The sequence below is a fragment of the Mesoplodon bidens genome (assembly GCF_964165515.1).
Source record: "Mesoplodon bidens genome assembly, chromosome: 5".
NCBI lineage: Eukaryota > Metazoa > Chordata > Mammalia > Artiodactyla > Ziphiidae > Mesoplodon > Mesoplodon bidens.
In genome coordinates this window covers 140440627-140512715 of record NC_138161.1, presented here as the reverse complement: position 1 = coordinate 140512715, position 72089 = coordinate 140440627, and the positions used below count along the sequence as shown (strand labels likewise).

The 72089-nt window shown below is 39.7% G+C and overlaps 2 protein-coding genes across 2 annotated transcripts; one reads left to right on the top strand and one right to left on the bottom strand.

The window, feature by feature from the left end:
• Positions 1 to 4382: 4382 nt before the first annotated feature.
• Positions 4383 to 5168, top strand: LOC308617743 (proline-rich protein 23C-like; the record flags this gene model as incomplete). The annotated part of the gene is made up of 1 exon (XM_081235083.1): positions 4383 to 5168. One exon carries the CDS (start codon positions 4383 to 4385, stop codon positions 5166 to 5168), a length of 786 nt encoding a protein of 261 aa, XP_081091209.1.
• Positions 5169 to 35764: 30596 nt separating this feature from the next.
• Positions 35765 to 36550, bottom strand: LOC308617741 (proline-rich protein 23C-like; the record flags this gene model as incomplete). The annotated part of the gene is made up of 1 exon (XM_081235081.1): positions 35765 to 36550. One exon carries the CDS (start codon positions 36548 to 36550, stop codon positions 35765 to 35767), a length of 786 nt encoding a protein of 261 aa, XP_081091207.1.
• Between the last annotated feature and the right edge of the window lie 35539 nt (positions 36551 to 72089).

The following is a 72089-nucleotide window of genomic DNA, read 5'->3' as shown; positions in this document are numbered from 1 at the left end:
GGGAGCATGGTAGCTCCAGCTGTCTTCTTTGCTTTGGCCATGCTGGGTCTTGTGTGCCTCCCTACAAATTTTAGGAATATTTGTACTAGTTCTAAGAAAGACATCATGGATATTTTGCTAGGTATTGCTTTCAGTCTGTAGATTGCTTCAGGTAGTATGACCATTTGAACAGTCTTAATCCTTGCAATCCCAGAGCTTGGGCTCTCTTTCCATTTCTATGTATCATCTTCTATTGGGTTCGTCAGTGTTTTATAGTTTTCAGAATATAGGTCTTTCACCTCATTGGTTAAGTGTATCCTGAGGTGTTGAATTCTTTTAGGTGTGATTTGAGAAGGCATTCTTCTCATATTTTTTCTTTTTCTTTCAGGGAGTTCCTTCATTTTTTACGGAAAAGCAGTATGTTTTTGTTTATTCATCTTGTACGCTGTGAGTTTGTGGAAGTCTTTTTTTAGTGCTGATACTTTTGGCATGGTGAATTTAATGTTTTTCTATTTCCAAAGTGTTACATCATCTTAAAATAGTGACAGTTCTCCTTCTTCATATCAAATATGTATTCCCTTTATTTCATGGTTTTACCCCATTTCTGTGGCTAGGACTTCCAATACTCTTTTTTTTCCCATTTTAAAAATTAATTTTTATTGGAGTATATTTGCTTTACAATGTTGTGTGAGTTTCTCCTGTACAGCAAAGTGATTCAGATATACATATACACATATCCCCTCATTTTTGGATCTTCTTCCCATTAAATCACCACAGAGCAATGAGTAGAGTTCCCTTTGCTATACAGAATGTTCTCATTAGTTATCTATTTTATACATAGTAACAATAATGCCAGTCCTCTTATTAATAGAAACTGCAAGAGGGGCACTACCGTTATTCTGCTTCAGGCAAATACAACAAGGTTGCTGTACAAGAAATGTTTGAAGCTGCCCTTTGTTATACAACATTTTCATATAAAAAGCCTGTATCATGTGTTAGAAAAAGTCTCTCCAATAAAAGGTAGAAGAGACAATGTACTTTGCTGATGACAATACCAAATCACAATAAGCTCTAACGTATTGCAGAAAAAGACCCACCATACTTTGCCATTCCAGGAAGAAAACTAATTCCCTGTGTTAAGTTTGTAAATATTGATACATAGAAAAGCATCTTCTCACATCAATAGTGGATTAGTAGTTTGTGGGGAGTTGAAGGGAGCTACAGCTTTAACTATGCTGTTTAGATTTTCTAAAATATGCATCCAGGTGTTATTCCTAAAGTGAATAAAAATAAATAGGAATTTGAAAAAGCTAGTTATGCATTCTTGGGGAATAACAGAATGGCCCTCATTAGAGCCAATGTCAAGAGTACTGTCAGGCTGGTGCCCTGGACCTGTGCCTAGCGTCTCAAATGGTGGTACAAAGCATTCACTGTGCCCAGATGACCAATGTTGCAAAAAGTCCTGAGTCTCACTCGGTGATATCCATCTTGTGCCTGGCTTCCTGTGCCCAAATTCTCTCACTTTTCCGCTCCCAGTGGGACTGTAGAGAGCCATCTTGTACCCTACCCAGGACCAGGATTTATTTGCTAATTGTGTCCCACAGTGGTTCAAGCAGTTCATACTGTTTGGATAGTCAGTATTGATTGACACCAAGAAAGTCCAATGAGTGGGCCTGATAAACCACTCTGACATTATTTGGGCGTCTAGACTAAACAAAAATAAGGCAGAAGGAAAGGTATCTGATCTGGTGCACAGCAAGCCATTTCTGAATTACATAGAGGTTATGCCATGAAAACACCTGGACCAGTACTTTCTAACAGATCAGACCCCTTTTTAGGATGATGATGATGATATTGGTTACCATTCATTGGATGTTGGTTACATGCCAGGCACTGTTCAAGATTCTGAGAACAGGGCTTTACACTGTGAAGTTAGAAAGGCAGATTATAAACATAATAAGCAGTAAATAGCTACCATTTACTAAGCATTTACTGTGTTCCTGCACAGTAGATGGCATTCTCCCCACTTCACACGTAGGAAACTAAGGTTAGAGAAGGTGAAAGGACTTCCTGTGATCACCCAGTTAAAGGGGCTGACCCAAAGAGGAAATTGGGAGTGTCTATGCCAGGCCCCCAGTAATTGCCTTTGTCTCAGGACAGGACCACATTCCCTTGGGAGGGGAGCTCACAGTGAGGATTCACAGGGCCCAGGACAATGATGACCCCAGATGTGAGACTGTTGAGGTCAGTAGAGCAGTGGACAAGAGGTGGTGGTACAAGGCAGGAACAGTAGCCACCACATTCAGGGCCCCAATACTGATTATGCCAAGAGCCCTGAGCTACACCTGGTGTCCTGACCAGGTTTTGGCTCCTCCATCTGTCCCTTAAAACACAGCATGTTCACACTCACTCTCCTGAATGGAGCCCCCCATTATTCCCTGACCATGGTATGTTCAAGTGTTGCCCACAGAATTCTCCAGGACCAAATTAGTTGTTTCCTGAAAGCACCCTAACATCTCCCCCCACCTCCCCACCCCACCCTCTGTCCAAACAATAGGAGCACAGCAGCTGCTCCCATCACCTGGGAACATAGAGATAGATGCCAGCGACATCACATTCACCACACGAGAACTCAGGTTCCTGGCAGGGCCCGCCAAGCCAGTGTATAGCCCCTGAATGTTCCCCATAGCCAGAGTCTTGACCTAAGCAGGGGAATTTCTCAGCCAGCAGCCAGAAACATGGGACATGCAGCCATGAGTGAATACAGGCAGTAGCATAGGGGAAACCCCTGAATGCAGGCCCAGGAAGTTTGAGTTCTCTTCATGACATTGTCACCAACAAGTAGGGACATGACCTCAACCATAAACCTCTCTGTTCCTGAACCTCCAAAATGCTGAATGAAAACAAGTTCAGTGATCTTAAACTTTCTCCCCAAACAGAATCTTTGTGCAGGTGCATACAAGGAATTTTTATGCCCGTGGCTCCCAGAATTCTGATCATTGGTTCTGGCATGTGGCAAAGAATCTGCATTTTACACTAATTGGCCAGAGAAGGCCCGTGTCTGCCAATTCACAGATCACTAGCTTAAATGCCCATCAAGGGAAGCCTGATTTTAACAGAATTCTGTACAAAGGAATGCTATGTGGCCCTAAAAACGAGAACATACAAGCTATTTTATAAAAAGGGACAAAGTGAGCAATCACATGGTTGAAGGACAGGGAAGGAAATGTTTGACATTACTCTGAAACCAGAGGAAGGTATTACCCGTTCCAAAGTAATTATAGAGTGTTTTCTCCTATTAACTCTGGATAAGCTGTTGAGACACACCTTCCCTTTACCAGTACCATCTGCCGGGAGACTCACCTTTAAAGTGACACCCAGATCCAAGGCGCTGCCGCCTGCATCATCTTGAGGGGAGCCCGACGCGTCAGACCCAGATCTGCCAGTTCCGGGCTCCAGCCAATTGCTTCTTCCTTTGGCATGACCTTTTCATCGTTTGTCAACTGGACTACAACAGATACACCTCTCACGTGTAGTGTAGGTCAATTTAGAGAATGTGAACTGTTGGATTAGCTAATGGAAGTATAACAGTGACCATCATGCTCAACTGATAGATATATAAGTTGAGCCTGCAGTGACTGCAATTAAGACCCTCAACCCTAACATCCCTTCCCCTTTCGACACCACTGGGAGGATCCGACAGTCATTAACAACTCAGGTGAACAGCAGCGTAGGGATGCCATCCCCAACACACTCCACTCTTGGACCAAAAGAAGATAAAAGGTCCCTTCCAGGGCGAGGTCTCAGGGGACGAGGGAACTGCATCTCCCTGTCCCGGTGCAGCGCTCCACTGGTGGGACCTGAACTTGAATCTGTTTTCCGGTTAAGGTTTTCCGTATCTGAGGTCAACGCAAGGAAAGCCGGGAACTCGACCCAGGAAGCCTAGTCCTAGAGCGGCACGACTGCTCCGCCCCCTTGAGGCCCATGAAAGTATTTCTCTAGAGTAAACTACCCACCACAGCCGGGGCTACTGGGCAACACAGAGGCCTCCACTTCTAGGGGCGGAGCCTAGGAAGGGGCGGAGCTTAGCGTGAGGCTGCTTTGCGACTCGGGTTCCGCCGGCGTCGCTCACAACGTCCTTGGCGCACTCCTGCGCAGGCCCGTCCACGTGAGGACCTGAAGATTCACACACGCAAAGCCGAGCCCAGCAGCTCCCCTAGAAGCCAGGACTGAGGGATCCCGAGAGGCGCCCCCAGAGCTCCGAAGGCTCCTCCCTCGTCCCGCAGTCCTGCGCCCCACCGCCCTGCTTCGGCCTCACCTGTCGAACCGATCTGTCACTGCCTGCAGGACCCAGCCCTTCCTGGTCTTCTGCCAGGCCCCAGGCCCGCGGCGACACTGAGAAGATGGGCAGCCGGCCCCGCAGCCCCAGCGCCTCCCCTGCGGACCGGTGGGGACCACATGCCGGAGGACGGGGCCCCGCCAAGCGCCGGCGAACGGAGGAGCCCGCGGGCCCCGAGTCCAAGTCCAGGGCGGCGCCCAGCCTGGACAACCTGACCTGGCCCCCGACCGCGGACACGCTCGTCTTCGTGGTGGTCCTGCCCGCCGGCTGTGCCCTGCACGTGCCCCTGGACGACGTCGACCTGCTGCTGGAGCCCGAGCCAACGTCCGTGAGGCAAGTGTCTCTTGGAGATCGCATCCTCATGCTGGTCCCCGAGGCCCTCCTGGGCTCGGGTGTGGAAGGCCCGTGGGGACAGGGCCTGGGACGGGGCGCTTTCCTGAGCGCTCCCGGGGAGTACATGGCCCTGGAGCCGGGATTCTTCTGCGCAGCCGTCCCAGAGATCTCCTGCCAAGAAGAGGTCAACGAGGAGGACGCACACGCTGACGCCGACTTCCTGCCGGCTGGGACGGATGCTGCTGCAGTCTCAGTCGCTGGGCTCAGCCCCTCAGCTGGATGTATGTCTGGCTTCGACCTGTTGGGCCAAGCCTCAGAGCCGTCCCCTCGGGCCCCCAACACTACTCCAGAGAGATGCTCTCCTCACCACGACGACAACCTGGACTTGCACCTTCCAGAGCCCTTCCCTGACTCACCACTCCAACCTCTACCTCCCTCTCCAAGTCCAGGTCCTCACCAGCGTCCCCGACGCCCTCATGGTCCTCCACGCAAGACCCGGAAATGTCTGTTCCCTTAATTATCTGCCTCCCACAATTCCTGGCCAACTCAACGGGGACCAGGAAAGAGTCTTCTGACATTGGCTGGGTGTATTGTGCACACACCATAAGAATCATACGAACAGATGCTTTATGGATGCAGGCTGCACTGCAGAAGTTTGATCAGTGACTGACTAAAACACCTGAAAGGAAGCTCACCCGGGCAAAGAAAAGCCACTTGAAATCCACTCTGCTTTCCGACAGCCAGACTGCTCCTTAGATTTTCTCTAGGGAGGGCACCCTTAAGCATCTCTACCCCTCTCCTATTCGCTTCAAACCTAAGCGCCAGCACTTTTCTCTAAAAAGCCATCCTTTTCTGGGCACCCGACCACTGCCCATACCCCTGTTCCCCGCAACCCCCTTAATAGAGTAATTGCTAAATTTGTTTTGTTTACAGGGTTTTGGACCTAGTGTCCATACTAGTTTACAACAACCCTCTACCCAGTTTGACCTTTTCTGGATGGCAGCTCTAGCCCCTTTGGGGGAATCTAGCCAGTAGTTGTATGTGGACAAATCTTTGTTGGATCCAGAACACAGGATGGGGAACAATGATCAGGCGCCCTCCTCTTTTTGAATGAGCAGGTTGGCAAATGGTTTAACTTTATTGCTGGGTTGGGGGTGGTATTTTCCCAAAAGAGCCACCTGTTTTCCATTCTTCTTATATGCTTTGAATATATTTCTCTTGTCCTGGAAAAGTTTGTAATTCTAAAGATTCTGTGTTTTATACTTCTAAGATCCCAAATAGGTTTTGTACATTACTACGAGCATATAGAAATAATTTGCACTTATATTGGTCTGATATCCAGCAAAATTACTTAATTTCTGTACCCACTTCTCTGTAGATTCTCTTGCTTGACTGATAAAGATCTCTCCAAATAATGAGAGTATGTCTCTTTTTTTTCACAAGCCTCTTACATCTTATTTTTCCTTAATCTTTTTTTAAAAAGAAATTTATTTATTTATTTACTTATTTGCGGTCCGCGGGCTTCTCACTGCTGTGGCATCTCCCGTTGTGGAGCACAGGCTCCAGATGCGCAGGCTCAGCAGCCGTGGCGCACGGACCCAGCCGCTCCGCAGAATGTGGGATCTTCCCAGACCGGAGAACGAACCCGTGTCCCCTGCATCGGCAGGCGGACTCTCAAGCACTGCGCCACCAGGGAAGCCCTATTTATTTATTTTTATTCATTTATTTTTGGCTGCGTTGGGTCTTTGTTGCTGTGTGCGGGCTTCCTCTAGTTGCAAAGAGCTGGGGCTGCTCTTCGATGCAGTGCGCGGGCTTCTCATTGTGGTGGCTTCTTTTGTTGCGGAGCATGGGCTCTTGGCCCGTGGGCTTCAGTAGTTGTGGCACGCAGGCTTCAGTAGTTGTGGCTCGCGGGCTCCAGAGCACAGGCTCAGTAGTTATGGTGCATGGGCTTAGCTGCTCCGTGGCATGTGGGATCTTCCCAGACCGGGGCTCGAACCCGTGTCCCCTGCATTGGCAGACAGATTCTTAACCATTGCACCACCAGGGAAGTCCCTCCTTAATCTTTTTTATTGGATATCACTTCAAATCCAGGTCAACTGGTATAGTCAATAGGGTCATCCCTTTCTTTTTCTTTTGTGTTTTTGAAGCGTAGTTGATTTACAGTATTAGTTTTTGGTGCACAACAAAATAATTCAATATTTTTATAGATTATATTCCAGTTAAGGTTATTACAAAAAATGGGTATATATTCCTCTGCTGTACAATATGTCCTTGTTTCTTATGTACTTTATACACAGTAGTTTTAATCCCTCAGTCCTCTACCCTATCTTGTTCCTCCCTCCCCTCTCCCCGGTGACAACCACTACTTTGTTCTCATTATATGTGAGTCGGTTTCTGTTTTATTCTATGCATTTATTTGTTTTATTTTTTAGCTTCCACATATGAGTGATAACATAGAGTATATGTCTTTCTCTGTCTGGCTAATTTCATTAAGCAGAATATACTCTAGGTCCATCCACGTTGTTGCAAATGGCAGAACTCCATTCTCATCAGACTGGCATCCATTTGCACACACTTTGCAGTGGGTATTCAATAAAACCAAATGAGCCTTTCTTCTCCTGATTTTCTTTTGCCCTGATAGTTTGGCTTTAATCCAGAAAGAGTGTTCTCTTTGGTGTCAGGTGGTGGAGGCTCTGGAGTCTGCATTCGGAGAAGTCGTGTTGGGGCCTGAGTCACGAGATGTACAAGCCCCTCGTTTACCCACCATTGCCAGCTCTTATGGGGTAGTGTAAGTGTAGTGCTTCTACTCTTCCAGGAAAGATGCCTGCTTCTTACATGTCATCTCACTCAACTCCTCATAGCTTCACTAAGGAGGATTTGGCTTGAAGAAAACTGTGCATTTGAGAGGCTCCTTCGATAAGAAGGGGAGAAGATTTCTCCGTTTCAAGGGGCAGCATATTTTGATTTGGTATAAGGAGGCTTCCAAACAAAACTCTGAATCAAAAGCTGCTTCATCACATCATTCTCTGGCCCAAGCTGATGACCAATTTGGAAAACAACTAGACTTATTTCTCTATTAAGTCCTCCAGTTGCCTTTCCCAGATCTCCCTCTGCCTCTCCTCCTGCCATTCTCTCTCCTTCTGGATTCCACTGACTCCTCCTTTAATTCCCCTTGTCCCGGTCCCCTGCCTTTGCCCAACAAACCTCCAAGAACCCAAAATGCTAGCTGCCTCTGAAGATCCACCCCCATGCACCAGGTATTCAGACAACTTCAGAGTTTAAACCTTGGACCTGAGCTGAATTACGAGCTATTTGTAAAAATGTCTCTAAATTCAGACATGACCAGCAAATATTCAGAGAAGAATTCAGCGTTCTATCGGGTGCATAAGCCCCAGACTTGTCTTGACACAAATCACTCATACACATATTGGTCAGAACTGCCGATGCTCATTTCTGGATGGCAAAGCAGACTGGACTGACCCAGGAAAGGACCTGCAGGATCTCTCTTACCACAATACACCTAAGGGTTCAGTAACAAGCCTGAAAAGTTGGGCAAAGTCTCCTAAAAATCATACCTGAAACAGTTCCAATAAAAATCAATGCAGCTGCTACTCTTTCTATAATAAGCCCTGCCACCTTCGCTCAGCCTCTTCCTCGGCATAAACGCCCCACACACGTGATCAGTATTTCAAATAATGCACAGATTTTCCCTGTCTCCCAGCCTTTATAGGTAACCCTTGAGCCCTCTGACTGGAAACATTCCTTCCTGCTCCGTGACAACACACCTGCCAATCTAACAGGGTAGAACGTAACTTTACACATAGAATTGTTATATGAGAAGCACACCAGAGGGACTATTTCTTGAGTTTTCAGAGGAATTCTCTATTCATAATCAATTGTGTCTGGTCTGAATATAGCTTTACATTCCCCATTATATTTGATAGATACTCCAGATAAATGTCTTGACACAACATCTGACCTTTATGAGTTAGAAATTTCACTGATGTAGGAAAGATAATGGGAGCAGAACTTATTAAAGTTCAGATACATTCTACAAAACCATTACCCAAACTTCCCACAATATCTCTTGATGCCAAAAGAAGAGCTCAAACGTATAGTTGAGTGCCTTCTACAAAGGTCTTCCCATGCACTGCCTTTTTAACACTCTCATCCACCAAGAAATCAAGGATGTTGATTTGTTCATGACCTTAAGCCATCGACAAAATATGTATATTTCACTACCTGACAGAAATTAATCCAAAAAACATTTGATCATCAATTCCACATGAAGCCACTTGCTTCACTCTACTGAATCTTTGCTCTGCCTTTTTTTCGTGTGCGTCTAGACCAAGACAGTCAGTACGATTTTGCTTTTACCTGCGGAGGACAACAACATACCTGGACAGTCATGCCCCTGGAGTACCCTGGAGCCCCCTTCTATTTTTCCCTGGTTGTCGATCAAGAGTTAAAAGATCTAAATTTCCCTTGTGATTTAGTCCTAACACAATGTGTAGATAATCTACTTTGTTCAAAGAACAAGGAAGCCTGTAAAAGGTTTCCATTGTCTTGCCCCAGCCTTAGCAAAAAGGAAACATAAAATTTCAAATATAATTATTATTTTGCCAAAATACAGTCCATTATTCAGAGCATGACTCATTTCAGAAGGGGAAAACAATCTTTCCTGATAGACTAAAGACGATCCAAACATATCCTACATCCTTAACTAAAGACAATTGAGATTGTTTCTGGTTTTAACTGGATATTGCAGACAACGGGTACTAAGTTTTTGTGAGATTGAAACACCTCTTTATGAATTGACTAAGTCCTCAGTCGGAGACCCTCTCCTGGGGAACCCAAATGTGAAGAGGGCTTCTGTATCCTGAATAAGGCTGTTCAACAGACTTTCTCTAGTCATGTCTAACTACTAAAACTCTTGTGTCTATTTGTGCATAAGCAATCTGAGAAGCCTGTGGGATTTTAACTCAAGTTGATAAGAACTAGCCAAAACTCTTTTCTCCAGAATTTTACTCAGACATAAAAAAGAATGAAATTTTGCCCCTTTCAACAATATGGATGGACCTGTAGGGAATTATGCTTAGTGAAATAAGGCAGAAATAGAAAGACCAATACTGTATGTTATCACTTATATGTGTAATTTAAAAAGTGAAACAAAGAATTGAAAATAACAAAAGAGGAACATACTACTGATATAGAGAACAAACTAATGGTTATCAGTGGGGAGGAGGAAGATAGGAGTAGGGTAGTAAGAGATACAAACTACTGTGTATAATAAATACTGCAAGGATATACTCTATAGTACAGGGAATATAGACAATATTTTATAATAACTTCAAATAGAGTATAATCAATAAAACATTGGATCAGTATGTTGTACACTTAAAACTAACATAATATTTTAAATCAACTGTTGTTCAAAAATAAGTATAAATAAGAAAAAATCCATTACTCCAAAAACTGTAAGGAACTAAGAAATCTTTATAGACAAAGGGAAAAGATCTGTGGTCTATACATATGATGAAACATTTTTCAGTGATTTTAAAAAATGAGCTACGAAGCCATGAAAAGATATGGAGGAACCTTAAATGCATATATCTAAGGGTAAGAAGCCAGTTTGAAAAACTACATACTGTGTGAATCCAAGTATATAACATTTCTGAAAAAGGCAAAACTATAGAGACCATAAAAAGATCAGTGTTTGCTAGGGGTTCAGAGGGAGGATTGTGAATAGGTGCAGCACAAGGGATTTGTAGGGTGAGGAAACTGCCCTTTGTGATACATATGTATGCATGACATCATCCATTTGACAAAATCCATAGAACTATACAACACAAAGGATGAACCTTAATGTAAGCTATGAACTTTATTTAATCATAACATTATCCATATTGGTTTATCAATTGTAAGAAGTGTACCATAGTAATGCAAGATGTTAATAGTAGGGGAACTGTGTGTGGGAGAGGTGTGATATATTGAACTGTGTGCTATTTGCTCAATTTTCAGTAACATAAAATTGTCCTAAAAGTAAATATATTACTTTTAGAAGGTAAGGAAGAAAAACAATCCATTTGAGAAGTTAACTTCAAGGGTAAGATTTTTAAATGAATATACATTTTAAAATGTTTGATATCCTCAAGATCTAAAGGAAAGAAGAACCTGATTGATGTAAAAAAATGAGGATTTTGTTAGGAGAAGTCTGTCAGAGGCAAGTTGCATACATCACTAAAATAGCCAGTTTAGTGTTTACCTACTTCCCCAATCTCTAAAAACAAAAACCAACCAAAAACATTGCTTAGTATACTCTCACTCTTGACCCTGTTGGAAAGGTTTATCCCCCTTGTCATAGAGCAATAGCTATTAGTGCAAAACTTGTTGATGCTTCTGCTGAACAGGTTCTAGCCTCCTCGCTTGATTTCAGGGTTCCTCATTCAGTACAGACATTACTAATGACTGAACAGACACTTTTCAACCAGCCAATTAATATCTTCTGGGATACTATTACCCTCTCCCTGTCACATTACTGTTCTTTACTGTAACACTCTTAATCCAGCCACTCTCCCTGCTCTACCAAAAGAAGGGGAGCCTCATGATTGTCTTACTTCAGTTAGGAAACTCGCTGACCTCACTCAGATTTACTAGAGACCCCTCCTGAGACTCTGACCTAATATTATCTGTTGATGGATCATACCTCAAAACTGAAACTGGAGGTTATCAAGCAGGATATTCTATCAGTAATCTAAACTTTCCTTTAGTATACAGTCTTCTACCTGAGGTAAAATCAGCCCAAATAGCAGAACATATTGCACTTACTATAGCCTGTCAACCAGTCAGACCAGGAATTAAGCATATAGCAGGTGTGCTTTTGGTGTAGTACATGACTTTGGGCTGCATTGGAAACAAAGGGACTTCCTTGCCTCTGCTGGTATCCCCTCAAAAGTGGACAAATTAAGGAACTTTTGGACACAGTTCCACTTCCTTGAGGTGGCTACAGGAAAGGTTGAACCCCATGTAGAAAGAAACAATTTGGAAGCTAACAGAAGATGCTCTAGCAGGTCATTATGTCAAACAAGTAACCTTACCCAAAGTTAAGTTTCTATAAATCTCTGAAGGGATCCAAAGCAGCCATTATTTTTTTTAATCTTTTTATTTTATATTGGAGTATAGTTGATTAACAATGCTGTGTTAGTTTCAGGTGTACAGCAAATTGATTCAGTTATACATATACATGTATCTATTCTTTTTCAAATCATTTTCCCATTTTGGTTGTTATGTAATATTGAGTAGAGTTCCCTGTGCTATACAGTAGGTCCTTATTGGTTATCCATTTTAAATATAGCAGTGTGTACATGTCAATGCCAAACTCCTTAACTATCACTCCCGCCCATTCTTCCCCCTGGTAACCATAAGTTTGTTCTCTAAGTCTGTGAGTCTGTTTCTGTTTTGTAAGTTGGTGTGTATCATTGTTTGTAGATTCTTCTTATAAGTGATATCATATGATATTTCTCTTTCTCTGTCTGACTTATTTCACTCAGTATGACAATCTCTATGTCTGTCCATGTTGCTGCAAATGGCATTATTTTATTCTTTTTAATGGCTGAGTAATATTCTATTGTATATATGTGCCACATCTTCTTTATCCATTCCTCTGTCAATGGACATTTAGGTTGCTTCTATGTCTTGGCTATTGTAAACAGTGCTGCGATGAACATTGGGGTGCATGTATCCTTTTGAACCATGTTTTTCTCTAGATATATGCCCAGGAGTGGGATTGCTGGATCATAGGGTAGCTCTATTTTTAGTTTTTTAAGGAACCTCCCGACTGTTCTCCATAGTGGTTGTACCAATTTACATTCCTACCAAGAGTATAGGAGGGTTCCCTTCTCTCCACACCCTCTCCAGCATTTATTGTTTGTGGATTTTTTTTGATGATAGCCATTTTGACTGCTGTGAGCTGATATCTCATTGTAGTTTTGATTTGTATTTCTCTAATAATTAGCAATGTTGAACATCTTTTCATGTGCCTCTTGGCCATCTGTATGTCTTCTTTGGAGAAATGTCTATTTAGGTCTTCTGCCCATTTTTTGATTGGGTTGTTTGTTTTGATGATATTAAGCTGCATGGGTTGTTGGTAAATTTTGGAGATTAATCCCTTGTTGGTCAAAAGCAGCCATTATATCATATTAACGATTGGCCCCTGAAAAGGAAAAATGGAAAAAAATCTGGTTGTACCTTTCACTCAGATAATCTGTGGTGCTCTCAAGAGAGATACTAGCTGGAACCAAGTGATTTCAAATGCATATAAATAATTTCTGCAAGAAACTACTCATAATGATATAGACAAATGGGTTACTATCTTAAATCAACATTAGTGGGGAAATCATTTTTAAAAACCCAACTCATTACAACAGCATCAAAAAGAATAAAATACTTAGGAATAAACTTTATCAAGGAGGCAACAGACTATTACGTATTCTTGGCACCCTTGCTGAAGACCAATTGACTGTAAATGTATGGGTTTATTGCTGAACTATCTGTTCTCTTCCTTTCATCTATATACCTATTTTTATGCCAGTACCATACTGTTTTGATTACTGTAGATTTTTAATATATTTTGAAATCAGAAAATTGTGATGCCTCCAGCTTTGTGTTTGCTCAAGATTGCTTTGGTTATTTGGGGTCTTTTGTGGCTTCATAGGAATTTTAGGATTGCTTTTTCTATTTCTATAAAGATTGTCATTGAGGTATTGATAAGCATGGCATTGAATCTGTAGATCACTTTGGGCCATATGGATATTTTAACAATACTAATTCTTTCAATCCATGAACATAGGACACCTTTCCATTTATCTGTGTTCTTTAATTTCCTTCATCAATGTTTTATAATTTTCAGTGGACAAGTCTTTCACCTCTTTGGTTAAGTTTACTCCTAAGTATTTTATTTTTTGTTTCTATTGTAAATGGGATTGTTTTCTTAATTTCCTTTCAGATACTTTGTAATTTGTATATAGAAATGCAACTGGTTTTTGTATGTTGATTTTGCATCCTGCAACTTTAATGAATTTGTTTATTAGTGTTATCAGTTTTGTTGTTGTTGAGTCTTTAGGGTTTTCTACCCGTATGGTCATATACAGGTAGAGATAATTTTACTCCTTTCTGATTTGGATAAACTTTACTTCTTTTTCTAGTTTGATTGCTCTGGCTAGAACTTCCAGTACTACATTGAATAGAAGTGGTGAAGATGGTCATTCTTGTTTGTATGGGATCTTTGAAGAAAAGCTTTCAGTTTTCCCCCACTGTCTATGATGTTAGCTGTGGGCTTTTCATATATAGTCTTTATTGCAATGAAGTAAGTTTCTTCTATATGCATTATGTTGAGATTTTTAAAATCATGAATGGATGTTTAACTTTTTCAAATGCTTTTCTGCATTTATTGAGATGGTTCTATGGTTTTTAACTTTCTGTTAACATGATGTATCACACTGATTGATTTGGATATGTTGAACTATCTTTGCATCCCAGGGATAAATCACACTTGTCATGGTATATAATCCTTTGAATGTGTTGTTGAAGTTGGCTTGCTCGTATTTTATTGAGGATCTTTGCATCTATGTCCATCAGGGATATTGGCATGTTATTTTCTTTTCTTGTGGTGTTTTTGTCTGGCCTTGGTATCAGGGTGATGCTAGTCTCATAGGTTAGTTTGAAAGTGTTCCCTCATCTTCTGTTTTTTGAAAGAGTATAAGAAGGATTGGTGATAATTCTTCGAATGTTCAGTAGAATTCACATGTGAAGCCATCTACACCTGGGCTTTTCTTTGTTCGGAGGTTTTGATTACTGATTCATTCTCCTTATTTGTTACTGGTCTGTTCAGGCCTTTGATTTCTTCTCGATTCAGTTTTGTTGTGCTGCATGTTTCTAGGAATTTATTAATTTTTTCTAGGTTATGCAAGTTGTTGGTGTATAATAGTTCATAATAGACCCCTAAGATTCTTTTTTGTTTCTAAGGTATCTATTGTAATATCTCCTCTTTCATTTATGATTTTATTTATCTGAGTCTTCTCTCTTTTTTCTTAGTCAAGCCCAGGGTTTGTTGATTTTATCTTTTGAGAAAACAACTGAGTATTGTTGATTTTTTATTTGTTTTTCTATTCTCGATTTGATTTATTTTTGCTCTAACCTTTATTATTTCCTTCCTTCTTCTAACATTGGGCTTTGTTCTTTTTTCTAGTTTGTTAGGTGTAAAGTTAGGATGATTTCTTTGAGATCTTTTATCTTTTTGATGCAGGTGTTTGTTGCTATAAACTTCTCTTAGTACCACTCTTGATACATTTCATGATTTGGTATGCTGTGTTTTTGTTTTTATTGGTCCTGAGATAAGTTAAAACTTACTTTTTGATTTCCTCTTTGAATCAACGGTTGTTTAAGATGGTTAAATTTTGTTTTGATGTATTTGTAAATTTTCCCATTTTTTCTTATTGTTATTGATTTCTAGTTTCAATCCATTGTGGTTGAAGAGAAACTTGGAATGATTTTAGTCTTAAGTGTGTTAAGACTTGTTTTGAGACTTAAACTGTGATCTATCCCAGAGAATGTTCCATGTGTGCTTGAGAAGGATATATATTCTTCTGCTGTTGGGTGGAAAGTTCTTTATATGTCTGTTAGGTCCATTTGGTATAGAGTGTTGTTCATTTATGCTATTTTCTTATTAATTTTCTGACTGGATGGTCTATCCATTATAGAGTGAGATATTGAAGTCTCCTAATATTTATAGATACATTTTGGCTTATGGTTACCATGGAGTTTGCACTGAACATTTCATAGTTTTAGCAGTTTATTTTAAGCTGAAAACAACTTAACTTCAATCACTTGCAGAAACTTTATATTTACCCACCCTTTCACTTTATGTAATTGATGGCAGATTTTACTTTTTTCCTATGTTTTTCCATTACAAGTTTCTGTGGTTATAGTTATTCTTACAATTTTTGTCTTCTAATTTGTGTAGTATTATTAAAAGTGATTTATGTGCCACCATTACTCTATGATAATATTCTGTTTGTCTTTGTATTTACCTTTAGCAGTGAGATTTATACTTCCGTAGCTTTTGTGTTGTTTAGCATTTTTTTTCATTTCAACTTGAAGAAATTTTTTTTAACACTTCTTGTAAAGCAGGTCTAGTGGTGATGAATTCCCTCACTTTTTGATTGGGAAAGTCTTTACCTATCCTTCATTCTTAAAGGACAGTTTTTCTAGGTAAAAACTGGCTGGCAGGTTTTTTCTTTAACTACTTTGAATATATCACTACACTGTTTCCTGGCCTGCAAAGTTTCTTCTGAGAAAACCTCCTGATGGGTTTCCTTGTGCATTACAAGTTGCTTTCAAAATTCTCTCTTTGCCTTTTTTTAAAAAATAAAGTCATTTTTATTCATATTAAATTCAAGTAAGTATACCTTTAAAATAAAAAAACCCCTTTCTTTAACGGAGGATAAGCTCAATTAAAAGAGGCCTGGAGGGGCTTCCCTGGTGGCGCAGTGGTTGAGGGTCTGCCTGCCGATGCAGGGGACACGGGTTCATGCGCGGTCTGGGAGGATCCCACATGCCGCGGAGCGTCTGGGCCCGTGAGCCATGGCCGCTGGGCCTGTGCGTCCGGAGCCTGTGCTCCGCAACGGGAGGGGCCACAGTAGTGAGAGGCCTGCGTACCGCAAAAAAAAAAAAATAAAAATAAAAAAAAATAAAAGAGGCCTGGAATAGAGGCCAGATTTGAAATTATGAACATGGGAATCTATCCAGGGCAGGAAATAGGGAGAGAAAGGGCAGAGTGGAGAACAAATGCCAAACACAGTCCTCCCCCGAAAAAAAGCCATGCAAAGTCTTTAAAATAAATCACTGTGAAGACAAAACATTTCTATAAGCTGTAGTCACCTAATCTTATATACCACTGTTCTCCATTTCTACTTTATACCTACACTTCATTAGGTCATGTATTGTATGGAATTATTTTTTTAACTGACAATAGCAGAAAAAGCTTCTCCCTCCATGCTCTCTCTCCTCTCTCCAGTTTTGAAGGCTCTGTGCAATCTATTTTCAAATGACAAAGAAGACTTTGAAGATACATATATTACTCCCGATATAACTGTGCAACATAGTAGATGCTAGCCATTGTGGCTAGTTAAATTTATATTTAAATAAATTAAAATAAAATAAAACTTTCTCCCTCAGTTACACTAGCCATATATCAAGCACTCAATAGCTGCACATGGTTAGTGACTATCACAATGGACAGTGCAGTTATTAAGAGTTTCCATCACTGAAGAAAACTCTCTTGGACAGCACTGTTCCAGGTTATGAGAGTTTTAATATGCCTTACCTTAACCAGCTAAATTATTGCCACTCTATGTGGGAAATAATTGAGAAATTACTAAGAAAATGAGATATATAAACCTGTTGGGGAGGAAGAGATTTTCCTGTACCCTCCTACATTCTTCTGGCTGGTCTAAGAATTATGTTGACATGAGACACATGAACAGGAGAAAATTAAACAAAATTTTAATAACATGTATACATGGGAGAGACCCAGGAAAATTGAGTAACTTGCCAAAATACTCATTTTAAGTACCACCTTCAGCTAAAGAGAAAAGAGGATATTGGAGGTAGTGGTTTGGGACTTCAAGTGGAAGGAAGACAATACACATGGAGGTGAAAAAGCAAATGAGTGGTAAACAAATGTTTGCTGGGCCAGGCAGAGACCATGGGGCACAGAAAGGAACAGACTTTGCCAGGTTCCACCCTATCTACACACCTAGTTCATACTACAGTTATCTATCGTGATAGTTCCCTTCCTGGAACAGGTTCTCTATCTACATTCTTTTAGGCAGTTAAGGGGAAGGTCACATTTTTTTTCCTGAGTCTTTTGGGCCTTGATTGTTTTCAGCTTGAAATAATGTGCATTATGGTTTTTGCAGGGCATATGCCCAGTAGTGGGATTGCTGGGTCGTATGGTAGTTCTGTTTTTAGTTTTTTAAGGAACCTCCATACTGTTCTCCATAATGGCTGTATCGATTTACATTCCCACCAACAGTGCAAGAGGGTTCCCTTTTCTCCACACCCTCTCCAGCATTTATTGTTTGTAAATTTTTTGATGATGGCCATTCTGACCAGTGTGAGGTGATACCTCATTGTAGTTTTGATTTGCATTTCTCTGATGATTAGTGATGTTGAACATCCTTTCATGTGTTTGTTGGCAATCTGTATATAGTCTTTTTTTGACATTAGTTGTACAGGTTTATTGAGGTATAATTGACATACAATTAACTGCACATATTTAAAATGTAGACTTTGATGAGTTTTGACATATGTATACACCCATGAAACAATCATGTATATAGTCTTTGGAAAAATGTCTATTTAGGTCTTCTGCCCATTTTTGGATTGGGATGTTTGTATTTTTGATATTGAGCTGCATGAGCTGCTTGTAAATTTTGCAGATTACTCCTTTGTCAGTTGCTTCATTTGCAAATATTTTCTCCCATTCTGAGGTTTATATTTTCGTCTTGTTTATGTTTTCCTTGGCTGTGCAAAAGCTTTTAAGTTTCATTAGGTTCCATTTGTTTATTTTTATTTCCATTTCTCTAGGAGGTGGGTCAAAAAGGATCTTGCTGTGATTTATGTCAGAGTGTTCTGCCTGTGTTTTCCTGTAAGACTTTTATAGTGTCTGGCCTTACGTTTAGGTCTTTAATTTATTTTGAGTTTATTTTTGTGTATGGTGCAAGGGAGTGTTCTAATTTCATTCTTTTCCATGTAGCTGTCCAGTTTTCCCAGCACCATTTATTGAAGAGGCTGTCTTTTCTCCGTTGTATATTCTCACCTCCTTTGACAAAGATAAGGTGACCATATGTGCATGGGTTTATCTCTGGGTTTTCCATCCTGTTCCATTGATCTATATTTCTGTTTTTGTGCCAGTACCATACTGTCTTGATTACTGTAGCTTTGTAATATAGTCTGAAGTCTGGGACTGATTCCTCCAGCTCCGTTTTTCTTTCTCAAGATTGCTTTGGCTATTCGGGGTCTTTTGTGTTTCCATACAAACTGTGGAATTTTTTGTTCTAGTCCTGTGAAAAATGCGATTGGTATTTTGATAGGGATTGCATTGAATTGGTAGATTGCTTTGGGTAGTATAGTCATTTTCACAATGTTGATTCTTCCAAACCAAGAACATGGTATATCTCTCCATCTGTTTGTATCATCTTTAATTTCTTTCATCAGTGTCTTATAGTTTTCTGCATACAGGTCTTTTGTCTCCTTAGGTAGATTTATTCCTAGGTATTTGATTCTTTTTGTTGCAGTGGTAAATGGGAGTGTTTCCTTAATTTCTCTTTCAGGGTTTTCATCATTAGTGTATAGGAATGCAAGAGATTTATGTGCATTAATTTTGTATCCTGCTACTTTACCAAATTCATTGATTAGCTCTAGTAATTTTCTGGTAGCATCTTTAGGATTCTCTATGTATAGTATCATGTCATTTGCAAACAGTAACAGCTTTAATTCATCTTTTCCTATTTGGATTCCTTTTATTTCTTTTTATTCTCTGATTGCTGTGGCTAAAACTTCCAAAACTATGTTGAATAATAATGGTAAGAGTGGACAACCTTGTCTTTTTCCTAATCTTAGAGGAAATGGTTTCAGTTTTTCACCAATGAGAACGATATTGGCTGTGGGTTTGTCATATATGGCCTTTATTATGTTGAGGTATGTTCCCTCTATGCCTACTTTCCAGAGGGTTTTTATCATAAATGGGTGTTGAATTTTGTTGAAAGCTTTTTCTACATCTATTGAGATGATCATATGGTGTTTATCCTTCAATTTGTTAATATGGTGTATCACATTGATTGATTTGCATATATTGAAGAATCCTTGCTTTCCTGGCATAAACCCCACTTGATCATGGTGTATGATCCTTTTAATGTGCTGTTGGATTCGGTTTGCTAGTATTTTGTTCAGGTTTTTGCATCTATGTTCATCAGTGATATTGACCTGTAGTTTTCTTTTTTTGTGACATCTTTGTCTGGTTTTGGTATCAGGATGATGGTGACCCCACAGAATGATTTTGGGAGTGTTCCTCCCTCTGCTATATTTTGGAAGAGTTTGAGAATGATAGGAATTAGCTCTTCTCTAAATGTTTGATAGAATTCACCTGTGAAGCCATCTGGTCCTGGGCTTTTGTTTGTTGTAAGATTTTTAATCACAGTCTCAACTTCAGTGCTTATGATTGGTCTGTTTATATTTTCTATTTCTTCCCAGTTTCGTCTTAGAAGGTTGTGCTTTTCTAAGAATTTGTTGGTTTCTTCCAGGTTGTCCATTTTATTGGCATATAGTTGCTTGTAGTAATCTCTCATGATCTTTGGATATCTGCAGTGTCAATTGTTAGTTCTCCTTTTTCATTTCTAATTCTATTGATTTGAGTCTTCTCCATTGTTTTTTTCATTAGTCTGGCTAATGGTTTATCAACTTTGTTTATCTTCTTAAAGAATCAGGTTTTAGTTTTATTGATCTTTGCTATCATTTTCTTCATTTCTTTTTTATTTATTTCTGATCAGATCTTTATGATTTCTTTCCTTCTGCTAACTTTGGGGTTTTTTTGTTCTTCTTTCTCCAATTGCTTTAGGTGTAGGGTTAGGTTATTTATTTGAGATGTTTCTTCTTTCTTTAGGTAGGGTTGTATTGCTATAAACTTCCCTCTTAGAACTGCTTTTGCTGCATCCCATAGGTTTTGGGTCGTCGTGTTTTCATTGTCATTTGTTTCTAGGTATTTTTTGATTTCCTCTTTGATGTCTTCGGTGATCTCTTGGTTATTTAGTAGTGTATTTTTTAACCTCCATGTGTTTGTATCTTTTACAGATTTTTTCCCTGTAATTGATATCTAGTCTCATAACATTGTGTCTGGAAAAGATACTTGATGTGATTTCAATTTTCTTAAATTTACCAAGTCTTGATTTGTGACCCAAGATATGATCTATCCTGGAGAATGTTCGATGGACACTTGAAAAGAAAGTGTATTCTGTTCTTTTTGGATGGAATGTCCTATAAATATTAATTAAGTCCATCTTGTTTAATGCATCATTTAAAGCTTGTGTTTCCTTATTTATTTTCATTTTGGATGATCTGTCCTTTGGTGAAAGTCGGGTGTTAAAGTCCCCTAATATGATTGTCTTACTGTCGATTTTGTCTTTTATGGCTGTTAGCATTTGCCTTATGTCTTGAGGTGCTCCTATGTTGGGTGCATAAATATTTACAATTGTTATATCTTCTTCTTGGATTGATCCCTTGATCATTATGTAGTGTCCTTCTTTGTATCTTGTAATAATCTTTATTTTAAAGTCTATTTTGTTTGATATGAGAAGTGCTACTCCAGCTTTCTTTTGATTTCCATTTGCATGGAATATCTTTTTCTATCCCCTCACTTTCAGTCTGTATGTGTCCCTAGGGCTGTAGTGGGTCTCTTGTAGACAGCATATATATGGGCCTTGTTTTTATATCTATTCAGCCAGTTTATGTCTTTTGGTTGGAGCATTTAATCCATTTACATTTAAGGTAGTTATCGATATGTATGTTTCTATTACAATTTCTATTGTAATAGAAATATTCTATTTCTATTACTACAATCAATTAATTGATTTGCGTTTGTTATTGTAGGTCCTTTCCTTCTCTTGTGTTTCCTGACTTGAGAAGTTCCTTTAGCATTTGTTGTAAAGCTGGTTTGTTGGTGATTAATTCTTTTAGCTTTTGCTTCTCTGTATAGGTTTTAATTCCTCCGTCGAATCTGAATGAGATCCTTGCCTGGTAGAGTAATCTTGGTTTTAGGTTTTTCTCTTTCATCACTTTAAATATGCCCTGCCACCCCCTTCTGGCTTGCAGAGTTTCGCTGAAAGATCAGCTGTTAACCTTATGGGGATTCCCTTGTATATATTTGTTTTTTTTCCCTTGCTGCTTTTGATATTTTTACTTTGTATTTAATTTTTGATAGTTTGGTTAATATGTGTCTTGGCGTGTTTCTCCTTGTATTTATCCTGTATGGGACTCTCTGTTTCCTGGACTTGATTGACTATTTCCTTTCCCATATTAGCGAAGTTTTCAACTATAATGTCTTCAAATATTTTCTCAGTCCCTTTCTTTTTCTCTTCTTCTTCTGGGACCCCTATAATTCGAATGTTGGTGCGTTTAATGTTGTCCCAGAGGTCTCTGAGACTGTCCTCTGTTCTTTTCATTCTTTTTTCTTTATTTTGCTCTGCAGCAGTTATTTCCACTATTTTATCTTCCAGGTCACCTATCCGTTCTTCTGCCTCAGTTATTCCGCAATTGATTCCTTGTAGAGAATTTTTAATTCCATGTATTGTGTTGTTTGTTCTTTAGTTCTCTAGGTCTTTGTTAAACGTTTCTTGTATTTTCTCCATTCTATTTCCAAGATTTTGGATAATCTTTACTATCATTACTCTGAATTCTTTTTCAGGTGGACTGCCTATTTCCTCTTTTTTTTTTTTTTTGCAGTATGCGGGCCTCTCACTGTCGTGGCCTCTCCCATTGTGGAGCACAGGCTCCGGATGCGCAGGCTCAGTGGCCATGGCTCACGGGCCCAGCCACTCTGCGGCATGTGGGATCCTCCCGGACAGGGCCATGAACCTGTGTCCCCTGCATTGCCAGGCGGACTCTCAACCACTGTGCCACCAGGGAAGCCCCATATTTCCTCTTAATTTGTTTTGTCTGGTGGGTTTTTACCTTGCTCCTTTATCTGCTGTGTGTTTCTCTGTCTTCTCATTTTGCTTAACTTCCTGTGTTTGGGTAACATTTTCACAGGCTGCAGGTTTGTGGTTCCTATTGTTTTTGGTGTCTGCCCCCAGTGGCTTAGGTTGTTTCAGTGGGTTGTGTAGCCTTCCAATTGGAGGGGACTAGTGCCTTTGTTCTGGTGGATGAGGCTGGATCTTGTCTTTCTCGTGGGCAGGACCACGTCTGGTGGTGTGTTTTGGGGTGTCTTTGACCTTATTGTGATTTTGCTAGTTGTTTGGCATTGGGTGTCCAGCACTGTAGCTTTCTGGTCGTTGAGTGGAGCTGGGTCTTAGCATTGAGATGGAGATCTCTGGGAAAGTTTTCGCCATTTGATATTATGTTCAGGTGGGAGGTCTCTGGTGGACCAATGTCCTGAACTTGGCTCTCCCACCTCAGAGGCACAGGCCTGACACCCAGCTGGAGCACCAAGACCCTTTCAGCCACACGGCTCAGAAGAAAAGGGAGAAGAAGAAAGAAGGAAACAAACAATAAAATAAAATAAAGTTATTAGAATAAAAAGTATTATTAAAAATAAAAAATTAAAACATCATAAAAAAAAGAAAGAGAGAAAAAGAGCAACCAAACCAATAAACAAATCCACCAATGATAACAAGTGCTAAAAACTATACTAAAAAGAACCCCCCAAAAAGGACAGACAGAACCATATCACAAAAGGTAAAAGCAAAAGTATACAGATAAAATCACACAAAGAATCATACACATACACACTCACAAAAAGAGAAAAAGAAAAAAAATATATATCTTGTGGGAAGTCTGAGGTCTTCTGCTAACGTTCAGTAGGTGTTCTGTAGGGGTTGTTCCACATGTAGATGTATTTCTGATGTATTTGTGGGGAGGAAGGTGATCTCCATGTCTTACTCCTCCAGCATCTTGAAGTTCTCTCCAGCCATTATTTCTTTAAATAAGCTTTCTGTCCCTTTCTTATCCTTCTGCAGTCTCATTATGTGTATCTTATTTCATTTGATGGTTTCATATAAGTCTCATATACTTTTTTCACTCTTTTAAATTGTTTTTTCTTTTTGTCCCTCTTGCTGGATAATTTCAAATGACCTCTTTTTGAGTTTTCTGTTTATTTCTTCTACATGATTGAATCTTTCATTATGTTCTACCCTGAATTTTTCAGTTCAGTCATCATATTCTTTAGCTCCAAGGTTTATGTTTGGTTCTTTTTTTATGCTATTTCTTTAATAAAACTTCTCATTTTGTTTACATATTGTTTTCCTGATTTTATTTAGCTGTCCACCTATGTTCTCTGGTGGCTTATTGAATTTCTTTACGATGATTATTTTAAATACTTTGTCCAGTATTTCACAGATTTTCAGTTCCTTAGGATTGGTTACAGAGCTTTATTATTTTTGTTTTGGTGGTGTCATGTTTGCCTAACTCTTCATGATCCTTGTAGCTTTGCATTGATGTCTGTGCATCTGAAGGAGCAGACACCTGTTAAACTCTTTAAGGAACTGGTTTTGCCTAGTAAAAGCTTCTCCTACTGGATTTCCAGAATTATGGGACTGTCTCTGGGACTGTGGTCAAACAGGACTGGAGCTGGATTACAGGGCTGCTTTTAGGGTCTGCAGTTGGGTCCATGGTCGGTGGCCTGTTACTGAGGGTGCTGATGGAGTGGCTCCTCCTGTGTTCCTTGGTGGATGGGCCTGGTGGGAGGATCTCCGACAAGTGGGGATGGAGCCAAGTCCACAGAGGAATGTGGCAGTTTTTGAAACTACAGCTGCTACCACACCAGTCAGTGGGCCTGCCACTAGGGCCTTCCTTGTCAAAGCACCCTCCTTGGTCTTGAGTTCCACTGGGATTTCACAACCTCCTAGCTAGTCCCAAGGCTCCTACAAAGGAACTTGTACCCATGGATGGCAGTCAAATCATTGTTTCTGTCTGGGGGAAGGGTGCTGGGGATTTCCTATTCTGCTTTCTGGTCGATGTCATTCTTTAGCTTTATGGTTCTAAAGATTGGCTTCTTCTAGAGTACTCTGAGAAACCTCAATTTGATATCCCCTAGTGGAATACATTTTAAATTTTATGGAACTCTGAATTGTTTCTTTAGTTGTGAATGTGAAAGTGTTAACTTCCTGGAGTTTCCTGGATGTGTTTATTGTTAATGGTAACTGATAAAGTTTTTTCCAATGAGGTTCAAGAGCAGGTTTTTTTTTAATATCTCTTCTAGTAGATGAAATTCCTGGCTAAAGATCATAAAGTGGCATTTTAGGAAGACTTGGTTGAGAGGTGGACTTAACCTGCTGGTGATAGGACTGGGTACGTGTATGAGTCTTCTGAAATATTTTGCCATGTCTATATATAATAGAGTATAATCTAGAATTGTAGATGAAATCCCTAAATTCATGGGCTTTACTAATTCATATGGGGATAATCAATATGTCCCCAAGGAAGTGGAAAGTATAGCTTCATGAGATCTAGTAGGAGTACAATTGGCCAAGGGAGCACAAGGGTTTCTTAAAATGTTCCTAATTTTAACTTAAGGATGCCATTGGTGCTGTTAACCTCTCTAGGAGATTGAGGTTAGTAAGGGCAGTATAGTTTATGAGTAAGGGGCAATGCCTTAGAGAACTCTTTTATGATGGTTCCTGTAAAGTATGTGCCTTGGTCACTGGTATGATCCAGGTTGGAAACACCATAGGAAGCAGCTTTTTAGCAACTGTAAGGACTGTAGATATTCAACCTGGAAATGATTTAACCCGTCCTGAAAATAGATTTAAACCTGTTCAAATCTCATGAAGAGTGGAAGCTGGGGAAAAAAAACCTATCTGAATGTGTTCAAAGGGCCTTTGAAACATTTTTCTTGGCTATGTCCCATTTTTACAGTTTTTCCAGGATCATGTTTTTGACAGATGACATACGACCTGGAAATAACCTCAGATGTGTTTTAAACAAAATTGTGATAATACACATAACATAAAATACCCATTTTAAGTGTACAGTTTAGTAGTGTTAAGTATATTTGCACTGTTGTGTAACCAGTCTCCATAACTTTTTATCTTGTGAAACTAACAGTCTGTACTCTTTTTTTTTTTCTTTTTTTTTTGTGGTACGTGAGCCTCTCACTGTTGTGGCTTCTCCCGTAGCGGAGCACAGGCTCTGACGCGCAGGCCTAGCGGCCATGGCTCACGGGCCTAGCCGCTCCGCATCATGTGGGATCTTCCCGGACCGGAGCATGAACTCACGTCCCCTGCATCAGCAGGCGGACTCTCAACCACTGTGCCACCAGGGAAGCCCAACAGTCTACTTTGTTTTTTTGTTTTTTTTGTTTTTTTGCAGTATGCGGGCCTCTCGCTGCTGTGGCCTCTCCCGCTGCGGAGCACAGGCTCTGGACGCGCAGGCTCAGTGACCATGGCTCACGGGCACAGCCGCTCCGCGGCACGTGGGATCCTTCTGGACCGGGGCACGAACCCGCGCCCCCTGCATCAGCAGGCAGACCCTCAACCACTGCGCCACCAGGGAAGCCCCAACAGTCTACTTTTTAAACATCTCCTCATTGCCCCCTCTCTCCAGCTTCTGGAAACCACCATTCTACTTTTGTTTCTATGAGTTTGACTACTATAGATACCTCATGTAAGTAAAATCATACAGTATTTATCTTTTGTAACTGGTTTATTTCACTTAGCATAATGTCCTCAGTATTTACCCAGGTTGTAATGTGTGTCAGAATTTCCTTCCTTTTTTTTTTCTTTTTTCTTTTTTTTTTCCTCTGTGGCACGTGGACCCCCCACCGTCGCGGCCCCCCCCGCCGCGGAGCACAGGCCCTGGACGCGCAGGCTCAGTGGCCACGGCTCACGGGCCCAGCCGCTCCGCGGCATGTGGGATCCTCCCGGACCAGGGCACGAACCCATGTCCCCTGCATCGGCAGGCGGACTCCCAACCACTGCGCCACCAGGGAAGCCCCAGAATTTCCTTCCTTTTTAAGGCTGAGTAATATTCTATTGTATGCATCTACATTTTGTTTATCGATTCATCCTTTTATGAACATTCGGGCTGCTTCCACCTTTGGTTATTGTGAATAATGTTGCTATCAATAGGAGTGTACAAATATCTCTTTAAGATCCTGTTTTCAATTCCTTTGGATATATAGTCAAAATTCCTGGATTATACAGTAGTTCTATTTTTAATTCCTTGAAGAACTGACATACTATTTCCCATAAAGGCTACACCATTTTCATTCTGACCAACAGTGTACAATGGTTTCAAAATTTCCACATCCTTGCCAACACTTGGTTTTTTCTTTTTTCTTTTTCTTTTAATAGCAAACCCCCTAATAGGTGTGAGGTGGCATCTCATGGTAGGTTGCATTTCCCTAATGATTAGTGATGTTGAACATCTTTTCATATGCTTCCTGTATGCTTATATATATTTGTATATTTTCTTTGGAGAAATGACTATCAAGTCTTTTTCCCATTTAAATGTCAGGTATTTTTTCCTGTTGAGTTGTAGTTCTTAATGTATTCTGGATATTAATCACATAGCAGATATGCAAATATTTTCCTATTCTGTAGGTTGCCTTTCCACTCTATTAATTGTCTTTTTATACACAAAAGTTTTAAATTTTTATGTAGTCCAATTTATCTATTTTACTTTTTTTTTTTTTTTTTTTTTTTTTTTTTTTGCTGTACGCGGGCCTCTCACTGCTGTGGCCTCTCCCGTCGCGGAGCACAGGCTCCGGACACACAGGCTCCACGGCCATGGCTCGCGGGCCCAGCCGCTGCGCGGCATGTGGGATCTTCCGGGATAGGGGCACGAACCCGTGTCCCCTGCATCGGCAGGCGGACTCTCAACCACTGCGCCACCAGGGAAGCCCTATCTATTTTACTTTTGTTGTCTGTCTTTTGGTATCATATCCAAGAAATCAAGTTCAATATAATGAAGCTTTCCCCTTATGTTTTCATGTAAGAGTTTTATAGTTTTAAGTCTTATGTTTAGGTATTTGACCCATTTTGAGTTAATTTTTGTATACAGTGTAAGGTAAGGATTCAACTTCATTTATTATTTGCATGTGGATATCTAGTTTTTCCCAACAACAAAAATTTTTTTATTGAAATATAATTGAAGAACAATATTATGTTGGTTTCAGATGCACTAAATCGTGATTTTACATTTGCATACATTATGAAATAATCACCATGATAAGTCTAGTAATCATCTGTTCCCATACAACATTATTACAATAGTATTGACCAAATCCCTTATGCTGTATATTATATCCCTACGGCTTGTTTATTTTATAACTGGAGGTTTGTACCTCTTAATCCCCTTTACTTATTTCAAAACTCCCGCCACCCCAACCAAATTGTTTGAAAAGGTTATCCTTTCCCCATTGAGTAGACTTGGCATCCTTGCTGAATTTCATTATACAATATATGCAAGAGTTTGTTTCTGGACTATGTATTCTAATCAATTGGTCTGTTTTTATGCCAGCACCACACTGATTTGATTACTGTAGCTATGTAATAATTTTTGAAATCAGGAAATGTGAGAGCTCTAACTTTATTCTTCTTTTTCAAGATTGTTTTGGCTATTTGGGGCTCTTTGAGATTCCATATGAATTTAGGGTGGGTTTTTCTATGTATGCAAAAAAACTGTTGGCATTTTTACCCATCATTTTAATTAATGAATTAATTATGCCTATTTTATATTGAACTATAGTGGGCTTACAATATTAGTTTCAACTATACAACATAGTGATTCAATATTTCTATAGATGTACTTCATGTAAAGTTATTATATAATATTGGTCATATTACCTGTACTGTACATTACATCCTTGTCACTTATTTATTTTATATCTAGTAGTTTGTACCTTCTAATTCCCTTTACCTATATTGTCTCTCCCCGCACAACCCTCTCTCCTCTGGTAACAAACAGTTTGTTCTCTACATCTGTGAGTCTATTTCTGAATTGTAATATTTGTTTATTTGTTTTATTTTTTAGATTCCACATATAAATGAAAACATGAAGTATTTGTTCAACTTATTTCACTAAGCATAATACACCCTAGGTCCATCCATGTTGTCACAAATGGCAAAATTTTATTCTTTTCTATGGCTGAGTAATATTCCATTATATGTATTTTATGTCTGAGTAATATCCCATTACATATATGTGTATATATATATTTATATATACCACATCTTCTTTATCGATTCATCTGTTGATAGATACTTATGTTGCTTCCATATCTTGGCATTCTGCTGTGAACATTGGGGTACATATATCTTTTCAAATTACTGTTTTCATTTTCTTTGGATATATACCCAGGAGTGTAATTGCTGGATCATATGGTTGTTCTATTTTTAATTTTTTGAGGAACCTTTGAACTGTTTTCCATAGTGGCTGCACCAATTCACATTCCCACCAACAGTATACTAGTGTACCTTTTCTCCACGTCCTTGCCAACACTTATTATTTCTTGTCTTTTTGATGATAGCCATTCTGACAGGTGTGAAGTGGTATCTCATTGTGGTTCTGATTTGCATATCCCTCATGATTAGAGGTGTTGAGCATTTTTTCATGTGCCTATTGGCCATCTGTATGTCTTCTCTGGAAAAATGTCTATTTGGATCCTCTTCCTGTTTCATAATCAGGTAGTTTTTATCTTTTTATATTGAGTTGTATGAGTTCTTTATATATTTTTCAATATTAATCCTGTGTTGGATATATTGTTTGTGACTATCTTCTTTATTCAGTAGATGGGCTTTTCATTTTGTTGATGGTTTCTTTCACTTTACAGAAGCTTTTTAGTTAGATGTAGTCCATTTTTTTGTTTGTTTGTTTTCCTTTCCTAAGGAGACAGATTAAAAAAAATACCGCTAAAAACTATGTCAAAAAGCATACTGCCTATATTTTCTTTGAAGAGTTTTACAGTTTCAGGTTCTTACATTTAGGTCTTTAATCCATTTTGAGTTTATTTTTCTACATGGTGTGAGAAAATGTTCTAATTTTGTTCTTTTACATGTAGCTTTCCAACTATCCCAACACCCTTTGTTGCAGAGACTGGCTTTTCCTCATTATATATTCTTGCCCCCTTCATTGTAGGTTAATTGACCATGTGTGCATGAGTTTATTTCTGGGCTTTCTATTCTGTTCCATTGACCTATTTATCTATTTTTGTGCCAGTACCATACTGTTTGGATTACTCTAGCTTTCTAGTGTAGCCTGAAGCCAGGGAGCATGATACCTCCAGCTTTGTTCTTTTTCTCAAGGTTAACTGTTTGAGGTCTTTTGTGATTTCATATAAATTTTAGAATTATTTTTCTAGTTATGTGAAAAATGTGTGTTTATTGATAGGAATTGCAATAAATTTGTAGATTGTTTTGAGTAGTTGGGACATTTTAACAATATTAATTCTTCCAATTCAAAAACATGGGATATCTTTCCATTTATTTATATTGACTTCTATTGCCTTCATCAGTGTGTTATAATTTTCAGAGTATAGGTCTTTCATCTCTTTGGCTAAATTTACTCTTAGGTGTTTTATTCCTTTTGATGCAATTGTAAATGGGATTGTTTTCTTGATTTATATTTCTGATAGTTTATTATCAGTATATAGAAAGGCAGCAGACTTCTAAATATTAATTTTGTATCCTACAACTTTACTGAATTCATTTATTAGTTCTAACAGGTTTTTTTTGTGAAGTCTTTAAAGTTTTTTTGTATATAGTATCATGTAATCTGTAAATAGTGACAGCTTTATTTCTTGCCTTCCAATTTGGATACCTTTTCTTTTTCTTGTCTGATTGCTGTCACTAGGACTTCCGCTACTATGTTAAATAGGAATGGCAACAGTGGGCATCCTTGTCTTGTTTCTGATCTTGGAGGAAAAGATTTCAGTTTTTTTGGCCAATGAGTATGATGTGAGTGTGGCTTAGTCATGTATGGCCTTTATTATGTTGAGGTATGTTCCCTCTATACCCACTTTGTTGAGAGTTTTTAATCATGAATGTATGTTGAATTTTGTCAAATGCTTTTTATGCATACATGAGATGACCATGTAATTTTTATCCTTTGTTTTGTTAATGTGTTGTATCACATCACATTCATATGTGATGTGATATGAATTCATCCTTTAATCCATGGAATAAATCTCACTAGATTGTGGTGTAATATCCTCTTTATGTATTGGTGAATTCAGTTTACTAATATTGTGTGGAGGATTTTTGCATGTAGTTTATCAATGATATTGGCCTGTAATTTTCTTTTTTTTTTAGTGTCTTTTTCTGTTTCTGGTATCGGGGTAATGCTGGCCTTGTAGAATGAGTTTCAAAGTGTTCTCCCCACATCAACTGTTTGGAGTAGTTTGTGAAGAATAGGTATAACTTTTCCTTAAGTATTTGGTAGAATTCCCATATGAACTTCTCCATATAATGTCGTGGAGAGTAGATACCCACCCTACAAATCACATGCGCTCCACCTATTTACCCAGCTCCTTCTGAACCCCTGGCAACCACTGATCTTTTTACTGTCTCTATAGTTTTGCCTTTTTCAGAATGTATATAGTTGGATTCACACAGTATGTGGTCTTTTCACACTGACTTCTGTAACTTAGCAATATGCCTTTAGGATTATTCTATTTATTGCTTGGCTTGGTAGCTCATTTCCTTTTTTTCTTAACCTGAATAATATTCCATATATTATACATATATATATGATATATATGTATTACATAATATATATAGATATATAGATTATGTATAATCACAGATATTTCTCCACCTATTGAAAGACATCTTACTTGTTTCCAGTTTTAGGAGCAATGGGTTTTTGATAGTTCTCATCAAGCTGAGTTAAAATCTCAAACAGTTGTCAGATAGCTTATTCAAAAATAGACAAAAAATTTCTTAGTAGTTAGACTGGAATAGAGAAAGAGGCTGTTGAACAGTCTTCAGGTTACAGAAGACCTCTTCACATTTGAGTTCCCCAGGATAGGGTCTCTTACTGAGGGGAGTGTCAATTCATAAAGAGGTGTTTCTGTCTAGTAAAACTTGCATCCATTGTCTGCAAATATTCAGTTAAAACCAGAAATACTCTCAGTTGTCTTTTGTGAGGGGTCTAGGATATGTTTGAATTGTCTTTATCAGAAAAGAAGTTTTTCCTCTCCTGAAAAGGGTATACTCTAAATAATGGACTGTATTTTGGCAAAATTATAACTTATATTTGAAATTTTATGCCTCCTTTTTGATAAGGCTGGGGTAAGTCAATGGATTCCTTTTACAGGCTTCTTTGTTCTTTGAACAAAGTAAATTATCTTACACATTGTATTAAGAACTGAATCAGAAGGGAAATTTAGACCTTTTAAGTGATGATCCAGAACCAGGGAAAAATAGAAGGGGGCTCCAATGTACTCCAGGGGCATGACTGTCCAGGTATGTTGTTGTCCTCCTCAGGTGAAGGCGAAAATTGACTGTCTTGGTCTAGAAACACATTGAAAAAGGCAGAGCAGAGATTCAGTAGAGTGAAGCAAGTGGCTTCATGTGGAATTGATGATAAAACGGTTTTTGGGTAAATTTTTGTCAGGAAATGAGGTATACCTATTTTATTGATGGCCTTAAGGTCTTGAACAAATCAAAATCGTTGTCTGTTTGGCTTCATTTCTTGCTGGATGAGCATGTTACAAAGGCAGTGCATGGGAAGACCTTTGTAGAAGGCATTCAACTATACGTTTGAGCTCTTCTTTTGGCATCAAGGGATATTGTGGGAAGTTTGGGTAATGGTTTTGTAGAATGTATCTGAACTTTAATAAGTTCTGCTCCCATTATCTTTCCTACATCAGTGAAATTTCTAACTCATAAAGGTCAGATGTTGTGTCAAGACATTTATCTGGAGTATCTATCAAATATAATGGGGAATGTAAAGGTATATTCACACCAGATACAATAGATTATGAATAGAGAGCTCCTCTGAAAACTCAAGAAATAGTCCCTCTGGTGTGCTTCTCATATAACAATTCTATGTGTAAAGTTACGTTCTACCCTGTTAGATTGGCAGGTGTGTTGTCACGGAGCAGGAAGGAATGTTTCCAGTCAGAGGGCTCAAGGGTTACCTATAAAGGCTGGGAGACAGGGAAAATCTGTGCGTTATTTGAAATACTGATCACGTGTGTGGGGCGTTTATGCCGAGGAAGAGGCTGAGCGAAGGTGGCAGGGCTTATTATAGAAAGAGTAGCAGCTGCATTGATTTTTATTGGAAATGTTTCAGGTATGATTTTTAGGAGACTTTGCCCAACTTTTCAGGCTTGTTACTGAACCCTTAGGTGTATTGTGGTAAGAGAGATCCTGCAGGTCCTTTCCTGGGTCAGTCCAGTCTGCTTTGCCATCCAGAAATGAGCATCGGCAGTTCTGACCAATATGTGTATGAGTGATTTGTGTCAAGACAAGTCTGGGGCTTATGCACCCGATAGAACGCTGAATTCTTCTCTGAATATTTGCTGGTCATGTCTGAATTTAGAGACATTTTTACAAATAGCTCGTAATTCAGCTCAGGTCCAAGGTTTAAACTCTGAAGTTGTCTGAATACCTGGTGCATGGGGGTGGATCTTCAGAGGCAGCTAGCATTTTGGGTTCTTGGAGGTTTGTTGGGCAAAGGCAGGGGACCGGGACAAGGGGAATTAAAGGAGGAGTCAGTGGAATCCAGAAGGAGAGAGAATGGCAGGAGGAGAGGCAGAGGGAGATCTGGGAAAGGCAACTGGAGGACTTAATAGAGAAATAAGTCTAGTTGTTTTCCAAATTGGTCATCAGCTTGGGCCAGAGAATGATGTGATGAAGCAGCTTTTGATTCAGAGTTTTGTTTGGAAGCCTCCTTATACCAAATCAAAATATGCTGCCCATTGAAACGGAGAAATCTTCTCCCCTTCTTATCGAAGGAGCCTCTCAAATGCACAGTTTTCTTCAAGCCAAATCCTCCTTAGTGAAGCTATGAGGAGTTGAGTGAGATGACATGTAAGAAGCAGGCATCTTTCCTGGAAGAGTAGAAGCACTACACTTACACTACCCCATAAGAGCTGGCAATGGTGGGTAAACGAGGGGCTTGTACATCTCGTGACTCAGGCCCCAACACGACTTCTCCGAATGCAGACTCCAGAGCCTCCACCACCTGACACCAAAGAGAACACTCTTTCTGGATTAAAGCCAAACTATCAGGGCAAAAGAAAATCAGGAGAAGAAAGGCTCATTTGGTTTTATTGAATACCCACTGCAAAGTGTGTGCAAATGGATGCCAGTCTGATGAGAATGGAGTTCTGCCATTTGCAACAACGTGGATGGACCTAGAGTATATTCTGCTTAATGAAATTAGCCAGACAGAGAAAGACATATACTCTATGTTATCACTCATATGTGGAAGCTAAAAAATAAAACAAATAAATGCATAGAATAAAACAGAAACCGACTCACATATAATGAGAACAAAGTAGTGGTTGTCACCGGGGAGAGGGGAGGGAGGAACAAGATAGGGTAGAGGACTGAGGGATTAAAACTACTGTGTATAAAGTACGTAAGAAACAAGGACATATTGTACAGCAGAGGAATATATACCCATTTTTTGTAATAACCTTAACTGGAATATAATCTATAAAAATATTGAATTATTTTGTTGTGCACCAAAAACTAATACTGTAAATCAACTACGCTTCAAAAACACAAAAGAAAAAGAAAGGGATGACCCTATTGACTATACCAGTTGACCTGGATTTGAAGTGATATCCAATAAAAAAGATTAAGGAGGGACTTCCCTGGTGGTGCAATGGTTAAGAATCTGTCTGCCAATGCAGGGGACACGGGTTCGAGCCCCGGTCTGGGAAGATCCCACATGCCACGGAGCAGCTAAGCCCATGCACCATAACTACTGAGCCTGTGCTCTGGAGCCCGCGAGCCACAACTACTGAAGCCTGCGTGCCACAACTACTGAAGCCCACGGGCCAAGAGCCCATGCTCCGCAACAAAAGAAGCCACCACAATGAGAAGCCCGCGCACTGCATCGAAGAGCAGCCCCAGCTCTTTGCAACTAGAGGAAGCCCGCACACAGCAACAAAGACCCAACGCAGCTGAATAAAAATAAATAAATAGGGCTTCCCTGGTGGCGCAGTGCTTGAGAGTCCGCCTGCCGATGCAGGGGACACGGGTTCGTTCTCCGGTCTGGGAAGATCCCACATTCTGCGGAGCGGCTGGGTCCGTGCGCCACGGCTGCTGAGCCTGCGCATCTGGAGCCTGTGCTCCACAACGGGAGATGCCACAGCAGTGAGAAGCCCGCGGACCGCAAATAAGTAAATAAATAAATAAATTTCTTTTTAAAAAAAGATTAAGGAAAAATAAGATGTAAGAGGCTTGTGAAAAAAAAGAGACATACTCTCATTATTTGGAGAGATCTTTATCAGTCAAGCAAGAGAATCTACAGAGAAGTGGGTACAGAAATTAAGTAATTTTGCTGGATATCAGACCAATATAAGTGCAAATTATTTCTATATGCTCGTAGTAATGTACAAAACCTATTTGGGATCTTAGAAGTATAAAACACAGAATCTTTAGAATTACAAACTTTTCCAGGACAAGAGAAATATATTCAAAGCATATAAGAAGAATGGAAAACAGGTGGCTCTTTTGGGAAAATACCACCCCAAACCCAGCAATAAAGTTAAACCATTTGCCAACCTGCTCATTCAAAAAGAGGAGGGCGCCTGATCATTGTTCCCCATCCTGTGTTCTGGATCCAACAAAGATTTGTCCACATACAACTACTGGCTAGATTCCCCCAAAGGGGCTAGAGCTGCCATCCAGAAAAGGTCAAACTGGGTAGAGGGTTGTTGTAAACTAGTATGGACACTAGGTCCAAAACCCTGTAAACAAAACAAATTTAGCAATTACTCTATTAAGGGGGTTGCGGGGAACAGGGGTATGGGCAGTGGTCGGGTGCCCAGAAAAGGATGGCTTTTTAGAGAAAAGTGCTGGCGCTTAGGTTTGAAGCGAATAGGAGAGGGGTAGAGATGCTTAAGGGTGCCCTCCCTAGAGAAAATCTAAGGAGCAGTCTGGCTGTCGGAAAGCAGAGTGGATTTCAAGTGGCTTTTCTTTGCCCGGGTGAGCTTCCTTTCAGGTGTTTTAGTCAGTCACTGATCAAACTTCTGCAGTGCAGCCTGCATCCATAAAGCATCTGTTCGTATGATTCTTATGGTGTGTGCACAATACACCCAGCCAATGTCAGAAGACTCTTTCCTGGTCCCCGTTGAGTTGGCCAGGAATTGTGGGAGGCAGATAATTAAGGGAACAGACATTTCCGGGTCTTGCGTGGAGGACCATGAGGGCGTCGGGGACGCTGGTGAGGACCTGGACTTGGAGAGGGAGGTAGAGGTTGGAGTGGTGAGTCAGGGAAGGGCTCTGGAAGGTGCAAGTCCAGGTTGTCGTCGTGGTGAGGAGAGCATCTCTCTGGAGTAGTGTTGGGGGCCCGAGGGGACGGCTCTGAGGCTTGGCCCAACAGGTCGAAGCCAGACATACATCCAGCCGAGGGGCTGAGCCCAGCGACTGAGACTGCAGCAGCATCCGTCCCAGCCGGCAGGAAGTCGGCGTCAGCGTGTGCGTCCTCCTCGTTGACCTCTTCTTGGCAGGAGATCTCTGGGACGGCTGCGCAGAAGAATCCCGGCTCCAGGGCCATGTACTCCCCGGGAGCGCTCAGGAAAGCGCCCCGTCCCAGGCCCTGTCCCCACGGGCCTTCCACACCCGAGCCCAGGAGGGCCTCGGGGACCAGCATGAGGATGCGATCTCCAAGAGACACTTGCCTCACGGACGTTGGCTCGGGCTCCAGCAGCAGGTCGACGTCGTCCAGGGGCACGTGCAGGGCACAGCCGGCGGGCAGGACCACCATGAAGATGAGCGTGTCCGCGGTCGGGGGCCAGGTCAGGTTGTCCAGGCTGGGCGCCGCCCTGGACTTGGACTCGGGGCCCGCGGGCTCCTCCGTTCGCCGGCGCTTGGCGGGGCCCCGTCCTCCGGCATGTGGTCCCCACCGGTCCGCAGGGGAGGCGCTGGGGCTGCGGGGCCGGCTGCCCATCTTCTCAGTGTCGCCGCGGGCCTGGGGCCTGGCAGAAGACCAGGAAGGGCTGGGTCCTGCAGGCAGTGACAGATCGGTTCGACAGGTGAGGCCGAAGCAGGGCGGTGGGGCGCAGGACTGCGGGACGAGGGAGGAGCCTTCGGAGCTCTGGGGGCGCCTCTCGGGATCCCTCAGTCCTGGCTTCTAGGGGAGCTGCTGGGCTCGGCTTTGCGTGTGTGAATCTTCAGGTCCTCACGTGGACGGGCCTGCGCAGGAGTGCGCCAAGGACGTTGTGAGCGACGCCGGCGGAACCCGAGTCGCAAAGCAGCCTCACGCTAAGCTCCGCCCCTTCCTAGGCTCCGCCCCTAGAAGTGGAGGCCTCTGTGTTGCCCAGTAGCCCCGGCTGTGGTGGGTAGTTTACTCTAGAGAAATACTTTCATGGGCCTCAAGGGGGCGGAGCAGTCGTGCCGCTCTAGGACTAGGCTTCCTGGGTCGAGTTCCCGGCTTTCCTTGCGTTGGCCTCAGATACGGAAAACCTTAACCGGAAAACAGATTCAAGTTCAGGTCCCACCAGTGGAGCGCTGCACCGGGACAGGGAGATGCAGTTCCCTCGTCCCCTGAGACCTCGCCCTGGAAGGGACCTTTTATCTTCTTTTGGTCCAAGAGTGAGGTGAATTTTTGGATGGCATCCTTAAGCCTCTCCTTGCCTGTGATGTCAATGACTGTCGGATCCCTGAAGGTGGTTGCCAAGAGAAGGTGTGGCTCGACTGCCTAACCAGTGTTAGTAGGAGAAAACATCCAATAATGATTCTGGAATAGGTAATGCTTTCATATGGTTTCAGAGGAAGGTGAAACAAACATTTCCCTCCCTGTCCTTTAACCACGTGATTGCTCACTTTGGCCCTTTGTACAAAATAGCTTATATGTTCTCATTGTGAGGGCCACATAGCATTCCTCTGTACTGAATTCCATTTAAATCAGGCTTCTCTCGATGGGCGTTCAAGCTAGTGATTTGTGAATTGGCAGACACTGGCCTTCTCTGGCCAGTTGGTGTAAAATGCAGATTCTTTGCTGCATCCCAGAACCACTGCTCAGAATGCCTGGAGTCATGGGTGTAGGAAGTCTCCTTAAGCACCTCCACAAAGATTCTGTTTTGTGAGGAAGTTTAAGATCACTGCATTTGTTTTCATTCAGCAATTGAGGGGGTTCAGGAATAGGGCGGTTTGTGGTTGAGGTCACATCCCAGCCTGCTGGTGACAAAGTCATGAAGGGACCTCAAACTTCCTGGGCCTGTCTTCAGGGGTTTCCCCTACACTCCTGGCCTGCCTCCGCTCTCCTGGCTGCACTTCCGGTGTTTCAGCCACGGGCCAAGAAATTCCCCTGCTTAGGTCAGGATGCTGGCCGGGGGAACTTACAGGGGCTGTACACTGGCATAGGGGGCCCTGCCAGGAACCCGAGTTCTCGTGGGGTGAATGTGGATGCCACTGGCACCTTCCTCTATGTTCCCAGGTGATGGGAGCCGTTGCTGTGCGCCTGTTGTTTGGACAGAGGGCGGGGTGGGGAGATGTTGGGGAGCTTGCAGGAAACAACTACTTTTGTCCTGGAGAATTCTGTCGGCGAAGCTTGAATATCCCATGGTCGGGGAATGTTCAATGGGGGCTCCATTCAGGAGAGTAAGTGTGAACATGCTCTGTTTTAGGGGCCAGAAGGAGGAATCCAAACTTGGCCAGGACACAGGGTGGGGCTCGGGGCTGTTGGCCTGGCCAGGGATGGGGCCCTGAACGTGGTAGCTCCTGCCCCAGCCTGGTGCCACCTCTTGTCCACGGCTCTCTTGACCTCAGTAGTCTCACATCTGGGCTCATCATTGTCCTGGGCCCTGTGAATCCTCACTGTGAGCTCCCCTCCCAAGGGAACGTGGTCCTGTCCTGAGACAAAGGCAGTTACCGGTGGCCTGCCATAGTCGCACCTGATTTCCTCCTCTGGTCAGCCTCTTTCTTCCTTTCTGTCTTTCTTTTTTTCTTTTTAATTGGCCGTGCGGCGAGGCCTGCTGGGATCTTAGTTCCCCGACCAGGGATTGAACCCGTCCCCACTGCAGTGAACGCTTGGAGTTCTAACCACTGGACCGCCAGGGAATGCCCATGGTCAGCCACGGGCAAGTCACTTCACCTTCGCTAACCTCAGTTTCCTTACATGTGAAATGGGGAGAATGCCATCTACTGTGCAGGGGGGCTGTGAGATAATGTATGTAAAATGTTCTTGGAACACAGTAAGTGCTTAGTAAATAGTACCTATTTACTGTTTATGATGTTTATAATGTCTTTCCCACTTGATATTGTCATCCCTGTTCTCATTATCTTGAACAGTGCCTGGCATATAGCTGACACCCAGTGAATGGTAAACAATATCATCATCATCATCATCATCCTAAAAAGGGGTCTGATCTGCTAGAAAGTACTGGTCCAGGTGTTTTCAGGGCATAACATCTATATAATTGAGGAATGGCTTGCTGAGCACCAGATCAGATATCTTTCCTTCTTCCTTATTTTTGTTTACTCTAAGATGTCCAAAGACTGTCAGGATGGATTATCAGGCCCACTCATTGGGCATTCTTGGTGTCATTCCAACCTGACTATCCAATCAACATGAACTTCTTGAACCACTGTGGGGGCGGAATTAGCAAATAAATCCCGGTTCTGAGTAGGTTACAAGATGGCTGTGGATCGTCCATCTGATGAGGGCTATTCTGCTATCCCCCTAGAATGCATAACTAGCTTTTAAAAAATTCCTATTTATTTTTATTCACTTTAGGAATAATACCTGAACACATATTTTAGAATATCTAAACAGCATAGTTAAAGCTGGAGCTCCCTTCAACTCCCCACAAACTCCCAATCCAGTATTGATGTGACAAGATCCTTTTCTGTGGACTTACAAACATAACACAGGGGATTTGTTTTCTTCCAGAATGGCAGAGTATTGTGGGTCTTTTTCTGCAATATGTCGGATCTTATTGCTGTTTGGTATTGTCATCCACAAAGTACATTACCCCCTCTATCTTTAATTGGAGAGACCTTTTCCAACATGCAGTACAGGCTTTTATATGAAAATGTTGTATAAGAAAAGGCAGCTTCAAACATCTCTTGTACAGCAACACCTTTGTCTTTGCCTGAAGCAGAATGAGGTACTGGCCCACTCACTCTCTGCTTACCTCACAGTAATACTGGTAATTCTGGTATATTATGTTGTGCTTTCTTTACTTCCTGAACGTGTTACTGAGTGGTGAATTGCATTGAATTAGTGACGCTATCCCAATGATTTGATACGATGATGGCCTGTGTTGTCACACGATTGTTAATCCTTTACTATTTTAAGAATGAAAAAACTGTCATTGAAGTAGTTATTTGGCCTTTTAAAGGCTGAGGCTGAAGCCAAATGCAGTTTGGTTTTTTTTTTTTAACCAAGGACTTCAGCTTCTGTGTTATAAGTGGCAGACAATGATTTCTGTATCTTAATTTTGAATTCAGCTTTCTTATGGAATTCTCTTATTTTTTTCAGTTATTTTTTTAGGTTTACAATCATATGGTTTGCAAGTGGTCTTATTTTTCTTCCCTTTAAGATTTTAAACATCTAACTTCTTTCTCTTGTCTGATTTTGTTGGCTAGTATTGCCAGTACAGTGTCAAATGTTATTGGAAGAGTGACATCTTTTCTTGTTCTAGACTTTGGTGGGACTCCTGCTACTGTTTGCCTATAAGCATATTGCTCAGAAATAAATGTCATGGCAAAGAATTATCAATGTCCTGCTGTTTTATTGAATATTTAATGCATTCTTCTGAAATATTTCCAAACTTCCAGAAACAGTGCAAAAACAATATAAAGAATTCTCCTTTATCCTCTATTAACTTTTAACACTTTGCCACATTTGCTTTATCATTCTTTATTCCTGTCTCTCAGAAAGACCACAGGATATGTATGTGTATATAGATAGATAAATATACACATACATAAATATTTGTTCCTTGAATCATTAGAGAGTAAGTTGTATATATTCAGACTCTTTTCCCCAGAAATGTTCAGTGTGTATTTCCTACCAGTAATATTCTCTCGTATATATTTTAGAACAGTTATCAATTTAAAAAAATTTAACATTGCTGCCATGCTTTAATCCATAGTCCATTTTCCAATTTTGTCAGTTTTACTAACAATACCCTTCATTATATATCTCTATCTCTGTATCTATTTAAAATTTTTAAATTTAGTATTATTTTTCCTTCCAGCTTTATTGAGATATAACTGACATATAGCACTGTTTGTTTAAGGTGTACAGCATAATGATTTGACTTATATACATCATGAAATGATTACCAGAATAAGTTTAGTTAAAGTCCCTCATCTCGTATAGGTACAAAATTAAATAGAAAAAATTTTTTTTTCTTGTGATGAGAACTCTTTAGAATTATTCTCATAGCTCTAATGTATAACATACAGCAGTGTTAATTATAGTTAGTGTGCTATACATTATATCCCTAGTACTTATTTATCTTATAAGTGGAAGTTTGTACCTTTGGTGTACTTTCATCCAGTTAACCACCAACCTTTTTTTCTTTATCTTTTTTTTTTTTTGCCTGTAAGATGCAGGTCAGGATCATGCATTTCTTTTAGGTGTCATGTCTCCTTAGTTTACTTTTATATGGAATAGTTCCTTAGCCTTCTGTTGTTTTTCAAGGCATTAATATTTTTGAAAATTATAGGTAGTTATTTCTTAGTGTTCCTCAATTTGAGATTCTCTGATGTTTCCTCATGATAAGAGTAAAATTATATAAATATTTTTTCCTTGAATACTAATAAGTGATCCTGTGTCTTTCTCTGGAGACACATTATATCCATTTGTTCCTTACAGGTGATGTAAATTTTTCTTTTTTTAATTTAATGCTTATTAATAAAGTTATGGAGTTGGGTAATCATCACCACAGCCAGTTTTTTTTTTTTTTTTTTTTTTTGCAGTACGTGGGCCTCTCACTGTTGTGGCCTCTCCCGTTGAGGAGCACAGGCTCCGGACGCGCAGGCTCAGCGGCCATGGCTCATGGGCCCAGCTGCTCCGCGGCATGTGGGATCTTCCCAGACCAGGGCACGAACCCGTGTCCCCTGCATTGGCAGGCGGACTCTCAACCACTGCGCCACCAGGGAAGCCCCCACAGCCAGTTTTAAAACATCTTCATTACCTCAGAAAGTTCCCTTATGCCTATTTGCATTAAATTCTTTCTCAAAATCCAGACCAAGATAATCGCTGATTGCCTATGTGTCTATAAATTAGCCTTTTTACTGGATATTTCATAGAAATGAGTCATCCAATGTGTAGTCTTTTGCATCTGGCTTGTTTCAGTTAATATACTGTTTTGGTAGTTTATTCCTGTTGTAGTGGCTGTTATCCATGTTTTATCCATGTTGTAGCATGTTGTATATGTTGTTCTTTCATTATTTTATTTTAATTTTTTTAACCTCTTTATTAGAGTACAGTTCCGTTACAATGGTGTGTTAGCTTCTGCTTTATAACAAAGTGAATCAGTTATACATATACATATGCCCCCATATCTCCTCCCTCTTGCATCTCCCTCCCTCCCACCCTCCCTATCCCACCCCTCTAGGTGGTCACAAAGCACCGAGCTGATCTCCCTGTGCTATGCAGCTGCTTCCCACTAGCTATTTTACGTGTGGTAGTGTATATATGTCCATGACACTCTCTCACTTTGTCCCAGTTTACCCTTCTCCCTCCCCGTATCCTGTAGTCCATTCTCTAGTAGGTCTACATCTTTATTCCCGTCTTGCCACTAGGTTCTTCTGACCATTTTTTTTCAGTGGCTTACCATCTAAAAGTTTTATTTCTTTTTTTTAAACCTCTTTATTGGAGTATAATTGCTTTACAATGGTGTGTTAGTTTCTGCTTTATAACAAAGTGAATCAGTTATACATATACATATGTTCCCATATCTCTTCCCTCTTGCGTCTCCCTCCCTCCCACCCTCCCTATCCCACCCCTCTAGGTGGTCTGAAACCACTGAGCTGATCTCCCTGTGCTATGTGGCTGCTTCCCAGTAGCTATCTGTTTTACATTTGGTAGTGTATATATGTCCATGCCACTCTCTCACTTTGTCACAGCTTACCCTTCCCCCTCCCCATATCCTCAAGTCCATTCTCTAGTAGGTCTGTGTCTTTATTCACGTCTTACCCCTAGGTATTTCATGACATTTTTTTTTCTTAGATTCCATATATATGTGTTAGCATACGGTATTTGTTTTTCACTTTCTGACTTATTTCACTCTGTATGACAGTCTCTAAGTCCATCCACCTCACTATAAATAACTCAGTTTCATTCCATTTTATGGCTGGGTAATATTCCATTGTAAATATGTGCCACATCTTTTTTATCCATTCATCTGTTGATGGACAATTAGGTTGCTTCCTTGTCCTGACTATTGTAGATAGAGCTGCAATGAACATTTTGTTACATGACTCTTTTTGACTTATGGTTTTCTCAAGGTATATGCCCAGTAGTGGGATTGCTGGGTCATATGGTAGTTCCATTTGTAGTTTTTTAAGGAACCTCCATACTGTTCTCCATAGTGGCTGTATCAATTTGCATTCCCACCAATAGTGCAAGAGGGTTCCCTTTCCTCCACACCCTCTCCAGTATTTATTGTTTCTAGATTTTTTGATGATGGCCATTCTGACTGGTGTGAGATCATATCTCATTGTAGTTTTGATTTGCATTTCTCTGATGATTAATGATGTTGAGCATTCTTTCATGTGTTTGTTGGCAATCTGTATATCTTTGGAGAAATGTCTATTTAGGTCTTCTGCCCATTTTTGGATTGGGTTGTTTGTTTTTTTTGATATTGAGCTGCATGAGTTGCTTGTATGATTTGGAGATTTATCCTTTGTCAGTTGCTTCATTTGCAAATGTTTTCTCCCATTCTGAGGGTTGTCTTTTCATCTTGTTTATGGTTTCCTTGGCTGTACAAAAGCTTTTAAGTTTCATTAGGTCCCATTTGTTTATTTTTGTTTTTATTTCCATTTCTCTAGAAGGTGGGTCAAAAAGCATATTGCTGTGATTTATGTCATAGAATGTTCTGCCTATGTTTTCCTGTAAGAGTTTGATGGTGTCTGGCCTTACATGTAGGTCTTTAATCCATTTTGAGTTTATTTTTGTGTATGGTGTTAGGGAGTGTTCTAATTTCATATTTTTACATGTACCTGTCCAGTTTTCCCAGCACCGCTCTTTGAAGAGGCTGTCCTTTCTCCACTGTACATTCCTGCCTCCTTTATCAAAGATAAGGTGACCATATGTGCGTGGGTTTATCTCTGGGCTTTCTATCCTGTTCCATTGATCTATATTTCTGTTCTTATGCCAGTACCATGGTGTCTTGATTACTGTAACTTTGTAGTTTAGTCTGAAGTCAGGGATCCTGATTCCTCCAGCTCCGTTTTCCTTTCACAAGATTGCTTTGGCTATTCGGGGTCTTTTGTGTTTCCATACAAATTGTGAAATTTTTTCTTCCAGTTCTGTGATAAATGCCGTTGGTAGTTTCATAGGGATTGCATTGAATCTGTAGATTGTGTTGGGTAGTATAATCATTTTCACAATGTTGATTCTTCCAATCCAAGAACATGGTATATCTCTCCATCTATTCATATCATCTTTAAATTCTTTCATCAGTGTCTTATAATTTTCTGCATACAGGTCTTTTGTCTCCTTAGGTAGATTTATTCCTAGATATTTTATTCTTTTTTGTTGCAATGGTACATGGGAGTGTTTTCTTAATTTCACTTTCATATTTTTCATCATTAGTGTATAGGAATGCAAGAGATTTCTGTGCATTAATTTTTTTCCTGCTACTTTGCCAAATGCATTGATTAGCTCTAGTAGTTTTCTGGTAGCATCTTTAGGATTCTCTATGTATAGTATCATGTCACCTGCAAACAGTGACAGCTTTACTTCTTCTTTTCCAATTTGGATTCCTTTTATTTCTTTTTCTTCTGTGATTGCTGTGGCTAGAACTTCCAAAACTATGTTGAATAATAGCAGTGAGAGTGGGCAGCCTTGTCTTGTTCCTGATCTTAGTGGAAATGGATTCAGTTTTTCACCACTGAGGATGATGTTGGCTGTGGGTTTGTCATATATGGCCTTTATTATGTTGAGTTAAGTTCCCTCTATGCCTACTTTCTGGAGGGTTTTTTATCATAAATGGTGTTCTTACATTTTACTTGAGGAGTAGTGTCTATTGTATGGAAATACCATGTTTATTTGTACATTCATGAGTATTTGGACATTCGGATTATTTCCATTTGGGAGGTATTATGAGTAATGTTTCTATGAACACTCCTATACATGTCTTTGTGGGGACATATGTTTTCAGGTCTCTTGCACAGATTCCAAGGAATGGAATTCTTGGGTCAAATGGCAAGTTTATGTTCCACTTAAAAGTAAACCCATGGAATGGTTTTCCAAAATGGCTGTACAGTTTGACGTTCTCACGAGCAATGCATGTGGGTTTCACTCTTTCCTCATTCTCACTAGCACTTGGTATTGTCTGTCTTTTTTGATTATAGCCATTCTCGTGAGTGTGTTTTGTATGTCATTGTGGCTTTAAGTTGCATTTCTCTAATGACTAATGACCTTGAATATCTTCTCATTAGTGTATTAGTTAAGACTCTGTTGTGTAGTTTTTATGGTTAAATATCTATTCAAATCTTTTGTCCATTTAAAAATTCTCTCATTTGCCTTATTTTTGAGTTGTAAAAGTTCTTTATATATTCTGGTTACAAGTCCTTTATCTGATATGTGATTGCACATATTTTGTCCCATTGTATGGACTTTCCTCCATTGTTTCATTGAGATATAATTGATATATAACATTATATTAGTTTTAGGTGTATTTCAAATATTTTTGTTGGTGACTTTTGACGTGCATGTGTTAAAATTTTGATGACTTTCAAAATACCAAGTTTAAAAACTGGATTGTAAATTTGGTGTTGTATCTAAGAACCTTCTGCCCAACCAAGGTCTTAATGATTCTCCCCCCCCGCCACCTTGTTTTTAAGAAATGAATCATTTAATTTGTACATCTAAGTCTTTGATCCAATTTGTGTCTTTGTGTGTGGGTATAGTGTGAACTAATAGTTTAAGTTTCTTTTTGAATGTGAATATTCAATTGTTAAGAAGACTCTGCCTTTTACATTTAATTGTCTTGGCACTTTTGTCAGAAATAATTTGACCATAAGTGTAAATATTTGGTTCTGACTCATAATTCTGTTCCATTGACCTCTTGTATGACTATTCATGTTCTTGATTATTGTATCTTTTGAGTAAGATTTGAAATGGAGTAGTGTTCAACTCTGCTGTTTTTAAAAGCTGTCATTACAATTCTAGGTCCTTTGCATTTCCCCGTGAATTTTAGTATCAGTTTGTCAATTTCTGATGAATGCCTGCTGGATTCTCTTATAGCTCAATTTGGGAAAACTTGCTATTTTGACAATATTCAGTCTTTTGATTGTGAACATGACTTCAGTCATGAATCATAAATATCACCCTATTTATTTAGATAATCTTTAATTAATCTCTGCAATGTTTTATTATTGTCAGTTTATAAGCCTTACACTTATTCTATTAAATTTCTTCCTAAGTATTTTATTCTTTTTAGTGGTATTGTGAATGGAATTTTAAAAAATAGAAGTGGGGGGGCCCTTCAAGGTGGTGGAGGAGTAAGACGTGGAGATCACCTTCGTCCCCACAAATACATCAAAAATACATCTACACGTGGAACAACTCCTACAGAACACCTACTGAACACAGGAAGAAGACCTCAGACTTCCCAAAAGGCAAGAAAATCCCCATGCACCTGGGTAGGGCAAAAGAAAAAAAAAACAACATCAGAGAAAAGAATAGGGACAGGACCTTCACTGCTGGGAGGGAGTTGTGAAGGAGGAAAAGTTTCCACACATTAGGAAGCTCCTTCACTGGCGGACACGAGGGTGGGGTGGGGCAGGGGTGAGTTCGGGGGAAGCTTTGGAGCCATGGAGGAGAGTGCAGCAACAGGGGTGCAGAGGGCACAGTGGAGAGATTCCTGCACAGAGGATCAGTGCTGGATAGCACTCACTAGCTCGAGAGGCTTGTCTGCTCTCCCACCAGGACGGGTGGGGGCTGGGAGCTGAGGTGCGGGCTTCTGAGGTCAGATCCCAGGGAGAGGACTGGGGTTGGCTGCATGAACACAGTCTGAAGGGGGCTAGTGCGCCCCAGCTAGCAGGGAGGGAGTCCGGGAAAAAGTCTGGACCTGCCTAAGAGGCAAGAGACCATTGTTTTGGGGTGCACGAGGAGAGGGGATACCTTCCCTCTCTGCCCACAGAAGGCAGAACACCACCTAAATGAGCTCCAGAGATGGGCGCGAGCCTTGGCTATCAGCTCAGACCCCAGAGACAGGCATGAAATGCTAAGGCTGCTGCCACTGCCACCAAGAAGCCTGTGTGCAAGCACAGGTCACTACCCACAGCTTCCCTCCCAAGGGCCTGGGCAGCCCGCCAGTGCCAGGGTCCCATTATCCAGGGACAACTTCCCCAGGAGAACACACGGCGCTCCTCAGGCTGTTGCAACATCATGTTGGCATCTGCTGCCGCAGGCTCGCCCTGCATTTCAATTATAACTACTGTACCCCTCCCTCCCCCCTTGCATGAGTGAGCCAGAGCTCTCTAATCAGCTGCTGCTTTAACCCCATCCTATCTGGGCAGGAACAGAAGCCTGCGGGCAACCTACACACAGAGGTGGGACCAAAACCAAAGCTTAAGTGCACGAGCTGTGCGAACAAAGAAGAGAAAGGGAAATTTCTCCGTGAAGCCTCAGGAGCAGCAAATTAAATCCCCACAATCAACTTGAGGTACCCTGCATCTGTGGAATACCTGCATAGGCAAAGAATTAACCCAAAACTGAGGCAGTGGACTTTGGGAGAAACAGTAGATTTTGGGTTTGCTGTCTGCGACTGACTTGTTTCTGATTTTTTGTTTATCTTAGTGTAGTTTTTAGTGCTTGTTATCATTGGCGGATTTGTTTATTGGTTTGGTTGCTCTCTTCTTTTTTATTATTTTTTAATTTTAATAATATATTATTTTAAATTTTTAATTATTTTATTTTTATTATTTATTTATTCTATTTTTTTCTCCCTTTTCTTCTGAGCTGTGTGTTGACATGGTCTTGGTTCTCCGACCTGGTGTTAGGCCTGAGCCTCTAAGGTGGGAGAGCCGAGCTCAGGACACTGGACCACCAGAGACCTCCTGGCCTCATGTAATATCAATCGGTGAGAGCTCTCCCAGAGATCTCTGTCTCAACACTAAGACCCAGTTCCACACAGTGACCAGCAAGCTCCAGTGCTGGACGCCCAATGCCAAACAACTAGCAAGACAGGAGCACAACTCCACCAATTAGCAGAGGCGGCTTAAAATCATACTAAGTTCACAGACATGCCAAAACACACCAATGGACGCAGCCCTGCCCAACAGAAAGACAAGATCCAGCCCCACCCACCAGAACACAGGTAGTCCCCTCCACCAGGAAGCCTACACAAGCCACTGAAACCTTACCCCCTAGGATAAGGCACCCAAAACAAAAGGAACTATGAACCTGCAGCCTGCAAAAAGGAGACCCCAAACACAGTAAGTTAAGCAAAATGGGAAGACAAAGAAATATGCAGCAAATGAAGGAGCAAGGTAAAAACCCACCAGACCAAAAAAATGAAAAGGAAATAGGCAGTCTACCTGAAAAAGAATTGAGAGTAATGAAAGTAAAGATGATCCAAAATCTTGGAAATAGAATGGAGAAAATACATGAAACATTTAATAAAGACCTAGAAGAATTAAAGAGCAAACAAACAATGACGAACAGCACAATAAATGAAATTTAAAATTCTCTAGAAGGAATTAATAGCAGAATAACTGAAGCAGAAGAATGGATAAGTGACCTGAGGATAAAACAGTGGAAATAACTGCCACAGAGCAGAATAAAGAAAAAAGAATGAAAAGAATTGAGGACAGTCTCAGAGACCTCTGGGACAACATTAAACACACAAACGTTCGAATTATAGGGGTCTGAGAAGAAGAGAAAAAGAAAGGGACTGAGAAAATATTTGAAGAGATTATAGTTAAAATTTTCCCTAACATGGGAAAGGAAATAATCAAGTCCAGGAAGCACAGAGAGTCCCATACAGGATAAATCCAAGGAGAAACACGCCGAGACACATATTAAACTATCAAAAATTAAACAGAGAAAAAATATTAAAAGCAGCAAGGGAAAAGCCACAAATAACATACAAGGGAAGATGTATCCAAAAATGGGCAGAACCTCCATACTGTTCTCCATAGTGGTTGTATCAATTTAAATTCCGACCAACAGTGCAGGAGGGTTCCCTTTTCTCCACACCCTCTCCAGCATTTATTGTTTGTAGATTTTTTGATGATGGCCATTCTGACCAGTGTGAGGTGATACCTCATTGTAGTTTTGATTTGCATTTCTCTAATGATTAGTGATGTTGAGCATCCTTTCATGTATTTCTTGGCCAACTGTATGTCTTCTTTGGAGAAACTTCTTTTTAGGTCTTCTGCCCATTTTTGGATTGGGTTGTTTGTTTTTGTGATATTGAGCTGCATGTACTACTTGTAAATTTTGGATGTTAATACTTTGTCAGTTGCTTCGTTTGCAAATATTTTCTCCCATTCTGAGGGTTATCTTTTTGTCTTGTTTATGGTTTCCTTTGCTGTGCAAAAGCTTTTAAGTTTCATTAGGTCCCATTTGTTTATTTTTGTTTTTATTTCCTTTAGGAGGTGGGTCAAGAAGGATCTTGCTGTGATTTATGTCATAGAGTGTTCTGCCTATGTTTTCCTCTAAGAGTTTTATAGTGTCTGGCCTTACATTTAGGTCTTGAATCCATTTTGAGTTTATTTTTGTGTATGGTGTTAGGGTATGTTCCAATTTCATTCTTTTACATGCAGTTGTCCCTTTTTCCCGGCACCATTTATTACAGAGGCTGTCTTTTCTCCATTGTATATTCTTGCCTCCTTTGTCAAAGATAAGGTGACGATATGTGTGTGGGTTTATCTCTGGACTTTCTGTGTTTTTCCACTGATCTATATTTCTGTTTCTGTGCCAGTACCATACTGTCTTGATTACTGTAGCTGCATAATATAGTCTGAAGTCAGGGAGCCTGTTTCCTCCAGCTCCCTTTTTCTTTCTTAAGATTGTTTTGGCTATTTGGGGTCTTTTGTGTTTCCATACAAATTGTAAAATTTATTGTTCTAGTTCTGTGAAAAATGCCGTTGGTAGTTTGATAGGGATTGCATTGAATCTGTAGATTGCTTTGGGTGATATAGTCATTTTCACAATGTCGATTCTTCCAATTCAGGAGCATGGTATATCTCTCCATCTGTTTGTGTCATCTTTAACTTCTTTCATCAGTGTTTTATAGTTTTCTGAGTACAGGTCTTTTCCCTCCTTAGGTACGTTTATTCCTAGGCATTTATTCTGTTTCTTGCGATGGTAAATGGGATTGTTTCCTTAATTTCTGCTTCTGACCTTTGTTGCTAGTGTATAGGAATGTTAGAGATTTCTGTGCATTAATTTTGTATCCTGAAACTTTACCAAATTCATTGATTAGTTCTAGTAGTTTTCTGGTGGCATCATTAGGATTTTCTAGTATAGTATCATGTCATCGGCAAACAGTGACAGTTTTACTTCTTCTTTTTCAATTTGTATTCCTTTTATTTCTTTTTCTTCTCTGATTGCTATGGCTAGGACTTCCAATACTATGTTCAGTAAGAGTGGTGAGAGTGGGCAGCCTTGTCTTGTTCCTGATCTTAGAGGAAATGCTTTCAGTTTTTCACCATTGAGAATGATGTTTGCTGTGGGTTTGTCATATATGGCTTTTATTATATTGAGATAGGTTCCCTCTATGTCCACTTTCTGGAGAGTTTTTATCACAAATGGGTGTTGAATTTTGTCAAAAGCTTTTTCTGCATCTATTGAGATTATCATATGGTTTGTATTCTTCAAGTTGTTAATATGGTGTGTCACATTGATTGTTTTGCATATATTGAAGAATCCTTGTATCCCTGGGATAAATCCCATTTGATCATGTTTTGTGATCCTTTTCATGTGTTGTTGGATTCTGTTTGATAGCATTTTGTTGAGGATTTTTGCGTCTATGTTCATCAGTGATATTGGTCTATAATTTTCTTTTTTTGTGATATCTTTGTCTGGTCTTGGTATCAGGGTGATGGTGACCTCATTGAACAAGTTGGGAGTGTTTCTCCCTCTGTAATTTTTTGGAAGAGTTTGAGAAGGATAGGTGTTAACTATTCTCTAAATGTTTGATAGAATTTGCCTGTGAAGCCATCTGGTGCTGGACTTTTGTTTGCTGGAAGAATTTTAACTATGGTTTCAATTTCCATAGTTGTGATAGTTCTGTTTATATTTTCTATTTCTTCCTGGTTCATTGTTGGAAAATTGTACCTTTCCAAGAAGTTGTCCATTTCTTCGTGGTTGTTCATTTTATTGGCATATTGTTGTTTGTATTAGTGTCTTCTAATCTTTTGTATTTCTACAGTGTCAGTTGTGATTTTCCTTTTTTGTTTCTAATTTTATTGATTTGCGTCCTCTCCCTTTTTTTCTTTATGGGTCTGGCTAAAGGTTTATCAATTTTGTTTATCTTCTCAAAGAACCAGCTTTTAGTTTTATTGATCTTTGCTGTTGTTTTCTTTGTTTCTGTTTCATTTCTTTCTGCCCTGATCTTTATGATTTCTTTCCTTCTACTAAGTTTGGGTTCTCTTTGTTCTTCTTTTTCTAGTTTCTTTAGGTGTAAGGTTTATTTTGAGTTTTTTTTATCTGAGATTTTTCTTGTTACTTGAGGTGAGCTTGAATTGCTATGAACTTCCCTCTTAGAACTGCTTTTGCTGTGTCCTATAGGCTTTGAATTGTTGTGTTTTCGTTGTCATTTGTTTCTAGGTATTTTCTGATTTCCTCTTTGATTTCTTCAGTGATCTCTTGGTTATTTAGCAGCACATGTTTAGCCTCCCTGTATCTGTGTGTTTTACTGTTTTTTTTCCTGTAATTGATTTCTAATCTCATGGCTTTGTGGTTGGAAAAGATGCTTGATACAATTTCAATTTTCTTAAATTTTCCAAGGCTTGATTTGTGACCCAAGATGTGATGTATCTTGCAGAGTGTTCCATGTATACTTGAGAAGAAAGTGTATTCTGCCACTTTTGGGTGGAATGTTCTATAAATATCAATTATACCTATGTGTTCTACTTTGTCATTTAAAGCTTGTGTTTCCTTATTTATTTTCTGTTTGGATGATCTGTCTATTGATGTAAGTGTGGTGTTAACATCCCCCACTATTATTGTGTTACTGTTGATTTCTCCTTTATGGCCGTTAGGATTTGCCTATGTATTCAGGTGCTCCTATGGTTAAGTGCATAAGTACTTATAAATGTTATGTTTTCTTCTTGGATTGACGCTTTGAGCTTTGATTATTATGTAGTGTCCTTCCTTATCTCTCATAAGTGCCTTTAAAGTCTATTTTATCTGTTATGAGTATTGCTACTTCAGCTTTCTTGTGATTTCCGTTTGCGTGGAAATCCGTCCCTTCACTGTCAGTCTGTATGTGTCTCTAGGTCTGAAGTGGGTCTCTTGTAGACAGCATATATAAGGGTCTTATTTTTTATATCAATCAGCCAGTCTGTGTCGTTGGTTGGAACATTTAATCCATGTGCATTCAAGGTGATTATCGATATGTATGTTCCTATTACCATTTTCTTAATTGGTTTGGGTTTGTTATTGTAGCTCTTTTCCTTCTCTTGTGTTTCCTGCTTAGAGAAGTTCCTTTAGCATTTGCTGTAAAGCTGATTTGGTGGTGCTGAATTCTCTTAGCTTTTGCTTGTTTTTGTTTGGGTTTGTTTGGGTTTGTTTGGGTTTGCTTCGGTTTGTTTTTGTGGGTCTTTCTTCTCTTGTGTTTCATGACAAGAGAAGTTCCTTGAGCATTTGTAAAGCTAAGTTGTAAAGCTGGTTTGGTGGTGCTGAATTCTCATAGCTTTTTCTTGTCTCTAAAGCTTTTTATTTCTCCACTGAATCTGACAGAGATCCTTGCTGGGTAGAGTAATCTTGGCTCTATATTTTTCTTTTCCATCACTTTAAATATGTCCTGCCACTCCCTTCTGTCTTGCAGAGTTTCTGCTGGAAAATCAGCTGTTAACCTTATGAGGATTCCATTTTATGTTCTTTATTGCACTTCCCTTGCTGCTTTTAATGTTTTTTCTTTGTATTTAATTTTTCTTTTTTATTAGATCTTTACTGGAGTATAATTGCTTCACAATACTGTGTTAGTTTCTGTTGCACAACAAAGTGAATCAGCCATATGCATACACACATACCCACATCCCCTCGCTCTTGAGCCACCCTCCCATCCTCCCTATCGCACCCATCTAGGTCATTGGAAAGCACCAAGCCAATCTCCGTGTGCTATGCTGCTGCTTCCCACGAGCCAACTATTTTCCATTCAATAATGTGTATATGTCAATGCTACTCTCACTTTGCCCCAGCTTTGCCTTCCCATCCCATGTCCTCAAGTCCATTCTGTATGTTGACTTCTTTATTCCTGCCCTGCAACTACGTTCATCAATACCATTTGTTTTTGTTTTTGTTTTTAGTTTCCATATATATGTGTTAGCATACATTATTTCTTTTTCACTTTCTGGGTTACTTCACTCTGTATGACAGACTCTATGTCCACCTACTTCACTACAAGTAATTCAGTTTAGTTTCTTTTTTATGGCTGAGTAATATTCCATTGTATATATATGCCATATCTCCTTTATCCTTTCATCTGTCGATGGACATTTAGGTTGGTTCCATGTCCTGGCTACTGTAAATACTGCTGCAGTGAATATTGTGGTACATGTCTCTTTTTGAATTATGGTTTTCTCAGAGTATATGCCCAGTAGTGGGATTGCTACATCATATGATAGTTCCATTTTTAGTTTTTTTTTTTTTGGTGTGTTAGTTTTTGCTTTATAACAAAGTGAATCAGTTATACATATACAACTGTTCCCATATCTCTTCCCTCTTGCGTCTCACATCCTCCCATCCTTCCCTATCCCACCCCTCTAGGTGGTCACAAAGCACCGAGCTGATCTCCCTGTGCTATGCAGCTGCTTCCCACTAGCTATCTATTTTACATTTGGTAGTGTATATATGTCCATGCCACTCTCTCACTTTGTCACAGCTTACCCTTCCCCCTCCCCATATCCTCAAGTCCATTCTCTAGTAGGTATGTCTCTTTATTCCTGTCTTATCCCTAGGTTCTTCATGACATTTTTTTTCTTAAATTCCATATATATGTGTTAGCATATGGTATTTGTCTTTCTCTTTCTGACTTACTTCACTCCATATGACAGACTCTAGGTCTATCCACCTCATTACCAATAGCTCAATTTTGTTTATTTTTATGGCTGAGTAATATTCCAATGTATATATGTGCCACATCTTCTTTATCCATTCATCCAATGACGGACACTTAGGTTGTTTCCATCTCCAGGCTATTGTAAATAGAGCTGCAATGAACATTTTGTTACATGACTCTTTTTGAATTATGGTTTTCTCAGGGTAAATGCACAGTAGTGGGATTGCTACATCATATGATAGTTCCATTTTTAGTTTTTTAAGGAACCTACATACCGTTTTCCACAGTGGTTGTATCAATTTACATTCCCACCAACCATGCAGGAAGGTTCCCTTTTCCCCACACCCTTCCCAGCATTTATTGTTTCTAGATTTTTTGATAATGGCCATTCTGACCAGTGTGAGGTGATACCTCATTGTAGTTTTGATTTGCATTTCTGTAATAATTAGCGATGTTGAGTATCTTTTCATGTGCTTCTTGGCCGTCTGTATGTGTTCCTTGGTGACATGTCTATCTAGGGCTTCTGCCCCCTTTTTAACTGGATTTTTTGTTTCTTTGATATTGAACTGCATGAGCTGTTTGGATATTTTTGAGATTAATCCTTTGTCTGTTGTTTCATTTGCAAATATTTTCTCCCATTCTGAAGGTTATCTTTTTGTCTTGTTTATGTTTTCCTTCACTGTGCAAAAGCTTTAAGTTTAATTAGGTCCCATTTGTTTATTTTTGTTGTTATTTCCGTTATTCTAGGAGGTGAGTCAAAAAAGTACCTGCTGTGGTTTACGTCAAAGAGTGCTTTTCCTGTGTTTTCCTCGAAGAGTTTTATAGCGTCTCGTCTTACATTTAGGTCTTTTATCCATTTTGAGTTTACTTTTGTGTATGGTGTGAGGGAGTGTTCTAATTTCATTCTTTTCCATGTAGCTGTCCAGTTTTCCCAGCACCACTTATGGAAGAGGCTATTTTTTCTCCATTGTATATTCTCGCCTCCTTTGAGAAAGATAAAGTGACCATATGTGCATGGGTTTATTTCTGGGCTTTCTATCCTGTTCCATTGATTTATCTTTCTGTTTTTGTGCCAGTACCATACTGTCTTGATTACTGTAGCTTTGTAGTGTAGTCTGAAGTCAGGGAGCCTGATTCCTCCAGCTCCATTTTTCTTTCTCAATATTGCTTTGGCTATTTGGGGCCTTTTGTGTTTCCATACAAATTGTGAAATTTTTTGTTTTAGTTCTGTGAAAAATGCCAGTGGTAGTTTGATAGGGATTGCACTAAATCTATAGATTGCTTTGGATAGTAGAGTCATTTTCACAATGTTGATTCTTCCAGTGCAAGACCATGGTATATTTCTACATCTGTTTGTATCATCTTTGATTTCTTTCATCAGTGTCTTACAATTTTCTGCATACAGGTCTTTTGTCTCCTTAGGTAGGTTTATTCCTAGATATTTTATTCTTTTTGTTGCAATGGTAAATGGGAGTGTTTTCTTAATTTCACTTTCAGATTTTTCATCATTAGTGTGTAGGAATGCCAGAGATTTCTGTGCATTAATTTTGTATCCTACTTTACCAAATTCATTGATTAGCTCTAGTAGTTTTCTGGTAGAATCTTTAGGATTCTCTACGTATAGTATCATGTCATCGGCAAACAGTGACAGCTTTACTTCTTTTCCAATTTGGATTCCTTTTATTTCTTTTTCTTCTCAGGTTGCTGTGGCTAAAACTTCCAAAACTATGTTGAATAATAGTGGTGAGAGTTGGCAACCTTGTCTTGTTCTTTATCTTAGTGGAAATTATTTTAGTTTTTCACCATTGAGGATGATGTTGGCTGTGGGTTTGTCATATATGGCCTTTATTATGTTGAGGTAAGTTCCCTCTATACCTACTTCCTGGAGGCTTTTTATCATAAATCAGTGTTGAACTTTGTCAAAAGCTTTCTCTGCATCTATTGAGATGATCATATGGTTTTTCTCCTTCAATTTGTTAATATGGTGTATCACATTGATTGATGTGCGTATATTGAAGAATCCTTGCATTCCTGGGATAAAACCCACTTGATCATGGTGTGCGATTCATTTAAGGTGCTGTTGGATTCTGCTTGCTAGTTTTTTGTTGATGATTTTAGAATCTATGTTCATCAGTGATATTGGCCTGTAGTTTTCTTTCTTTGTGACATCCTTGCCTGGTTTTGGTATCAAGGTGATGGTGGCCTCGTAGAATGAGTTTGGGAGTGTTCCTTCCTCTGAAATTGTTTGGAAGAGTTTGAGAAGGATGGGTGTTAGCTCTTCTCTAAATGTTTGATAGAATTCGCCTGTGAAGCCATCTGGTCCTGGGCTTTTGTTTGTTGGAAGATTTTTATCACAGTTTCAATTTCAGTGTTTGTGATTGATCTGTTCATATTTTCTATTTCTTCCTGGTTCTGTCTCGGAAGGTTGTGTATTTCTAAGAATTTGTCCGTTTTATTGGCATATAGTTGCTTGTAGTAATCTCTCATGGTCCTCTGTATTTCTGCAGTGTCACTTGTTACTTCTCGTTTTTCATTTCTAATTCTATTGATCTGAGTCTTCTCCCTTTTTTTCTTGATGAGTCTGGCTAATGGTTTATCAATTTTGTTTATATTCTCAAGGAAACTGTTTTTAGTTTTATTGATCTTTGCTATCATTTCCTTCACTTCTTGTTCATTGATTTCTGATACGATCTTTATGATTTCTTTCCTTCTGCTAAGTTTGGGGTTTTCTGTTTCTTCTTTGTCTAATTGCTTTAGGTGTAAGGTTAGGTTGTTTATTTGAGATGTTTCTTGTTTCTTTTTTTAATTAATTAATTTTTATTTATTTATTTTTTTTGCTGTATACAGGCATCTCACTGTTGTGGCCTCTCCCGTTGCGGACCACAGGCTCTGGATGCGCAGGCTCAGCGGCCATGGCTCATGGGCCCAGCCGCTCCATGGCACATGGGATCTTTCTGGACTGGGGCATGAACCTGTGTTCCCTGCATTGGCAGGCGGACTCTCAACCACTCTGCCACCAGGGAAGCCCTGTTTCTTGTTTCTTAAGGTAGGATTGTATTGCTATAAACTTCCCTCTTAGAACTGCTTTTGCTGCATCCCATAGATTTTGGGTCATCGTGTTTTCATTGTCATTTGTTTCTAAGTATTTTTTGATTTCCCCTTTGATTTCTTCAGTGATCTCTTGGTTATTAAGTAGTGTATGGTTTAGCCTCCATGTGTTTGTATTTTTTACAGATCTTTCCTGTAATTGATATCTAGTCTCATAGAGTTGTGGTCGGAAAAAGTACTTGATAATTACCAAGGCTTGATTTGTGACCCAAGATATGATCTATCCTCGTGAATGTTCCATGAGCACTTGAGAAGAATGTGTATTCTGTTGTTTTTGGATAGAATTTCCTACAAATATCAATTAAGTCCATGTTGTTTAGTGTATCATTTAAAGCTTGTGTTTCCATATTTATTTTCATTTTGGATGATCTGTCCATTGGTGAAGGAGGGGTGTTAACGTCCCCTACTATGATTTTGTTACTGTTGATTTCCCCTTTTATGGCTGTTAGTATTTGCCTTATGTATTGAGGTGCTCCTATGTTGGGTGCATAAATATTTACAATTGTTATATCTTCTTCGTGGATTGATCCCTTGATCATTATGTAGTGTTCTTCTTTGACTCTTGTAATAGTCTTTATTTTAAAGTCTATTTTGTCTGATATGAGAATTGCTGCTCCATCTTTCTTTTGATTTCTATTTGCATGGAATATCCTTTTACATCCCCTCCCTTTCGGTCTGTATGTGTCCCTAGGGCTGTAGTGGGTCTCTTGTAGACAGCATCTATATGGGTCTTGTTTTTGTATCCATTCAGCAAGTCTGTGTCTTTTGGTTGGAACACTTAATCCATTTACATTTGAGGTAATTATCGATATGTATGTTCCTATTACCATTTTCTTAATTGTTTTGGGTTTGTTATTGTAGTTCTTTTCCTTCTCTTGTGTTCCCTGCTTAGAGAAGTTCCTTTAGCATTTGCTGTAAAGCTAATTTTGTAGTGCTGAATTCTCTTAGCTTTTGCTTGTCTGTAAAGGTTTTAATTTCTCCATCAAATCTGAATGAGATCCTTGCTGGGTAGAGTAATCGTGGTTGTAGGTTTTTCTTCCTCTTCACTTTAAATATGTCCTGCCACTCCCTTCTGGCTTGCAGAGTTTCTGCTGAAAGTTCAGCTGTTAACCTTATGTGGATTCCCTTGTGTGTTTTTTGTTGTTTTTCCCTGCTGCTTTTAAAATTTTTTCTTTGTATTTAATTTTTGATAGTTTGGTTAATATGAGTCTTGGTGTGTTTCTCCTTGGATTTATACTGTATGGGATTCTCTGTGCTTCCTGGACTTGATTAACTATTTCCTTTCCCATATTAGGGAAGTTTTCAACTGTAATGTCTTCAAATATTTTCTCAGTCCCTTTCTTTTTCTCTTCTTCTTCTGGGACCCCTATAATTCGAATGTTGGTGCGTTTAATGTTGTCCCAGAGGTCTCTGAGACTGTCCTTAATTCTTTTTTCTTTGTTCTGCTCTGCGGTAGTTATTTCCACTCTTTTATCTTCCAGATCAGTAATCCGTTCTTCTGCCCAAGTTATTCTGCTATTCAGCCCTTCTAGAGAATTTTTATTTCATTTATTGTTTTGTTCATCACTGTTTGTTTGCTCTTTAGTTCTTTTAGGTTCTTGTTAAATGTTTCTTGTATTTTCTCCATTCTATTTACAAGATTTTGGATCATCTTTACTATCATTATTCTGAATTCTTTTTCAGGTAGAGTGCCTATTTCCTCTTCATTTGTTAGGTCTGGTAGGTTTTTGCCTTGCTCCTTCATCTGCTGTTTCTCTGTCTTCTCATTTTGCTTAACTTACTGTGTTTGGGGTCTCCTTTTCACAGGCTGCTGGTTTGTAGTTCCCATTGTTTTTGGTGTCTGTTCCCAGTGGCTAAGGGTGGTTCAGTGGGTTGTGAAGGCTTCCTGGTGGAGGGGACTACTGCCTGTTTTCTGGTGGATGAGGCTGGATCTTGTCTTTCTGTTGGTCCATTCCATGTCTCGTGGTGTGTTTTGGGGTGTCTGTGGCCTTATTATGATTTTAGGCAGCCTCTCTGCTAATGTTGTCTGTGGCCTTATTGTGATTTTAGGCAGCCTCTCTGCTAATGGATGGGGTTGTGTTCCTGTCTTGCTAATTGTTTGGCATAGAGTGTCCAGCACTGTAACTTGCTGGTCATTGAGTGGAGCTGGGTCTTGGCATTGAGATGGAGATCTCTGGGAGATTTTTGCCATTTGATATTACGTGGAGCTGGGAGGTATCTTGTGGACCAATGTCCTGAACTTGGCTCTCACACCTCAGAGGCACAGCCCTGAGACATGGTGGGAGCACCAAGAGCCTCTCATCTACACGGACAGGCATTTGGGGAATTTCTTGCCTTTTGGGAGGTCTGAGGTCTTCTGCCAGCTTTCAGTAGGTGTTCTGTAGGAGTTGTTCCACATGTAGATGTATTTCTGATATATTTGTTGGGAGGAAGATGATCTCCACATCCTACTCTTCGGCCATCTTGAAGATCCTCCAAGGCTTTATTTAAAGTCTGCTTTATGATATGAGTATTGCTACTCCAGCTTTCATTTGATTTCCGTTTGCATGGAATATATTTTCCCATCCCTTCACTATCAGTCTGTGTATGTCCCTAGGTCTGAAGTGGGTCTCTTGTAGACAGCATATATATGGGTCTTGTTTTTGTATCCATTCATCCAGTCTGTGTCTTTTGTTTGGGGCATTTAATCCATTTACATTCATGGTTATCGATATGTATGTTCCTATCACCATTTTCTCAATTGTTTTGTTTTTGTTTTTGTGGGTCTTTTTCTTCTCTGGTGTTTCCCATTTAGACAGGTTTCTTTAGCCTTTGTTGTAAAGCTGGTTTGGTGGTGCAGAATTCTCTTAGCTTTGGCTTGTCTGAAAAGCTTTTGTCTTCTCCATTGAATGTAAATGAGATCCTCTCTGGACAGAGTAATCTTCGTTGTAGGTTTTTCTCTTTCATCACTTTAAGTATATCCTGCCTCTCCCTTCTGGCCTGCAGAGTTTCCACTGAAAAATTAGCTGATAACATGGGGATTCCTTCGTATGTTATTTTTAGTTTTTTCCTTGCTGCTTTAAATATTTTTTCCTAGAATTTAATTTTTGTTAGTTTGATTAATATGTGACTTGGTGTGTTTCTCCTAGCGTTTACCTGTATGGGACCTTCTGTGCTTCCTGGACTTGGGTGACTATTTCCTTTCCCGTGTTAGAGAAGTTTTCCAGCATAATCACTTCAAATATTTTCTCAGACCCTTTCTTTTTCTCTTATTCTTCTGGGACCCCTATAATTCCAACCTTGGTGCATTTAGTGTTTTCCCAGAAGTCTCTGAGATTGTCTTCAATTCTTTTCTTTTTTCTTTATTCTGCTCCTGGGCAGCTATTTCCACTATTTTGTCTTCCAGCACACTTATTTTTCTTCTGCCTCAGTTATTCTGTTATTGATTCCTTCTAGTGTATTTATCATTTCAGTTTTTCTGTTGTTCATCTCTGTTTAATTGTTGTTTAGTTCTTCTAGATCTTTGTTAAACATTTCTTATATTTTCTTAATCCATGCTTCCATTCTATTTCCGAGATTCTGGATCTGTTTACTACCATTACTCTGAATTCTTGTTCAGGTACATTGCCTATTTCCTCTTCATTTATTTGGTCTTGTAGGTTTTCACCTTGCTCCTTCATCTGTGACATATTTTTTTACCATCTCAATTTTCGTTTTTTTTTTCAATGAGTGGGATTGTGTTCCTGTCTTACTGGTTGTTTGGCTTGATGCTTCCAACACTGGAGTTTGTAGATGAATGAATAGATGAATCAACAATTGAAAGGTACATCCGTACCACAATAGTAAACAAGAAGAAGGAAAAGAAAAAAAGGGGGGGGGAGGCCTTGGCTGTGGAGGGTGGGTCCTAAGCAAGGGCGAGTTTTTGGCGGTGGGAGGGGCCAATGTTCAGGGCTCACAGGGCTAGAAAAGGCCCTGGGGTCTGTGGGGGGTAGGGCTTAGGCTCAAGGAACAGAGGGACCCAAGTGTGCCCCCATCCCTGGTCTCAGAGGGCAGGGGACTTCAACTGGGAGCCCAGCAGGCTTCCTGCACTCAAGTGGGCAGGACAAATGCTCTCCTCTCCTCTCCTGCTCCTCTGGTCTGGTGGTGCCCCTCCCACCTGCCTCTAAATGCCCCAACCAAAAGACACAGACTGTCTGAATGGATACAAAAACAGACCCATATATATGCTGTCTACAAGAGACCCACTTCAGACCTAGGGACATACAGACTGAAAGTGAAGGGATGGAAAAAAGATATTCCATGCAAATGCAAATCAAAAGAATTCTGGAGTAGCGATATTTGTATCAGATAAAATAGATTAAAAAATAAATCATTTTACAATAAGGAAGGACACTACATAATGATCAAGGGATCAGCCCAATAAGAAGATATAACAATTATAAATGTTTATGCACCCAACATAGGAGCACCTCAATATGTAAGGCAAATGCTATCAACCATGAAAGGAGAAATTGACAGTAACAAAATAATAGTAGGGAACTTTAACACCCCACTTATACCAATGGACAGATCATCCAAACAGAAAATAAATAAGGAAACACAAGCTTTAAATGACACAATAGACCAGATAAGTCTAATTGATATTTATAGAACATTCAACCCAAAAGTGGCAGACTACACTTTTCTACTCAAGTGCACATGGAACATTATCCAGGATAGATCACATCTTGGGTCACGAATCAAGCCTCAGAAAATTTAAGAAAAATGAAATCGTAATAAGCATCTTTTCTGACCACTACGCTATGAGATTTGAAATCAATTATAGGAAAAAGACTGTAAAAAACACAAATATATGGAGGTTAAACAGTATGATACTAAATAACCAAGAGATTACTGAAGAAATCAAAGAAGAAATAAAAACATACATAGAAAGAAATGACAACGAAAACACGATGACCCAAAACCTATGGGATGCAGCAAAAAGCAGATCTAAGAGGGAAGTTTATGGCAATACAATCTCACCTCAAGAAACGAGAAAAATCTCAAATAAACAATCTAACCCTACACTTAAAACAACTAGACAAAGAAGAACAAAGAAAACCCAAAGTCAGAAGGAGGAAAGAAATCATAAAGATCAGAGAAGAAATAAGTGAAATAGAAATGAAGAAAACAATAGCAAAGAAAAATAAAACTAAAAGTTGATTCTTTGAGAAGATAAACAAAATTGATAAACCCCTAGCAGTACTCATCAAGAAAAAAAGGGAGAGGGCGCCAATCAACAAAATTAGAAATGAAACAGGAAAATCACAACTGACACCGCAGAAATACAAAAGATTATAAGAAACTACTATAAACAACTATATGGCAATAAAATGGACAACCACAAAGAAATGGACAAATTCTTGGAATGGTACAATTTTCCAAGACTGAACCAGGAAGAATTAGAAAATGTAAACAGACTTATCACAAGTAGTGAAATTGAAACCATGAGTAAAAGTCTTCCAGAAAACAAAAGTCCAGGACCAGATGACTTCACAGGAGAATTCTGTCAAACATTTAGAGAAGAGCTAACACTGATCCTTCTCAAACTCTTCCAAAAAATTGAAGATGGAGAAACACTTCCAAATTCATTCTATGAAGCCACCATCACCCTGACACCAAGACCAGAAAAATATATCACAAAAAGAAAATTATAGACCAATATCCCTGATGAACACAGATGCAGAAATCCTGAGCAAAATACTAGCAAACAGAATCAAACAGCACATTAAAAGGATCATACACCATGATCAAGTGGGATTTATCCTAGGGATGCCAGGATTCTTCTATATATGCAAATCAATCAATGTGATACACCACATTAACAAATTAAGGAATAAAAACCATATGATTGAGGAGACTTTCAAGATGGCAGAGAAGTAAGATGTGGAGATCACCTTCCTCCCCAAAAACACATCAGAAATACATCTACACGTGGAACAATTCCTACAGGACACCTACTGAATCCTGGCAGAAGAGCTCAGACTTCCCCCAAAGGTAAGAAACTCCCCATGTACCTGGGTAGAGCAAAACAATAGAGAAAAAACAGAGACAAAAGAATAGGGACAGGACCTGCAACGCTAGGAGGGAGCTGTGAAGGAGGAAAAGTTTCCACACAGTAGGAAGCCACTTCATGAGTGGAAATGGGGGTGGCAGGGTGGAGGCTTCGGAGCCACGGAGGAGAGCACAGCAATAGGAATGCAGAGAGCAAAGTGGAGAGATTACCACACCATGGAGGATTGGTGCCGACCAGCACTCTCCAGCCTGAGAGGCTTGTCTGCTCACCTGCTGGAGCAAGTGGAGGTTGGGAGCTGGGGCTCCAGCTTCGGAAGTCAGACCACAGGGAGAGGACTGGGGGTGGCTGCGTGAACACAGCCTGAAGGGGGCTAATGCACCACAGCTAGCCAGGAGGGAGTCTGGGAAAATGTCTGGAACTGCCTAAGAGGCAAGAGACCATTGTTTTGGGGTGCACGAGGAGAGGGGATTTAGAGCACCGCCTAAATGAGCTCCAGAGACAGGCATGAGCCACAGTTATCAGCGAGGACACGAGAGAAATGCATCAGATGCTAAGGCTGCTGTTGCAGCTACCAAGAAGCCTGTGTGCAAGCACAGGTCATTATCCACACCTCCCCTCCTGGGAACCTGTGCAGCGCGCCACTGCCAGTGTCCCATGATCCAAGGACAACTTCCCCAGAAAACACACAGCATGCCTTAGGCTATTGCAACTTCATGCTAGTCTCTGCTGCCGCAGGCTCACCCCATATTCTGTACCCATCCCTCCCCCTGGCCTGAGTGAGCCAGAGCCCCCCAATCAGCTGCTACTTTAACCCTCTCTTGTCTGAGCGAAGAACAGATGCCCTCAGGTGACCTACACGCAGAGGCGGGACCAAATCCAAAGCTGAACCCCAGGAGCTGTGTGAACAAAGAAGAGAAAGGGAAATTTCTCCCAGCAGCCTCAGGAAGAGTGGATTAAGTCTCTACAATCAAGTTGATGTACACTGCATCCCTGGAATACCTGAACAGACAACAAATCATCCCGAAATTGAGGCAGTGGACTTTGCGAGCAACTGTAGCCTCGGGGTTTAATTTCTGAATCTAATTTCTTTCTGGTTTTAGGTTTATCTTAGTTTAGTATTTAGAGTTTATTATCATTGGTAGATTTGTTTATTGATTTGGTTGCTCTCTTCCTTTTAAAAATATATACAGATATATATATATATATAATTTTTTACGTTTTCTCTTTTTGTGAGTGTGTATGTGTATGATTCTTTGTATGATTTTGTCTGTAGAGCTTTGCTTTCACCATTTGTCCTAGGGTTCTGTCTGTCCATTTTTGTTTTTGTTTTTTTTAGTACAGTTTTTAGGACTTGTTATCATTGGTGGATTTGTTTCTTGGTTTGGCTGCACTCTTCTTTCTTTCTTTTTCTTTCTTCTTTCTTTCCTTCTTTCTCTTTTTTATTACTTTTAAATTTTAAATAATTTTAAAAAACCTTTATATTATTTTATTATTTTATTACTTCCTTTCTTTCTTTCTCTCTTTTCTTCGGAACCATGTCGCTAACAGGGTCTTGGTGCTCCGGCCAGGTGTCAGGCCTGTGCCTATGAGGTGGGAGAGCCAAGTTCAAAACACTGGTCCACCAGAGACATCCCGGCTCCACATAATATCAAATGGCGAAAGTTCTCACAGAGGTCTCCAACTCAACGCTATGACCCAGCTCTACTAGACAACAAGCAAGCTATAGTGCTGGACACCCTATGCCAGACAACTAGCAAGACAGGAACACAACCCAATCCATTAGCAGAGAGGCTGCCTAAAAACATAATAAGTTCAAAGACACCCCAAAACACACCACCAGATGGAGTCTTACCCACCAGAAAGACAAAATGCAACCTCATCCACCAGAACAAAGGCATCAGACCCCTCCACCAGGAAGCCTACACAACCCACTGAACCAAACTTAGCCATTGGGGGCAGACACCAAAAACACGGGAAATACGAAACTGCAGCCTGCGAAAAAGAGACCCCAAACACAGTAAGTTAAGCAGAATGAGAAGACAGAGAAACACACAGCAGATGAAAGAGCAAGGTAAAAACCCACCAGACCAAACAAATGAAGAGGAAATAGGTAGCCTACCTGAAAAAGAATTCAGAGTAATGAGAGTAAAGGTGATCCAAATCTTGGAAATAGAATGGAGAAAATATAAGAAACGTTTAACAAGGACCTAGAAGAACTAAAGAGCAAACAAACAATGATGAACAACACCATAAATGAAACTAAAAATTTTCTAGAAGGAATCAATAGCAGAAATCTGAGGAAGAAGAATGGTGACCGGAAAGTGATAAAATAGTGACCTAATAGTGACCTTCCAGGAAGTGACATGGAAGACAAAATACTGAATATAACTACTGCAGAGCAGAATAAAGAAAAAAGAATTAAAAGAATTGAGGAGAGTCTCAGAGACCTCTGGGGTAACATTAAATGCACAAACATTAGAATTATAGGGGTTCTAGAAGGAGAAGAGAAAAAGAAAGGGACTGAGAAAATATCTGAAGAGACTATAGTTGAAAACTTCACTAATATGGGAAAGGAAATAGTCAATCAAGTACAGGAAGCACAGGGAGTCCCATACAGAATAAGTCCAAGAGAAACATGCCAAGACACATATTAATCAAACTATCAAAAATTACATACAAAGAAAAAATATTAAAAGCAGCAAGGGAAAAGCAACAAATAACATACAAGGGAATCCCCATAAGGTTGACAGCTGATCTTAAAGCAGAAACTCTGCAAGCCAGAAGGGAGTGGCAGGACATGTTTAAAGTGACAAAAGGGAAAAACCTACAACCAAGATTACTCTACCCAGCAAGGATCTCATTCAGATTCGACGGAGAAATTAAAACCTTTACAGACAAGCAAAAGCTAAGAGAATTCAGCACCACCAAACCAGCTTTACAACAAATGATAAAGGAACTTCTCTAGGCAGGAAACACAAGAGAAGGAAAAGACCTACAATAACAAACCCAAAACAATTAAGAAAAGGGTAATAGGAACATGCATATCGGTAACTACTTTAAATGTAAATGAATTAAATGCTCCAACCAAAAGACATAGGCTGTCTGAGTGGATACAAAAACAAGACCCCATATACATGCTGTCTACAAGACACCACTTCAGACCTAGGGGCACATACAGACTGAAAGGGAGGGGATGGAAAAAGATATTCCATGCAAATGGAAATCAAAAGAAATCTGGAGCAGCAATTCTTGTATCAGATCAAATAGACTTTAAAATAAAGACTATTACAGGAGACAACGAAGGAAACTACATAATGATCAAGGGATCAATCAAAAAGCAGATATAACAATTGTAAATATTTATGCACCCAACATAGGAGGACCTCAATACTTAAGGCAAATGCTAATATGCATAAAAGGGGAAATGGACAGTAACACAATGATAGTAGGGAACTTTAACACCCCAATTTCACCAATGGAGAGATCATCCAAAATGAAAATAAATAAGGAAACACAAGCTTTAAATGATACATTAAACAAGATGGGCTTAATTGATATTTATAGGACATTCCATCCAAAAGCAACAGAACACAATTTCTGCTCAAGTGCTCATGGAACATTCTCCAGGATAGAACCTATCTTGGGTCACAAATCAAGCCTCGGTATATTTAAGAAAGTTGAAATCGTATCATGTATCATTTGAGACCACAATGCTATGAGACTAGATATCAATTTCAGGAAAAGATCTGTAAACAACACAAACACATGGAGGTTAAACAATACACTACTTAATAAACAAGAGATCACTAAAGAAGTCAAAGAGGAAATAAAAAAATACCTAGAAACAAATGAAAATAAAACAGGATGACCCAAAACCTATGGGATGCAGCAAAAGCAGTTTTAAGAGGGAAGATTATAGCAGTACAATCCTACCTCAAGAAACATATCAAATAAATGAGCTAAGCTTACATCTTAAGCAATTAGAGAGAAAAGAACAAAACCCCACAAAGTTAGCAGAAGGAGAGAAATCATAAATACCAGATCAGATATAAATGAAACAGAAATGAAGGAAATGATTGCAAAAATAAATAAAATTAAAGCTGATTCTTTGAGAAAATAAAGAAAATTGATAAACCATTAGGCAGACTCATCAAGAAAAAAAGGGAGAAGACGCAAATCAATAGTATTAGAAAAGAAAAAGGAGAAGTAAGAACTGACACTGCAGAAATACAAAGGATCATGAGAGATTTCTACAAGCAACAATATGCCAATAAAATGGACAACCTGGAAGAAATGGACAAGTTCTTAGAAAAGCACAACCCTCAGAGACTGAACCATGAAGAAATACAAATTATAAACAGACCAATCACAAGCACTGAAATTGACTCTGTGATTAAAAATCTTCTAACAAACAAAAGCCCAGGACCAGATGGCTTCACAGGCGAATTCAATAAAACATTTAGAGAAGAGTTAACACCTATCATTCACAAACTCTTCCAAAATATAGCAGAGGGAGGAACATTCCCAAACTCATTCTACAAGGCCACCATCACCCTAATACCAAAACCAGACAAAGATGTCACAAAGAAAGCAAACTACAGGCCAATATCACTGATGAATATAGATGCAAAAATCCTCAACAAAGTACTAGCAAACAGAATCCAACAGCACATTAAAAGAATCATACACCATGATCAAGTGGGGCTTAACACAGGAATGCAAGGATTCTTCAATATATGCAAATCAATCAATGTGAAAAGCATATTAACAAATTGAAGGAGAAAAACCATACGATCTTCTCAATAGATACAGAAAAAGCTTTTCACAAAATTCAACACCCATTTATGATAAAAACCCTCCAGAGAGTAGGCATAGAGGGAACTTACCTCCACATAATAAAGGCCATATATGACAAACCCACAGCCAACATCATTCTCAATGGTGAAAAACTGAAACCATTTCCTCTTTGATCAGGAACAAGACAAGATTGTTCACTCTCACCTCTTTATTCAACATAGTGTTAGAAGTTTTAGCCACAGCAATTAGAGAAGAAAAGGAAATAAAAGGAATCCAAATCTGAAAAGAAGAAATAAAGCTGTCACTGTTTGCAGATGACATGATACTATACATAGAGAATCCTAAAGATGCTACCAGAAAATTACTAGAGCTAATCAATGAATTTGGTAAAGTAGCAGGATACAAAATTAATGCAGAGAAATCTCTGGCATTCCTATACACTAATGATGAAAAATCTGAAAGAGAAGTTAAAGAAACACTCTCATTTACCATTGCAACAAAAAGAATAAAAAACCTAGGAATAAACCTACCTAAGGAGACAAAAGACCTATATGCAGAAAAGTATAAGACTCTGATGAAAGAAATTATACATGATACAAACAGATGGAGAGATACACCATGTTCTTGGACTGGAAGAATCAACATTGTGAAAATGACTATACCACCCAAAGAAACCTACAGATTCAATGCAATCCCTGTCAAACTAGCAATGGCATTTTTCACAGAACTAGAACAAAAAATTTCACAGTTTGTATGGAAACAAAAAAGACCCCGAAGAGTCAAAGCAAGCTTGAGAAAGAAAAACGGAGCTGGAGGTGTCAGGCTCCCTGACTTCAAACTATACTACAAAGCTACAGTAATCAAGACAGTATGGTACTGGCACAAAAACAGAAATATAGATCAATGGAACAGGATAGAAAGCCCAGAGATAAACCCACACACATATGGTCACCTTATCTTTGAAAAAGGAGGCAAGAATATACAGTGGAGATAAGACAGCCTCTTCAATAAGTGGTTCTGGGAAAACTGGACAGCTACATATAAAAGAATGAAATTAGAACACTCCATAACACCATACACAAAAATAAACTCAAAATGGATTAAAGAGCTAAGTGTAAGGCCAGACACCATCAAACTCTTAGAGGAAAACATAGGAAGAACACTCCATGACATAAATCACAGCAAGATCCTTTTTGACCCCCCCACTAGAGAAATGGAAATAAAAGAAAATAATAAATGGGACCTAATGAAACTTAAAAGCTTTTGCACAGCAAAGGAAACCATAAACAAGACGAAAAGACAACCCTCAGAACAGGAGAAAATATTTGCCAATGAAGAAACTGACAAAGGATTAATCTCCAATATTTACATTCAGCTCATGCAGCTCAATATCAAAAGAACAAACAACCCAATCCAAAAGTGGCCAGAAGATCTAAATAGACATTTCTCCGAAGAAGATATACAGATTGCCCACAAACACATGCAAGGATGCTCAACATTACTAATCATTAATGAAATGCAAATCAAAAGTACAATGAGGTATCACCACACACCAGTCAGAATGGCCATCATCAAAAAATCTATAAACAATAAATCCTGGAGAGAGTGTGGAGAAAAGGGAACACTCTTGCACCATTGGTGGGAATGTAAATTGATACAGCCACTTGGAGAACAGTATGGAGGTTCTTTAAAAAACTAAAAATAGAAATACCATATGAGCCAGTAATCTTATTGGTGGGCATATACCCTGAGAAAACCATAATTCAAAAAAAGTCATGTACCACAATGTTCATTGCAGCTCTATTTACAATAGCCGGGACATGGAAGCAACCTAAGTGTCCATCGACAGATGAATGGATAAAGACAATGTGGCACATATATACAATGGAACATTACTCAGCCATAAAAAGAAACAAAACTGAGTTGTTTGTAGTGAGGTGGATGGACCTAGAGTCTGTCATACAGAGTGAAGTAAATCAGAAAGACAAAAACAAGTACTGTATGCTACCACATATATATGGAGTCTTAAAAAAATGGTTCTGAGTAATCTAGGGGCAGGACAGGAATAAAGATACAGACATAGAGAATGGACTTGAGGACACAGGGAGCGGGAAGGGTAAGCTGGGACGAAGTGAGAGAGTGGCATGTATATATACACTACTAAATGTAAAATAGCTTCTGGGAAGCAGTCACATAGCACAGGGAGATCAGCTCAGTGCTTTGTGACCACCTAGAGGGGTGGGATAGGGAGGATGTGAGGGAGACACAAGAGAGAGGAGATATGGGGATATATGTATATGTATAGCTGATTCACTTTGTTATACAGCAGAAACTAACACACCATTGTAAAGCAATTATACTCCAATAAAAATGCTAAGAAAACCCAAACCATATGGTCATCTCAATAGACACAGAAAAAGCTTATGACAAAATTCAACACCCATTTATGATAAAACCTCTCCAGATAATGCACACAGAGGGAACCTACTTCAACGTAATAAAGGCCATATATGCCAAACCTACAGCCAACATCATTCTCAATGGTGAAAAGCTGAAAGCATTTCCAGTAAGGTCAGAAACAAGACAAGGATGTCCACTCTCGCCACTCTTAGTCAACATAGTATTGGAAGTCCTAACCACAGTAATCAGAGAAGAAAAAGAAATAAAAGGAATACAAATTGGAAAAGAAGAAGTAAAGCTGTCACTGCTTACCAATGACATGGTACTATACATAGAAAATCCTAAAGATGCCACCAGAAAACTACTAGAACTAATCAATGAATTTTGTAAGGTTGCAGGATACAAAATTAATGCACAGAAATCTCTGGCATTCCTATACACCAACAATGAAAGATCAGACACAGAAATTAAGGAAACACTCCTATTTACTATTGCAACAAAAATAATAAGATGAGAATTATTTTATAAACCTCCCTAAGGAGGCAAAAGACTTGTACTCAGAAAAGCATGAAACACTGATGAAAGAAATAAGAGATGACATAACCAGATGGAGAAATATACCATATTCTTGGATTGGAAGAATCAGTATTGTGAAAATGACTATACTACACAAAGCAATCTACTGATTCAGTGCAATATCTATCAAACTACCAATGGCATTCTTCACAGAATTAGAACAAAAATTTTACAATTTGTATGGAAACACCAAAGACCCCAAATAGCCAAAGTAATGTTGAGAGTGAAACATGCGGTTGGAGGAATCAGACTCCCCAACTTCAAACTATACCACAAAGCTTCAGTAATCAAAACAGTATGGTACTGGTACAAAAACAGAAATATAGATCAATGGTACAGGATAGAATGCCCAGAGCTAAGCCCCCACACATATGGGCACCTAATTTACGACAAAGGAGGCAAAACATACAATGGAGAAAAGACAGCCTCTTCAACAAGTGATGCTATGAAAACTGGACAGCCACAGGTAAAAGAATGAAATTAGAACTCTACCTAACACCATACACAAAAATAATCTCCAAATGAATTAAAGACTTAAATATAAGACCAGACACTATAAAACTCTTAGAGGAAAACATAGGAAAAACACTCTTTGACATAAATCACAGCAAGATCTTTTTTGACCCACCTCCTAGAGTATCGGAAAATAAAACAAAAATAAACAAATGGGACCTAATTAAACTTAAAGCTTTTGCACAGCAAAGGAAACCATAAACAAGACAAAAAGACAACCCTCACAGTGGGAGAAAATATTTGCAAATGAAACAGTAGACAAAGGATTAATCTCCAAAATATACAAACAGCTCATGGAGCTCAATATCACAAAAACAAACAATCCAGTTAAAAAACTCGTGGAAGACTTAAGTAGACATTTCACCAAGGAACACATACAAATGGCCAAGAGGTAATAAAAAGATGCTCTTAGAGAAACGCTTATCTAAACTACAGTGAGGTATCACCTCATGATGGTCAGAATGGCCATTATCAAAAAATGTAAAAACAAGAAATCCTGGAAAGGTTGTGGAGAAAATGGAACCCTCCTGCACTGTTGGTGGGAATGTAAATTGATACAACCACTAGGGAAAACAGCATGTAGATTCCTTAAAAAACTACAAATAGAACTACCATATGACCCAGCCATCCCACTACTGGGC